Below are 72,089 nucleotides of genomic sequence, written 5' to 3' on the forward strand. Positions count from 1 at the left end.
CTGTTCATATGCCTCCAGGCAAACTGTGGTTCAAGAGCTGTAAAACTATTTGCCATTTCAATCTATCAGATGGCTTGGTACAAAACCAGTTCCAATAAGGCTATTTGAATGCTTTATATTTTCCAAAAAAATGTTGAACTGATGGCCACCAATCAAATTATTAAGAAACACTGTATTTTTAGAATAACTATATTGTCCAGGGAGAAGTGCAAGTGAAGAAACCCTATAAAACACTGGAGATGACTCTGATCACCCCTTGTTCTTGTAAAACTCCAGTCAACTGCGAAGATAGAGGATTAAACCTAGAGCAACTGACATCTGCCTTGAGGCTGGAAGGTCCTGTATCACTTTTAGCACTGAGGCTATAACCCAGATGTACTTGTTTCAAGTTGGGTAACAACTAGTTTGGCCAATGTTACTAGCATTTCTTGGGGGAACTAGATAGTGCTTTTAAATGAGCCAAGATTAGAAGCGTGAAGTGAGTGTGGTGGTATGTCCCATTATCTTAGAGTAGAACTGAGTGTATACATGGGGGACATAGTTTTCAGTTGGGTAAAGCTATGGGAAGCAGTAATGCTTCTTGATGGTTTTTAGGGCTGTTTTCAAACTTGAAAGGGACTCGACTCATCCTTCTGTAGGGTGTGTGAGTTTGTCCGTGGAGGAGACCAGCCTCACCGAGGTCTCTTTCCAATTCCTGGTGGGGCCCTGCTTTCTAAAGTGATGACCTTGAGGGTCTCTAAGCCTAGGAGCTTTTAGAGCCAGATCCCTGCCCGGGAGCAAGGCCTGATAGCGAAGCCTTTCTCATGCCTTCATAGTCACCCTGTCCTTATTCCTGTTGTCTTTATAGAAGCACAAGACTGAGACTCTGGGCCCAAGACTGATTAACTTGGAGGTCTCACCCCTCTGTTCAGAGCCAGTCCAACTATTGTAGAAGAACTCAGCCGCCTTGAGAGGAAAGCTGTTTGCGTTGGGAGAAAAAAAAAAAAGGAAGGAAGGAAGGAAGGAAGGAAGGAAGGAAGGAAGGAAGGAAGGAAGGAAGGAAGGGAGGAAGGGAGCGAGGGAGGGAGGGAGGGAGGGAGGAAGGAAGGAAGGAAGGAAGGAAGGAAGGAAGGAAGGAAGGAAGGAAGGAAAAGGAAAGGACAAACCCATTCAAAATGTCAATCCTATATCCACCGGGGCTTAGTGACAGCAGGTAATTGGAAGCAATTAGCTGTCCCCCTGCCGGGAAGCCGGGCAATTACCGTACCTGTTTCTCTCTTCCTCTTCGGTCCTTCTCCCGCAGAAGCTGTAGAAGTGCTTTGCTCTCTAAACAGCTACGTATGCTGAGCTGGCACAGGAATGAGGGATGAACTGAGTGGGGATTCCGTCTCCTCCTCCCGCCGCGGCTGTGGCCGCCGGCGGAGCAGTGCATTGTGGAGGCTGAGCGCACCGCAGCGGCTGGAGCTGCAGCCCGGGACCAAGCGGCGGGGAGCTGTCCGAGGTGCTGACCGCCCCGGCCCGCAGCCGGCCCGCGCCCTGCACGCGCAGCTGCACCGGACCCCTCCAAGTCCTGGCCTTCCTGTCTGTCTGTCTTTACCTAGGGGCGTAACGGCTGGAGGAAATCATGGTGTTCGCTCCAGGTACACCTGCACCTTGCTTTTTCACTTGGTGTCCAGGCAGGGAGTGGGGAAGAGAAGGGAGAGGGTAGGGAGGGAAGGCCTTTACCTTAATGCCCATCTGTGGATTTGGGAGTTGCAGTCTGTGAGAGAGGGGTCAGAGAGTGCCCCTGTGCGGAGTCTTGGTCCCTCTCCCCAGTCCTGCTCCATTTACCCTCTATCTCCAGCCATCGTCCCATCGCTGTTCTTCCTGCTTAGATCCCCCACATCCCATGCGAGCTCAGGCACCTTGAGAACTGGCACCTTTGCCAGCCGCACAGACGCCTGCGTGGGCAGGAGGGTGGAGACCGGGGACAAAGAGTAGTGGGCTTTAGGCTACTTGGGTGGGAATCTCCTTCGCTGAACTTCCCGCTCTACAGAAGTGCCAAGTGACCCGGTTCCTCCTGACCTCCCGAGGAGAGAAGTGGGTGAAGCACAGGGGAGTGGGACGCTGGGGAGAAGAGCAACGCTCCTTAAGGAATTAGCCCTGAAACTCTGGCCGGCTGAAGGCTGCAGCACAGAGGCTGCTATTGCGATGTCGCTGGCCGTTGCAGTGTCTTTTGGAAGCTGGCAATGAAAGACTTGGGTCACTTTGCTGCCATCTGTGGCTACAAGTTGGGGAAGTCAGATTTATCTACTTTGAGCTGGCTTACCAGCATGTGTGTGTGTATGGAGTCGTGGATGTGTGTTTCAGATGAGGCCAGGAGGAGTTAGGGAAAGCTGGGAAAGCTTGGCCCTTGGCAACATACCAAGCCCTCTCTAGGGATAGATACGAAGTCTTTCTCCCTCCACCCCCTTCTTAAATATTAACCTCAATTTCATCAAAGACTGCTGTGGGCAAAGCGGGGAGTAGGGGAAAGAGTAGAGGGGCCTGGAACTCTTTAACTATGTCATAGTTTAATTTGAAAGGTTGGTTTGCATTTGCTGTGGTCATGGGTGTGCGAGTTTGTCCGTGGAGGAGACCAGCCTCAGAGGTCTGGGGAGGAAAAGTATTTTTAAAAGGGAAGAATTGAGTCTGGACTTCAAATATTCCTTAGGAAAACCGAGCAGAGGAAGTTGCAATCCCTCCCCCACAAATTAGGATGTTAGCTGGGAAGGCAGGGATGAGTTTCTATAAATTTTGATACCACATCTGTGACTCAGAAGAATGAATAACTTAGAGAAAAGCCAGTGAGCTTCTCCTCCCCCTCCCCCCCCCAAAAAAAAAAAAAAAAAAAGTGAAGAAAGTGTTCTGCATAGTGAATCAACCCAGGGCCTTTGAAACTGGAAAACAACAGCTCTTTGATAAATATGTAAATTACTTAACCCTTCATAAGGCACTTTCATGCCCTTAACTCATTTGATCTTTATATTGCCCTTTGAAGTAAACAATATCACCCCTATTTTACTGACCCCAAGGAGGCTGATTCCAGATAGTTTTGCCAGCCTCAGCTCAAAGCCTATCTTCCTGAAAAAATGTCTCACCAGATCCAGAGATAGCTGCTTTTTGGTTCAAGGTCAGATGTAGCCAAGGGGAAGTATCCTTCCATTTCCAAGGTGGGGGATGGGTTGGTGTTGTCCAGAGTTAGGGTTATTGGATGATGCTAACTGGGCATTTTCTAAAAACATGTGAGTAAAGAATTGTGTAATGAGCACTGGAAATTTCTGGAGTTGATTGATTTGGCTTAAAAGTAGCCCACTATTTGGATAGGGCTTTACTTTTCCATTTTTTTCTCCTAAGTTTTGTATTAGTTTTTTTCCCCTATGGAAAAAGTATAAGTTATTCATACCTGTCAGAGATGGCATAAATTGACCTGGATAAGATATGTGAGACACTTTTTGAGTAATTCATTATTGAGTTTCTCTTGAAAAATCATAAGCATTTGGGGGCAATAGGAAAAGTGTGATACAAATGTCAACTTATTTTCTCATCTACTGATCATGTCTTCTAACTCACTTAGTGATACCGTTTTGAAAGAAAATCAGAACAATGAGTTGGTTTTGAACTCTGCCAACTCTTCAGCATTACAACCTCTATATCTGGGGATCCAGTTGTTTTGTACTAGTCAAGGAAAATGCCCCACCTCTTTCTCCAAGCCAGCCTAATGTCCAGGAATATGTAGTAATCACTCCAAAAGTCATAAGATGTATTTGATAACCAAAGCTGAATAAAACAATAAACTAACAATGAGCTGTTTATAAAATTGAGTCAGTGGGTACTGTGCACTTCAAAACAGAGTGTAGCTTTTTGAATTTTAGCACAGGGAATAAGAACCTTAAGGTCTAGTTCTGGTCTTGCCTCATGGATTGTTTATTCATTGAATGGTTCTGCTGCCTTTTTGCCTACATTAAAGGCAAAATTAAAAAGTGACAGAGATTCATGGAGCAAGTTTCAGTCCAGAAGTGCAATGGAATGAGGACAGAATGGAATAGGACTTTATATAACTCTAGTTAGAATTTATTCTTATATAGTATGACATATTCTTACATTCTCATGTTTAGGTTAGTTTACACATTGTAAGCCACAGAGCTTAAGTTGGGCAGAGTCTTTGGGAGGTTTCTCAATTTGCACAAGGCAGACAATTCAGTTCTACACTTTCCCTTCTTCATGTACCATTCATAGACTTCATAATTTTGGAGGGTTTTAATTTTGTGCACACAAATTTTTACAAACCTTAGTGGTGAAGGGTCATGAATGCTAATCATTTAAGAATTCAGTTACTGGAAGCCTATCACTCATTTATTCTCTCATGTAAAGGAATTATACAAAATTAATATGAGTTAAATAAGGAATACAGTATAAATATATTAATTTCTCTATAAGTATGATATATTCCTAAATACTGGTTAAAGAAACTAAGCTGGGGCACAAGGCTGAGGCAAAAATATTCCCTTTCCTAAGTTTCTTTTTTACTTCCTTTCCAAAGTCTTTTTCTTAATCTTTTTTTCTACTCCTCCTTCATTCCCTCAGCCCCAATCTGAAGATGAAATCTTTCTTTCTGGAGTAATATGAGAATATTTAGAAACATACCAACATTGCTAAAGGAAAGCAAACAACACAGCCAATATGGAAAAATATTTTGGCTCTGTGCATAACACTAAATTGACTCATGTTACTTAGTCTGTGGCTCTACAAAAGCTTCATTTGGGAGAAACAAAAAGTTCTGGGAGAAGATGCCTGGACTTCCCATTCTGTGTTGTTGGTTTTGTGGGGAACTCATGGGGAATAAAAATGATATAATTGTAAGGAATTGGAAAGTCAGTATCTTGACTTCTAAGATTAAAACAACAGTTCTAGAGAGTGCTATCAAAATATTTTTTAAAATCTTATTTATTATAAGTTATAGTAGTTTTTATCTTGCATCCTCACTCGAGGATATTTTTCATTGATTTTTAGAGACAGTGGAAGAGAGGGAAAGACAGAGAGAAATATCAGTGTGAGAGAAACACATCTCTTGGTTGCCTTCTGCATGCTTCCTGACAAGGGCCTGGGCCGTGGAGGAGCCTATAACCTAATCTTTTGAGAATCCTCAGAACTGTTTTTAGAATATGGTCTGTCTTGGTGAATGTTCCATGTGCACTAAAAAGACTATGTATTCTGCTCTTTTTTTAAAATTGAGTGCTATTTAAATGTCATTTTGATACATTTGGCTGATAGTGCTATTCATTTCTTCTATGTCCTAACTCATATTCAGCCTACTTGGTCTTCTGATTGCTAAAAGATGGGTACTGAGGTATGGTTAATATTAATGAATCAACCCAACTGAGGTATATGCCCTTGACTAGAATTCAACCTGAGACTCTTTGGTCTGCAGACCGTCGCTCTATCCATTGAGCCATACTATCTAGGGCAGCTTTTATTTATTTATGTAAACCAAATTCTTGAAAAATCAATCTGTAAATTATATAGCAGATTGTCTTAACCTGGTTTACAGTTTTCCTGCCCAATAAGTTCTCTTCTATTGACATAGAATTTTTTTACTTTTATTAATTTATTATTTAAAATTTACATACAGTTAAATTGACTCTTTTGGTGTACAGTTCTATGAATTTTAGTGTATGGATACTACTATTTATTCCCCCTTTGCCCTCTTCTACCTCCTCCATCCCCTTTTTTTCTGGCAATCGCCATACATCTGTTATTATTTCTTAATCCCTTCACCTTTTCAGCCAGTTCCCTAACCCCTCTCCCCTCTGATAGCTGTCAGTTTGTCCTATGTATCTATGAGTCTGTTTCTATTTTGTTTGTTAGCTTATTTTGTTAATTAGGTTCCACATATAAGTGAAATCATATGGTATTTGTCTTTATCTGAACACTTATTTCATTTAGCAAAATACTCTCCAGGACCATCCATGCTGTTGCAAAAGGTTAGATTTCCTTGTGTGTGTGTGTGTGTGTGTGTGTGTGTGTGTGTGTGTGTTTTATAGCTGAGTAGTATTCCATTGTGTAAATGTACCACAGCCTTTTCAGTTACACATCTACTGATGAGCACTGGGGCTGCTTCCAAAACTTGGCCATTATAAATAACACGGCAGTGAACATAGGGGTGCATATATTGTTTAGAATTAATGTTTCAGGTTTCTTCTGATACATTCTGAGGAGTGGGATCACGGAGTCAAAAGGCAGTTTCATTTTTAATTTTTTGAAGAAACCCCATACTGTTTTCCATAATGGCTACACCAGTCCACATTCTTACCAGCAGTGCAGGAGCGGTCCCTTTTCCCCACATCCTGCCAACACTTGTTTGTTGATTTATGGATGATAGCTATCCTGACAGGCATGAGGTTATAATTTGCATTTCTCTCATGATTAGTAATGCTGAGTATATTTTTATATGTCTGTTGGCCATCTGTATGTCCTCTTCAGAGAAGTGTCTATTCAGGTCCTTTGCCCATTATTTAATTGTGATTTATTTATTTATTTATTTTAGTGTTGAGTTGTGTTAAGTTCTTTGTAAATTTTGAAAATTGATCCCTGATCAGATGTATCATTGGAAAATATGTTCTTCCATTCAGTGGGTTGTCTTTTCATTTTGTTGATGATTTCCTTTGCTATGCAAAAAGCTTTTTAGTTTGGTGTAGTCCCATTTGTTTATTTTTTGTTTTGTTTCCCTTGCCGGAGGAGATATGTCTGAAAAAACAAAAAAATTGCTACAAGAAATGTCTGAGATTTTACTGCCTATAATTTCTTCTAGGATTTTTATGTTTCATGACTTACATTTAAGTCTTTAATCCCCTTTGGCAATCACCAGTCTGCTGGCTGTGTCTAAGAGTCTGTTTTAGCTTTGTTTATTTTCTTCTTTAGATTACACATACAAGTGAGACCATATGATATTTGGCCTTCTCTGTCTGACTTATTTCACTTAGCATAATGCCCTCTAGGTTCATCCATGCTGTTGCAAATGGAAATATTTAATTCTTTTTTATGGTTGAGTAATATACCATAAGTTTGTCTTTTTTTATCTGCTTGTCTTTTGATGAGCACTTGATTGCTTCCATATTTTGGCTATTGTAAATAATGCTGCAATAAACATAGGGATACACATAATCTTTTGAATTAGTGTTATGAGTTCCAGTAGATAAATCCCAGAAGTGGAATTGCTGGGTCATAAGGCAGGTTCATTTTAAGTCTTTTGAGAAACCTCAATACTGTTTTTAGTATATGGTTTATCTTGGTGAATCTTACATGTGCACTAAAAAGAGTATGTATTCTGTTCTTTTTTAAAAAAGTTGAGTGCTATTTATTTTTTTATTTTTATTTTTAAAAATATATTTTATTGATTTTTACAGAGGAAGGGAGAGGATAGAGAGTTAGAAACATCAATGAGAGAGGAACATCAATCAGCTGCCTCCTGCACACCCCCTACTGGGAATGTGCCCGCAACCAAGGTACATGCCCTTGACCGGAATCGAACCTGGGACCCTTTAGTACACAGGCCAATGCTGTATCCACTGAGCCAAACTAGTTAGGGCTTGAGTGCTATTTAAATGTCATTTTGATACATTTGGATGATAGTGTTTATTTTTTCTATATCCTAACTCATATACAGCCTACTTGCTAAAAGATGGGTACTGAAGCCCCTAGCAAAAATTGTAGCTTTTCCCTTTTGGCTCATTATTTATTTGTTTGTTAATTCTCACCTGAGGACATTTTTGTCATTGATTTTTTAGGGAGAGTGGAAAATAGAAGGACAAACAGTGAGAAACATCCATGTTGACTGGTTGCCTACTACACAAGCCCCAACCAGTGTTGTCTAGTGTTCCTGAGTACGAGAAGGTTGTGATGTGCCTTATGGAGGAAATTGTTAAGTAAGCTCCATTCAGGCATGAGTTATAGTGCTGTCAGCTTCATGGTTAATGCTAATGAATCAACAACATATATTAAATAAAGAAACAGAAAACCACATAAAACAAGGTTATGTGTTTTTCAGTTGACAAGAATGCTGTGACCAGAGGTTTGCAGGAAGTTAAACTTGAATTTTCATTTTTATAGGAGATAAAAGTAAAGCTCAGAATGCCTGACAATTTTATAACCAAGATTTGACATGAGATCCACTTATTTCCTACACACAACATAGTTTTTAAGTAAAGAAAGCATCAAATGATTTACAAACTAGAATTGTAGACAAAGAAAAGATAAGATTTATCTCATTTGGAGGAAACCTGTGTATTAATTCCTCCTCTTTCAACCTAGACTATATAAGGGGTTCTTTCAACCATATAGAAATGGGCTCTGTCCTTTCACAGTTTCTGGATCCTTCATCTTCTCCAGGCTGTTGCTCTTAATGATGGAGAGGTAAAGAATAGACAGCTAGGATTGCCAAAAGTTGACCAGGAGAATAAAAACATCTAACAAATTTACATAGTGCTTTATATTTCTTAAAGCATTTATATGAACTAGGTTCCATTTATAAGATATTTTTTGAGTTTAGTATAAATGGCTTTGGACCAAGTATAATCTCCCCTCTATACAACTGATGAAAATATTTCAGCTATTCCATAGCAATTCAAATATTAGGCACACTTGGTTGCTGTAGAAGTATGGGGCCAGATAGCCATATCTATAATTAGTGGAGTTGGGTAATCATCTAATCTAATGATTTGCTCATGTAGAAAAGGGAGGTCGTAATAACATTTTCTAGAATGTAAAGATGAAGTATCTGGTCCACAATAGGCTAAATGGTAGCTATTAATGATGTTACTATTTTAAAAGGGAACAACCAATAATGTGATTGTAATGTACATATGTGCAAATATGGTTTCAAGATTGGACCATCCATCTTGGCAGTTATACAGTTGATTCTTTCTGTGGAAGAAGACTGACTTACTGGTTTACTCCAGGGGTGGGTAAAAGTAAGTTTATAGTTGTTCATATGAGAAATAGCACAAAAATTAATAAACAGTAATATAAGAATAAACTTTGCTTTGCTACCTCACAACTATAAACCTATTTTTTGCCCACCCTTGTATGTTACCTAGGTGGAGGTTATGAAATTTCAAAGCAAAATGCTGTGGCAAGCTGAATTTATGATAAAGCAGATGTCTGAGTCCATCCTGCGATGAATAAGTTATGAATCATGGAAAGTTGCTGTTTAAAGGCTAGCAGCTGCATGCTTGAAAGCAGATGGGCATCTCGCTGATCTGAATAATTCTGATCTTGTCTAAATTTAAAAGCTGAATGGTTTTCTGGTGAGGGTATAATTCATTATGTCTTTAATACTTAATTTTTAGTTAGGGTAAATTTGTATTTTGGGATTTGAGATATTGTTTCACAATCTCTATACCTTTTGTTTTTTCTTGGAGACATAAGTTCGAATTTTGTGACTTATGTCATAGCTGCACACACATCCTCAGATACTATTCTTGGAACATTATCTTTGGTCCTACATAAACCTTCTCAGGAAGAAAACTTTTTTCTTCTTATAAAGAAACAACCACATAGTTATTAACTAAAGAGATTAGGAGAGGAATTCAGTTTTTCTTCTAAAGTTTTCCTCACTTGCTATGTGATTTTTGAATTAGTTAATTGGCTTCCATGCCATTTTCCCAGTCATTTTCTAGACATCCTCAGCTTCCTAGAGGTTCATTATCATAGTTCTCAGTTACAGAGATTTACTGGACAGAGGAGATATATGTAAAAAAAAGCAAAAGGGCTACATTTGTAGAAGACCTACTGTGTGTGAGGTATGGTGATTACCTGAGTGAAAAGGAATGGGGGAAGTAAAAAAGGTAAAGGGGGTCAAACGTATGGTGATGGAAGGATATTTGACTTTGGATAATAAACATGCAATGCAATGTACAGATGTTGTACATGTACAATTATAGAATTGTACACTTGAAACCTATGGTACATAATTTTGTTAACCAATGTCACCCCAATCAATTTAATAAAAATTATGTTGATTACCTTTAAATGACAATAAAATGCCTTCAGAACCATATTAAAGACCTGAAAGAGACTCACTAAGGGGAGCAATATTTGATCTAGGCCTGAATCTGGCTCCTGAAGTTTATCTTCTGCTTATTTCCCTTTAATGATCATGGCCACCTCCAGGACAGGACAGAGAATGCTATGCCCCCTTTAAGGAACTGCCTGGTGCCTAGGTAGATGTGTCTTTTCCTGTTTCTCTAAGTACAGGGAAGTACATTTATTAAATACTAAGGGAAAACTCAACAGAAATTAGCATAAAATAATTATAAAGGTCAAGATTTTTATGTGATCATAGATTTTTTTAAACTTCTTGGTCCCTTTCTCCCTTCATTCCATTTGTATCTTTGTCACAGCTCAGTGCTAGCTAAATATTAAAATCACCTGGGAAGCTTCTAAAATATATCTTTGCTCCGGGTCCAACACAGGCTGGTAAAATAAGAATCTCTAGTGGTGTGCCCTAAGCATGAATGTTTGTTAAAGGCTCTCCAGGTGGTTGATTGTGCATTTGGGCTGAGAACCACTGATCTAACTTCAAAGGGCAAGCACAATAGGCAGATAGCATCTTTGTTTCCTTGTACTTGAAGTGGCAAGGAATGGCATGCTGCCAGCAGAGCAAAACAAAACAAAACAAAACAGACCCCCCCCCCCAAAAAAAAAAACCCTCAAAAAAGCAAACACAGGGTCCTTCTGAATGTGGGGCTACGGGCTATGTGTGACTGCAACTGGCGCATGCCCATGAAGCCAGTCCTGGTAACTGAGATCTAGTTGCTAGAAACCAGGGATGCTGCTAAACATCACACAGTACCCAACATAGACCCCACCTCAAAGGCACTGCAACAAAGGGTGGTATTCTGTCTCCGAAGAGCATCTGAGGGCTGTCCACAAGGCTGGTCCTCTCCTTTTCTGAAGAATTGTTCTCATGGTGAGGCCTGCTCTGTTCCGCAATGTCATGGTCACTCCACCCGAGACAGAGCTTTCCGTTCTCTGAGGCACTTTTACCTGCTGTGGTCAGGCCCCTCAGAACTCCATCTGAGAGGACAGTTTTGCTTACTGCTCTTTGCTGTCAGTTTGCTGATGAGGCCAGACAAGGTTTCCATGGAGGATCTTGACCTCATCTGCATGTGTTATGTAGACCTTAGGGTCTCTGTAGGCACTGTCCCCTTGAAAGGGGATTCTCATGGGCACTGACTCTCCCTCAGGGCAGGGCATTAGGACAGGTGTCCCTCAAGAGCTTGGACCTCCTTATGCGATGGTTCCCGAAGCTGTGCTAGCCAGGCTGGATTATCTCCAACACCAGAGTCCCCAGTTAAAAAAGGAAATGTTTGTGGGAGAAAATCTGGCCTGACAGCCAGGAAACCTAGGGCAGAGAGCGAAGAGCAGGTGTGGGATGAGTGCAGGGGGAGAGCTCTGGGCACGTGCTCAGAGCATCTTTCTTGGATTTTGGTCTTCACGTGCCAGGAGGCGTGCTGAGGGTGGGTGAGCAAAGATCTCAGTGCAGAATTAACCCACCAATCCCCATTCCTGGCTGGAATTCCATTTCTGGGTTTCTAACCATGCACAGCAGATGGTGGTGGTGGTGGGGGTGGGGATCCTACCACAAAAGGACCAGGTGGGACAGGTGCTCTCATAATACTTGCTGTCGCTGCTTACCACCATCACTGTGGTCAAGTGTTCAATGATCACCGACCCCATTATGGTTCTCTCCTTCTAGAGTTCAGGAAGATTCTTCGACACTTAACTCTGAATTTCCAGTATCTATTGCAGAGCTTGGTTCCTGTTAACTGAATATTCACTAGGCAAACATTCTGCACCAAACCTGGACTAGTGCTAAACCAGCATGACCCCTGTCCTCAGTGTGTTTAGCATGATTAGGTACAAAGATCAGAAAAACAACACCTGCCAGTTGTTTTGACTATGTTTCCTCTTCAAACAAACAAACAACAACAACAACAAAAACAACCATGTAATTTTATTCCAACTAGAATAAAACAGAAGTCAACCCCTCCTTTCTGATTTGGCTCACAGTAGAGTCGCCAGCTGCTCTGTTGGGCTTTCATGTTGCTGATGGCTGTTCTTCTTTTTGGACATGGGGAATATGTTGTTCTTTTGAATCAATGATTTGGAAAACAAAATATATAAAGACATTGGGAAAGCTATAAAATATAATACAATAAACACAAAAACCCCTACAATGTCACAAATTTGATATTTAACTTTTTTGTTTTTGTTTAATTCTACAAAAGGCTTCCAGCAATTTGTCCATTTAGTCTTGAGAAAATGCCCATATATTATGTACAGTGTTATGGCCAGTAAAAGCAAGCTCTCTCCTTGGAAAGGATTATCATGATTGGTAATAATTAGAATGGTTTATTAAGTTCTTTATTTTGCACATAATAATGTCAATTTGCAGGATTGTAATGATCACATAATTTTTAACCAGTTGTGTATTGAAACATTTCTCTGGCATTATAACTCAATGTTTAAATAAGACTTTTTGCCAAATTACTTATCTTGCTTTAAAATAGCTAATTGTGCTGTAAACTTTAAAGCAAAAAGTGTGTAATTTAGATGCTACCCTCATTTTCTCCCTTTATAACTCTTTTTCCACTGGTAGGACTCTGATCTTTGTAGTCTTAATATGTCCTTCAGAGGAAGTTTTATAGATATGGCATAAATGAATTGAGTCAGGCTCCCTAGAAATTGCTTTTTCCAGCAGTAAAATTTCAATTTCTTATATTCTTGGGAAATATAAATAGAAGAGGCTAAGAAAAACTCTTTTCTGATATAAAGTTTTTTTTCTTCTAAAATGTTATCAGTCATCTTAACCTTTAGTAGCATAATTTATTTTAAAAAATATTTTTATTGATTTCAGAGAGGAAGGGAGAGGAAGATAGACAGAAACATCAATGATGAGAGAGAATCATCGATAGGCTGCCTCCTGCACATCCTAATGGGGAATCGAGCTACAACCTCCTGGTTCATGGGTCAATGCTCAACCACTGAGCCATGCCGGCTGCGTGGTAGCATGATTCTTTGGGGAAAATACATATAATGACATACCAATTATACAAAATATACAACATATTAAATAATTTAGTTAGGTAAGATGCACTATGAAATATCACAAGGAATAAGCAGGGTTGTGAATCAAGGACTAATAATTCTATCAATTACTTATTAAATGGAGTATAGCATAGTGTCCAAGGCCCATTCCCGGGAGTTAGACTGCTGGGTTCCAATTCTGCTTTCACGTTGTGTGACCTTGGGCAATTTACATAGTCTCTTTTTGCTCAGTTTCCCCATGGGTAAAATGAGGATAAAACACTACTAACCTTGTTCTGATTATCTAAAACTACATAACAAACCACCACAAAACTTAGTGGCTTATATTTTGCCATGATTCTTCAATTTGAGGTGAGGCTGCTTGGCAAGGTTAGCTTGTCTCTGTTGCGCTTGGCATCAGAGGGGAATTACTTGAATGCAGGGGGCTGAAATCATCTGAAGGCCCATCAACGACACATGATGGTTGATTCTAGCTGTTAGATAAGATTTCCACTGGGTGCTGTCAGTTGGAACACCTATATGTAGCCTCTGCTTGAGGCTTGGGTCTCCTTACAGCATGGTGGCTGGGTTCGGAGGAAAAAACCAGTAGAATCTGTATGCTTAACCTTGGAAGTTATGTCACACTCCTTTTACCATATTCTGTTAATGAGGCAGTCACAAATGCTCACACAACTCCAAGGGGAAGGGACATAGATTCCATCTCTTGATGAGTGATGCAAGGTTCTGAGGACATAGGATAAGAACAAATACAAGTTTCTACTTAATATGGTTTTCATGATGATTAAGTGAGTCATTTTATACATAAAATGTTTAAATATGAGTGTGCTGTTTTTATGATTGAACCTGTAGAATATGCTAGTGGACTGTATGGATTCTTCAGTTAGCCGACTCAGAATTTTGGAGTTACCAATTCAACCTCTAGTTTAAACATAAGGAAATAGAAGCCGAGAGGTTCACTTGCTCAGCCATCTAGTGAAAGAACTGGGGTGATGCAGCCACAATTGTGATGTCATTTAAGGTCAGTCTCTGAAGTATGGAAACTTACAGAGCGGGCAAGCAGGGAAATAGACCTCTAAATAGTTAATTAAGTTGAGTAATGAGTACTCTGTCTCCAGAGGTCCTTGGAACCTTATTTGACTATTGACCTGATTATAAAAGAAACGGGTCTTTTCTTTAACTTGTAGCATGTTTGTGTTCAGATGTAAAGTTGTGTTTTTTAACCTTTGTAATTAAATGTAAATTAATTTGAATTCTGCCCAAATTGCTAGTACCACATATTTACCACATAATGCACAATGAGCACTATTTTTGTTAAAAATTAGAATACTTTAATATCCCAAATATGTGAATTAGTAATACAGAATGTGGGCCAGTCTTATATACAACTATAATTGTGCTCATGTAAAATTTCAAATGGTTACAGTTAATAGAATTCTCTTCAGTACAGGCCTGAGAGGCTGAGGTGAAAAGTAACTGTAATTGCTGAGCATTGTCTGTAATGATATATGGTCAATTCAGCAGGTTTTCATGAGAGTATATTCACTTATTTTCTAGAGAATTATGTATGTAGTTTGTTATGAAACTTTATATTTTTGCCATTCCTCTATGAATTTTACCTAACCCACCTGTGATGATTAATTCCGTATCAACTTCACTAGGCAATGCTGACTCAATTTTGGTTTAAACACTAGTCTAGATGTTGCCGGGAAAGTGTTTTTTAAGGTGTGATTAACATTTAAATCAGTACACTTTGAATATAGCAGATAATGCTCCATAATATGAGCGGGACTCATCTCAACAGTAGAAGACCTTAAAAGAAAAGATGGAGTTTCCCTGATGAAAAAGGAATTCGTTCTCTAGTCTTCCTTTGGACTCAATGGTGCAACATCAACTCTTCTCTAGGTTTCTAGCCTGCTGCCTAAACTGCAGATTTCTGACTTCCCAGCTCCCACAATCATGTGAGCTAATACCTTAAAATTGGCAAAAACATTTCTAGCTGTTAGAAACAGTCACAAGGAAGAAGGAGTCCATGTTCTGTTTTATGAGGATGTGATGACAATCTATTGCAGACATTTTGTGGACATGAGGGAGAGAATAGCCATCATTTTATTATTATTATTATTATTATTATTATTATTATTATTATTGGCTTACTTTTGCCTGGGGAGAAAGGCATCCCATCTTTTTTTTTTTTTTTTTTTTTTTTTTTTTTTTTTGTATTCTGGATGAGGATAATTTTTATCCTGAAAAAGGAGGATGAATATTACTGTTGCCTTTGAACATTCCACCTGAGTTGAATCCTTCTTACATCTGCTCCACAATACAGCAGATTCTAATCCCAGAGTCTCTCTGTTCTCTTAGGCTGACTGAGTTCCACTTTCTTGGAAGTCCTCTTCTAGTACATTCCAGGCTGTGGCTTTTTCTATTTCCTATGTCTACTCAATCCTATGTGATTATTTTCTTCCAGAAATTTATAGATATTTCTCTTCATTGGTTCCCTTTGTCCTATTTTTTTTCTTGTCATGACTGTGGGTTTATTTCTTTTTGTATATCTATACATTGGAAGGTACACAGGTTAATACTTGTGCTTAGTTGATCATTATGATTATTTCTTTTATAAAGTGGTCATTATAATAAACTCATATTTATATTGGGATTATTATCAATTTTAAAGACATCTATACTAATAAAAGAGAAAGATACAACTTGACTGTACCTTCCCCGATGCCCACCAGCCAATCAGGAGTGAGTATGCAAATTAACCCAATAAAGATGGTAGGTTAATTTGCATATACAGGTGCTGCTCTGGGACTGTGGGCAGCATGGGAAGGTAGAAAGGTGGCTCCAGACTGGAGCAAAGGCGGTGCTGGCAGCCAGGGGAAAGAAGGCCCATTCTTGCACAAGTCTTTTATTAAGATAACCCTTTTCCAAATATATAGCAAATATTTTTCCTACTTGATTGCCTTTGTAAAATTATTTGTGTTTTTCTTGATGTACTGAATATTTTATTGTAGTGTATTAAATTTTATCATCTTCTGTGTGGACTTTTGTGATAATTGGTGCTATTTGATGGTCTTTTTCTCCCCAAGATCAGATATGTATTCACTATATATTTTTCATTCTCACTTCCTCCTTTCTTTTTTCTTTCTTTCTTTTTGGACTCAAATGTGCTGAATTTAACTAATAACATTTCTCAGTTCATGGTATGCTATCATCACTAGTTCATGCAGAATCCCTGTTAGTTATTTTATTAATTTTGTTCTTTCATCCTTCAGCCTTAGTGCCACTTTTCTCCCCAGCCATATACATTTATTTTAGTGTATCTAGTACATGTTCTTTATTTTGAAAAACATTCATCTTTTTTTTTTCTCCATTTGGAATTAGAGATTAAAATTTTTTAAAAGACATCTAATTTTCTCAGTACCTTTTGAACTGTCATTTGAACTATCATCTTAATCAAATGCGAGGTACCAGCCTTTCTAACCTGTTCCATTTGTCCATCTGTCTGTTTTTCTGTGGTAGGGTCATACTGTTATATAACTTTAAAACATTTTACTATGCAGGAATGAAAATCATATGTAATGTTCTTTCTGTATCATTTAATTAGTTTCCTTTTAATGTATGATAGCCAAAGGGGGCATTTTAAATAATTAGTGCATCTATGGATGTTAGCAGAGTCAATTGCTAGTCTCTGTCCCCCAAGCCAATCATGTGCAGTGTTCTGCAGATGGTGAAAACATTATGGAAGATGTGTCTTTAAGAGCAGAAACATATTCAAAGGAAACAGATGCTCACATGTTTTTGTGAACTCTGGTTTAGAATGCCTACTGTGATTAATTCTTAAGATGCCTACTGTGATTAATTCTTGCAACCTTAAGTTGTGCTTTGTCAACTTGTGAGAAAACAATTTCAAATGTCATTCTGAGAATTAATGAAATAAGAGCCAAGAATGAAGTCACATTCTCACCCTCTTTCTATTCATGTTAAACAGTTTATCTGGAATTGACTTTTTATCAACAGTGTTTGCCTTTTTATGTGTGTTTACCTAGGGATATAGTTTGAATATGGTTCTTATTTGATGAAACGTGTAGAAATATTGTGCTGGTCCTGAGAATCAGATTTTGGGACACAAAATAGTGCCTTGTTCCATGAAGCAGCACTGAACAGGGGTTCCAAATGTATTGCTATAAAATGTGAGCATTTTAAGTTCTACCAATAATCATTACTACAATAATGAATTAGCGGGGGTTTACACACAGATGAACACATGACACTTAGGTAATTTATATTTAGTTCTGGAAATCTTCTCACTGGATGCCTATAATCTTTCTGGGCATTATCTATGTTTTAGTTAATTTGCTAAACTCAGAAAGTTTAAAAGCTATGAAAATAATAGCTTATCACAATAATGATAAGCACTTTGTAGAACATTGAATATTAGAGGAATTTTTCTTTTTAGAAAAGAAAGCTTGAAGCCAGACAGGTCAAGTGATTTTTCAAAGTTACTTAGTAGGTTAGGGTGAAGCTGGGTGCAAGGTCAGACCTGTCCCCAAGCCCTGTGTGCGTCTGCCATCTGGGAACTCCAAAATGCATTCCGTGAGATGCCTGGCAAAGGCCGAGTGGAGCACTGTGTGGTGAAGGTTCCTGAGGGTTGGTAGCTAACCTCCTAAGTCACAGGAAGCACTGGCAGTGCTGGCCTTAGAAAAAGGAGTGGTGAGACACGAGGCCTCTGTCTGCTCTTCTTGTGTCACACCTTGCTCACTTAGAGAGACCAGTTTTCATCTATTCTTAATTTTTTAAAAAATATATATTTTATTGATTTTTCACAGAGAGGGAGAGGGATAGAGAATTAGAAACATCAATGAGAGAGAATCATCGATCAGCTGCCCCTTGCACACCCCATACTGGGGATTTGCCCACAACCAAGGCACATGCCCTTGCCCGGAATCGAACCGGGGACCTTTCAGTCCACAGGCCGACGCTCTATCCACTGAGCCAAACCTGTCCCGGCTATTCTTAATTTTGAAGGGTTCCACTTAGTGTAGGTAGAGCTCCCTTTTACCCAGTTTAGTGACAGCATGAAGGTAGCACAAGTGCACAGATCAGAACACTTAGCATTCCAGTGTCTTCAAAAAGTCTCATTTCTGCTTTATTTGAAAACTGGGTGTGAGCCCAAAGTGCCGTGATTCTCATCCTGACTTTAGGGGTTGAAGTTCATCACAATCACAAAGAGGAGACAGAGCTCATGACATGGAGTGCTTTGTCCTCGCTGCTGTTATTTTTTGCACCTTCCTTTCTCATCATTTCCTACCACCCTTGGAGTGTCGACAGGTATCTGCTAAGCAGGCCCATGGTGTCTCCTGTTATGAGCTGAGTGTGAGATAAAACCAGCAGCTGAGGGCCCATTTTATCTGCCTTCACAGGCACCAGTTAAAGCCTCGGATGACATCGCTGTTGATAAGCAAAACACACCAGTTGAAACATTTTCAATAGAATGTTTTGATGTTTTGCTGGGTTCATCTTTCTTTTCTAATGGGCACTTGTACTGACTCATATTTCCTCGTTAGTTTTCATGCTCTACAACCTATCCGGCTGGCAGATTGGAGTAATCAAGAGAGACAGCAGTTGTATACAACCAGAAATGAAAAGCTGAATTGAAAATTGTTCAACGAACAGGCTAGAAAGGTGAAAATTGACTAAAAAATGTTATCTTGAGACATAATAAAATAAAAATTAGTGATTTTTACTCCAACTCTTTAATATCTATCCAAAAGACCAGTGATGCAGCAATTTGCCTTACCCATCACCACTAGGAAAGCATAGTGTACCAAGTTGTATGTTATACATGTTACACATGGGTAATATAAATGTTATGAGCTGTCCTTTGTATAAAGAATGGCACTAATGTACTATTTATTATTTGGAAGGCAGATGCTGTAAATGTTTTCAAATGTTGTGGTGAAGTTTTGTTATGCTACTTACCTTCAAACACCCCTTTCCCTATGGCCATTGGAGATACACTGAAGAAAGCTTACATGGCTGAGAGATGCTGTCTGTATTCCTGGCAGGAATGGGGCCTTCTGGCTCATCTTATTATATGACCTTGACCTTTTCATCTCTGTGTGACACAGCTGAGTTTATTGTATTGGAGATAATAAAGTTGAAGTTAGATACACACTTCTTACTTGCTTTTCCCAGAGCTCTTTCCCCCCGTTAATAAAAAATTCATTTGAAAAAATAAATACAAAATTGTCATATGTCTGCAATCCACTGGTGGCTCTAAATTATGTTAACCCTACCTCAAATCACAAGCAGTGGATTGCTTATTCCTCTGCTTCCCTGTTCTAGTCTGTTAAAGCAAATGAACTTTGTAATAGTAATGGGCACAATATAGCATACTTTTCATCCTTTATCATCTTGCTATGAATTAATTTATTGCTTCCCCTGGGGTTACATGGTTTTACATAAAATTATTTTCATGTACATTTAAAATTCACATATGTGCTGGGTTTTATTTTCACTGTCCTTTTTCACCTAGTTCTAGATTTTCTGTGCACAAAGAATATTTTCCAAATACAGGCACAATATTTGCCTATGAGGTATTTTCAACTGTGTGATGATAGAATTTCAGCTCCCCCCTTAGTTTTCTAAAAAGGGATAATTGTTGTATTATTGAATTTTTTAAAAACAAGCTGCCTAGTACATTATGTGACTTGCATAAGTATACCAGATGGATCATATTGTTCAGTCTTTTGAACACACATACTGATAACATTATCTGCCAACATTTCTTTTTTATTTATTTATATATTTTATTGATTTTTTTTTACAGAGAGGAAGAGAGAGGGATAGAGAGTTAGAAACATGGATGAGAGAGAATCATCAATCAGCTGCCTCTTGCACACCCCCCAATGGGGATGTGCCTGCAACCAAGGTATATGCCCTTGGCAGAAATCAAACCTGGGACCTTTCAGTCTGCAGGCCGACGCTCTATCCACTGAGCCAAACCAGTTTCAGCACATTATCTGCCAGTATTTCTTTCATCATTGCAAATGTTCTACCTGTAAATGCCTCGAGAGATTAAGAAGTGTATCTTCTAATTTTCTTACTTCCTGGAATTCACATCTATTAACTGCAATCAAGTATTGAAAAAATTAGCTTGAAGGCTGCCAAGAAGATGGCATGACTTTAACATACTTAGAATTAAAAGCATTTATAAGAAAGGAAATTTTTCTACAGGTAAGCACTTCTGATTTCCATTTCCCCTTAACAAAGGGTTGTTTCTTTGTCCACAAACCTGAATACTTCGACAGATTTAACTATATAATGAAAGAGGAAAACCCTGGAAGTTATACTAGTCTCCATTACTCTGGTTTGAGACCTGGAGAGGGGGTAGATGAAGTAACAGCCAGAACTTAAAGTTAATGGTTAAAACCTTGCTGAAGATTAATGGCTGATTAGTGTTTCCCAGAGTACAGTGCAGATTTGGCAATTAGCTAATTCAGTAAATGGAGAAGGAGCTCCTTGCACTTTGTGGCTTGAATCATTTGCTTGCTTGTCCCATTAATTAAATAAATTGTGAAATGGTCACTTAGCCGCTGAATTTCCTCATGCTCTGTGGGTATAGACTGAAGGTGAGTTTTAAATAAAAGGGTGGCCCATCTGAAACATGCATCAGAATTATCTCAGTCACGGCTAAATATGTACGTTCCAGAGCCACTATGGATCATTGTCATTGTCATCATGGATCCTGGGTGGTTTTTATAATGCCAGGTGTTGAGAACCACAAACTAAACAGATGCTTGAAGATCCCTCCTTTCCTGTAATAGATCATGTTCTTTATCACTTTTCCCCTTGTTCTCTACTCTCACCACCTGTGCTGTGACAGATGAGCCCTTCCCTCTTTACACCCTAGAAGTTAGTAGTGTGCTGCTGTTAGGTCTTTCTAAAGAGAAATGTATGTGAAATGAGAATTTTGAACTCATGGAATTATATATATATATTTACTAGAGGCCTGGTGCATGAAATTCGTGCGGGGGGGGTGTGTGTGTGTCTCTCAGCCTAGCCTGCATCCTCTCTAATCTGGGATCCCTTGAGGGATGTCCGACTTCTAGTTTAGGCCCAATCCCCAAGAGGCAGTCAGATATCCCTCTCAAAATCCAGGACTGCTGGCTCCTAACTGCTCACCTGTTGGCCTGCCTGATCGCCCCTAACCATTCTGCCTGCCTGGCTGCCTGATCACCCCTAACCGCCTCTTCCTTGGCCTCCACTACCATGGCTTTGTCTGGAAGGACATCCAGAAGATGTCGGTCTATCCTGTCTAATTAGCATATTACCCTTTTATTAGTATAGATGTATATATCAGAGTCAAGTCTTCATAGCATTTGAATATTTCTTATAAATTTTTATCCTCATATTTATCCTATAAGTTATACCTTGAAAGGATTTACTATTGTGATTTGAAAGATGAGTTAAAGGAGGCTAGGGGGTTAAGAGGCTCATAGAACCATCTTATATCCTGGGCCTTCTGTGAACGTCATGAAAACCAGGAAATGTGAATTATCTCAGCACCCCTAATGCCTAGCACATTGCCTGGACATAGCTGATGCTCAATAAACATTTGAATGACTCCATGTATCATGTATCTTCTCTGGCAGGCCAAGGGCAAGGGCAGAGAGAGCACCCATAGCAGGGGGCTGCCTAGATTGCTGTGAATCCTGACCCCCTGGAGATGAGATCCACCTGTCACTCTAGAGAGTATATCAATGTAAACTTTGGCATCTTAAACTGCTTGTAATGAGTCTTGTATAACTCATTATATTTATTATAGCTTGCTTGCTAGAAATCTTTAAAGGCACAATTATCCTATTAATTAGATGCATGCAATTTAATTTTAATTTGCATTATCAGAGATACTGTTTCTCTTTTCCTCCCTGCCTCTATCTCTCCTTCCCTCCCTTATTTCTTTTTCCACATCTGACCCTTAGAGCAAATGCACAGTACACTTGCTGTGCTCTGACTTGGAGTTTTGATGCTGGCAGCCAATGCTCTAAGACACAGGTTGGGTCGAGACAGGTGAAATTAGTCTGCTGTCGCAGAGCTGTAACAGATACTTCTGAAGTCTGGGTTTATTTTCCTTCAGTTTCTTTTCCCTTCTGAAATAGCACCGAAAGAAACTCCCATAAAACATCTGATCGTGTTCTTTACTTCCTTTTCTATTTCCAGCCACCTGTTCTCTTTTTCTAATTAACCCCAACACAGCAAAGGGAGCCAAGATCCTCCTGGTTATATAAAAAAGGTATAATAACAGAAAAGCCTTATATACTAGAATTTTGCCTGAGGAAACTCATGGTTGAAGAAGTTTTGTATTTCTTTGTGCATTTTGTAGATGAAGCAATGAGGACTTGTCATCTCTTGTGTGTTCAGAGGGAAAGCTGAGGCTTGTGCAGGTGAACTGGAAAGGCCCAGAGGTTCACACACACAGCCTCTGGGACAGGGACCTTCTCAGCCCCCGAGAGTTTATAAATGCCTGGGGAATGTGTTCATGGCAAACGGTTGGAGGACATCACTGGACCTAAGTGAAGGGGCTTGTTTTCACACCACCTTGTTCTGAAAAGTATTTGAAATCTAATGGAGAGAGCTAAGAACTGATCATCAGAGGGACTCACTCATAGGGACGCAAAAGGAGAGAATGGAGAAAACCAGGAAGGTAGGAAATGAGAGATAGAAACTTAGTGTAAATTTAAAAACCGGTAATTGGCCTAGTTATGTGGCCTAGAAATTGGAGCAGCCTTTCTGATGTTCTTGCCAAGGAAGGTTTTGAACCATCGGATGATACATTGGATTTCCATTGAAAAACATTACTCGGGCTGCTGTCAGGACAGCAAGTGGAAGGACAAATAAAAGATGTAATAACAAGACAGTGATTTGATATGAAAAATCAGTTCGGAAGCAAGTGAGGGCATTTGTTTACCTATTTCCCATTTTGGGCAGAGAAGGAAATTATCTCTGGGCTTGTCTCCTGTCTTCAGAAGACCAGGCAGCAGCAGGAGGTGGTCCTAGGAAGGACTCCTAAGCACACAGGTCTACCCCAGCTCTGGACTTCCTGAGTAGGACCCCATGAGAGTGACTCCCTGCAATATCTGAGCCTTTTGAAAAATTGAGAGGACTGATTCTTTATCTTCTCTGCTAAACTTTTAAAGCCTTAAAATATATATTTTTTTCATACTTAAAACTGTAAGAAATCTTAGGCGTGATATCCTTCCTGAAGGTGACAGTTTGATTTGGCTATCTTGTGCAAACTGGTCATATGCATATGAGGCATTTAATAAATGCTTCATGGTGACTAGGAGTAGGGGGTAGAATTTGAGGATAGCTGGTGGAAGACTTCTTGCTCCATACCACACCTGGCTGCTACCTGTGTTCCATCATTAGGAATTAGTTTAAAACATCTACTTGGCTTTCATTGCTTCTACATCTGCAGTCCCGTGTGGGAGCCATGGAGCTGTTGTAAGGGACAGGGATACAGGGTTCCACCCCACTATGGTGGCTGGAATATGCCGTCTTCTCTAACTCCTGTGACTTTCAAATGTATGTGGAGGCTGCCGTGAAGAATACCATTCAGATTTATCTGAAAGCATCACTGAATTCATAGCCTCTTTTTTTGTCATTGTGTCATGAGGGGATAGGTGAAATATTTTGACATTACAAAGGAGTCATTTTCAAAAGGTGGGGCGCTGCCCTTCAAGGGGAGTAGAAAAGGTTTTACTTTATGTCAGAGCAGAATCGCCTCCTGAGAGTCTCGCTATGTATTATATAATACTTACCTCCTCCAGAGAGGAAGGCTTCGCTCTGAGACACCGCGTAGTTAAGATGTAGACGTGTACTCTGCTGACTTGTCACAATTGGGATTTGATTCCGTCTTCGGCTGAAAGATGATGATGGTGAAGGATGTGCTCTTCGTTGTAGGGAGGACAGTGTGAGAGGATTTTTTAAGCATTTATTTAAAATCACTCAAAAAGCTAATATTAATTCCTTTCCTCTCCATAGTGGGTGGGAAGGGAGAGCATGTGGCTAATTTTGCCCAGGAACTCAGAATATTTTGTGAAATATTTAAGAGATATTAAATATTTCAGTCAAGCAATTTTCATCTGAATCGAGACAGGAAACCTCTGGACTATATTCCCAGCTGCCCCTGAACTCTTGGGAGGACATAGCTATAAAGGCTTGCGTGAGTTTTGTGGCCAGACAGTAAGTACCATGGTGAGCTAGTTGTGCTAAGTGTGTTTGATAAGATAAAACCACACCTTTGTCTCAAGGATTTCCCCTATAGTAACACTGACACAAGCACACATTCACACACACTCATACGCTTACACATTCTCTTTTTCTTTCTCTCTCTTTCTCTCTCTCTCCACACACACACACACACACACACACACACTCTACCCATCCCAGGAATCAGGGCAGCCTGCTTCCTGCCAAAGGATGTCCGGTCCCTGAGTCTGTGGCAACCCTGGGAGTGGCCACCAAGGGGCAGCAGAGGCTGCAGAACCGGGCAGTGGGCAGCCTGGGTGGTGATGTCAGGGGGTAAAGGCCTGGTTCTGAGAGTGGGAAGAGTGTGTCATCCTCAGGATTCCAGGGTTTGTTCTGTGTTTTATTCAGGTCTCATGTGGCCACTTTAATACACAGACTCACAGGGCGCCTACGTTTTCTGTCGCTTAAATACCTGACTCCTAATTTCCAGACTCCTTTCTGGCACATCCCTGGGGCAGTAGCGCAGGAGCTCACAGTTAGGGGCAGCCAGGTTTGTTTGGTGGTTTTGGGAAGGGGGGTGGACACTGGGTGACACGGTTCCTCTGAAGAAGTGAGCGGTTAGAGAAGGTGAGAAGGTGGGCAGTGGCCTCATCCCCATTCCACCCCCAAGCCCCATTTGATATGAAAAATAGGCGTTTTGTCAGCCCTGGGTAAATGTCATGCACACCCCAGTTTCAGAACAAATTCTTGGTTTCCCTTTTCTCTGATTGCCATTCCTAAACCCTTTTTCATGGAAACTCTGATGTTGCTACTAACAGCAAGAAACTAGGAACTGGGAGGAGTTAGATTTCTTGAGTCTTTCAGGATGAAAGGAGAAAAGCCTGCAGCTAAATTTTGCAGAAACCTGTGAGGTCATCAAACCATCCTTTTGGGTCTCTGAATTTATAAACCCATCTTGATTGAGATTTTATCAGTTTTCAGAAAAGAAATACTTAAAACATTTCCAAGATAGGATTTCTCCTGCCTCAATTTCCTCAAATGAAAAGCATTTTAACTGCGTGTGTGTGTGTGTGTGTGTGTGTGTGTGTGTGTGTGTGTGATGTGTTTCCATGACAATACACACTTAATTTAATGTAGTCTGATTTATCTAATTTTTCTCAATGGCTATTGCATCATTTTCTCCTGTGCTTGATTTAGTCTGTACCTGTGGTAGCAATTGCCTATGCTAGTGATCGGCAAACTGTGGCTCTCGAGCCACATGCGGCTCACGAGCTGCAGTTTGCCCCTCTGTTGACTAATGAGGTTGCCGACCACTGGGCTATGCCATATAATCTATGAATGTAGGATATGCCATCTAGGTTTGTGTAAGTCACTTCACAATGTTTCCACAAGGACAAAATTACCTGATGATGCTTTTCTCAGACCATATTCCCATCATTAAGTGGTGTACGACTGAACTACAGCTTTATACCTGGTATTGAAAGCTGCTAAATTAGGTCCTCCCTATTCGTTGTTCTTTTTCAAAATTACCTCTGCTCTTCTTGGCCAAAATACTCAAACTCGATTTCTAGATTATAATTGTTTTTTTTTTGTCCCTTTTCAAGTTTTATTGGGACTCAAAGGCTGTGACTCTCTGTTGCTGGGAAGTCACATAACCTGAGCTTGCTCAGTGACACAGCAGGGGAAGCAGGATGACTTTATTAGCTATTGGTGTAGATGAATGAGATCTAACATCTGGTCCTTCATGAAAAATTCTGTAGTTACAGAACTGGAAAATTGACTATCATTCCATTAATTAAGGGGCCAGAATTAGTTCTTGTTCTCTGCGTTCCATAGGCTAGTCATTGATGAATGATAATATGCCTTTAGAGTCTCAAGCAATCAGCGGGGAAGATAAAAATATGCTCCGTGGTCACCATCAGCAGCACCGGGTGTTGGAGAGTGTGAGCAGGCAGTGGTGGCAGAGCCCTAACAGGCACTGGCATATTTAGTGACCCAATGGGGAGAGACAGTGCCTATGACAAAACCTCTGGCACATTCTCCGTGATCGAGGGGGAAAAAAATCATTAACCGGATTCTGCCTCACAGTGGCTAACCTTTTCTAAAACCCACCTCACTGGAATGTAATAGGGTTAATGTAATAGAGGCAAATGGCACTTAGATTCTTAGGGGGAAACAATGTAAATATTTATCAGGAAGATCTTCCTATGGTTGATAGAAGCACAATTTTAATGATATAAATAAGGAATTAAGACCAATTATTAACCACCTTGCAGTTGAGTTCCTCAGACCCTTTCTGCTGGCTGGTGAGGATGGCACCTGGCACAGCAGGCTGCGAAGGGTGGGGAGAGGGCCTGGAGCTCAGGGGAGTCTGTCTGTGGAAGGCTGGCCCCATGTATGGGCTGTGTGTCACAGGGAAGCATGACCCAGGGGTGCCTGCGTGTGTGTGGTGTTGGGAGGAAGAAGGAAGGTAATGATTTGAGGTGGGAATTCACAGAAGGCAAATTTAGTTACTTCACAATCTATATTGGGCATTTAGAGTTTAAAGCTAATTACATTAATTCATCATCTTTCGTGAAATACCAAAATGATCTTGTAAATGCTAATTAGGCTGAGGACATATGCACCATTTAAAACCAGGCAATTGGCCTAGATTTATTAATTTCAAATAAATGTAGTGCATGTAAGTAAATGGCAAAACCAGGATTTTGTGGCTGGCTCTGCCTTCTGTCAGCTGGAATGCACTTTTGCACACCGGACTTACATTAAGGGTCTCTACCAGGACGTTCTCAGATACCCTTTTCTTTCAAATGAATGCCATAGGAGCATCAGTCGGCTCTTACAGTGAACAAAGTCAGTCCTAACAATGCGTGGTCTGCCCACAGTGCCTTCTCAAGACAGGGGCCGGGCGGTTTCCTCCTCCTAAGTAGCTGTGCTTTTACCTCTTGATCCAGCCTCGCAGGCCCCAGCTGACGGGCCCACACTGAGCCACAGACATTTCAGTCTGTGGCTAGCCTCCCATGTGGCTAAATGTGACCACCCCATGACTCAGTTTCCCCCAATAGCAAATGAGCAGAGTGATGCTTGCAACTTCTATGACAATTCTTTAGAAGGAAATTGCTTGTCCTCCATTTTCTCTTTGGCTCCCTTCCAGCCCCAAACGGCATATTAGTTAACCAGCTCTACTCATGCAGCTGAGGCGAGGAGAGTAGGAAAAGGCCGAGCAGGAAGATGGAAGGGAGTCGAGCCCTTAGATTAGGGGTGTCGAACTCAATCAGAGAAGGGGCCAAAATCTAAAATCCAGCCTAAATTGCGGACCGAATGGTTTACTGAACAGTCATAAACTGTCATTGTGATGGAAACGCAGCGGAGTGCAGTGATGACAGTGCAGTGCGGGCCACATTGCAAGGCCTGGCGGGACGAATTTGGCCCGTGGGCCTTGTGTTTGACACATGTGCCTTAGATAACCCGGTGGAGCACAGCCACCTACACACTGGGGCACCTCTGAGCTGTTGTGCAGGGAGCAATAAACATCTCTCCCTTGAGTGAGCTGCTCTAGTTCTGTTTCTTTGTTATAAAAGCCTCATCTGTATCCCAACCAATACACAGTGGTGCATACCAAGTGCTCAGGAGCTATGCTAAGTGCTGAACAGTTATGCCACTTAATTCTCTAGCAACCATCCTAGTAGGTACTACTTGCCCTTCTTACTGATGTGCAAACAGGCTTAGAGAGCAAGGTGACTTGCTCAAGATCACATGGCTAAAAGTGACAGAAAGAACTTGAACTCCTGCTCAGCCAGTGTTGCTCAGTTGTTGAGTGTTGACCTATGAACCAGGAGGGGTACATGCTGGGGTTGTGGGTTCAATCCCCAGTATGGGGCATGTAGGAGGCAGCCAATCAATGATTCTTATCATTGATGTTTCCATCTTTCTTCCTGTCCCTTTCTCTCTAAACTCAACTCCGAATGCACATTCGGAGAAAATGCACATTATTAATTGCTGAGCCCTTATGTCTCTTAATATTACTCTTCATTCTTTTTCTACAGAGAATATTTAAAAAATTCTTCTCTGCTGCTTTTACAGTTTTAATCTGTTATATTCCTTTGCTAGGTTTGGTGTAGATTGCTGATTTTATCCTGTTTTTTTTTTTTTTTTTTTTTTTTTTTTAAGGGTGGAGGATGCATACTGTGCTTGGGATAGACTCATCTTGCCTTGTTTATTAGTTTTAAATCCCTCAGAAGATGGTGTTAGTGATATAAATGCTGAATAAATGACAATTATATGTCTAAAGGGATAACCACTGTCTGGTCTTCTAGAATGACTCAATCTTCTCTTATGTGATGTTTTTCTTATGGGTGCATAAATTCATGAATCAATCCTGGCAAAATCCACCCTTTGCCAATTTAAAATACATTTGCATGGTAGCAGAGCATTTAAATAGAGGGAACATCTGAAAAGATGAATTTGAACAAGGAATGATGCCCATTTTATTTGTCACTATAAATATAAACAGGTGGGCTTTAAAACTTTCACGATTGCATTTTAGTCAAATGTTAGCTTCGTGATCATTCTGCTATATGTGAATTAGTAATAAGTTTGATGCATAGTAAAATAAAATCCAAAATAACACTGCCTTAAGTTACACACACACACACACACACACACACACACACACACACACATATACACATACTAGAGGCCCAGTGCACAAAATTTGTGCATGGGGTGTGTGTCCCTCAGCCCAGCCTGCACCCTCTTTAATCTGGGACCCCTCAAAGGATGTCCGACTGCCCATTTAGGATCAGGCCTAAACCGGCAGTCAGACATCCCTCTCATAATCCAGGATTGCTGGCTCCCAACTGTTCGCCTGCCTGCCAGTCTGATCACCCACTAACTACTCTCCTGCCAGCCTGATTGATGCCTAACTACTCCCCTGCCAGTCTGTTTGCCTCTAAATGCCCTCCCTTGCAGGTTTGGTCACCCCTAACTGCCCTCTCCTGCAGGCCTGGTCACACCTAACCCCCTAACTGCCCTCCCCTGAAGGCCCACGCCCCCCACCCCCTGCTCTTTCCTGCAGGCCTGGGTCCCCCCCAACTGCTCTTCCCTGCAGACCCAGTCACCCCAACTGCCCTTCCCTCCTGGCCTGATTGCCCACAACTGTCCTCCCTTGCAGGCCTGGTCCCTCCCAACTGCCCTCCCCTGCTGGCCATCTTGTGTCCACATGGGGGCAGCCATCTTTGACCATATGGGGCAGCCTTCTTGTGAGTTGGAGTGATGGTCAATTTGCATATTACTCTTTTATTAGATAGGATAGAGGCCTGCTGCATGGGTGAGGGCCAGCTGGTTTGCCCTGAAGGGTGTCTTGGATCAGGGTGGGGGTTCCCTTGGGGCATGGGATAGCCTAGGTGAGGGGCCTGTGGTGGTTTGCAGGCTGGCCACGCCCCTCAGCAACCTAAGTGGAGACCCTGGTATCTGGTATTTATTTATCTTCTATAATTGAAACTTTGTAGCCTAGAGCAGAGGAAGCTTGGCTTCCTCCATTGCCTGGGGCAACTCAAGCCTCCTGCTCTCTCCACTCCATGGCTGCTGCTATTTTTGTTGGGATTTATTTATCTTCTATAAATAATTGAATATTTGTAGCCTTGAGTGGAGGCCTAGGCTGGCCAGGATGTGCTGAAAGCTTGGCTTCCTCCATTACCAGGGGAAACCCAAGCCTCCTGCTTGCTCTGTGGTTGCAGACATCTTGGTTGGGTTAATTTGCATACTTGCTCCTGATTGGCTGGTAGGTGAGTGGCTTGTGGGTACAGCAGAGTGATGGTTAATTTGCATATTACTCTTTTATTGGATAGGATGTGTGTGTGTGTGTGTGTGTGTGTGTGTGTATTCTAATATGAAAGAGGCCTAGAGGTGAGCAGTTAAGGACTAATATGTTCTAACATAGTCATTAGAATCTTAGGTCAGTTCTAACTTTTTCCTTCCAAATCTATGAAAATGGCTTCTATTCTAAAGGTTCCCTCATGGTCAGCCAGAGTCCCTGTAAAGACAAACATGTGTCTGTGCTGCAGGCAGCAGGAAGGGAGAGGGTAAAGGGCCTTTACCTGTCTCTTCCCTTTTAAAGCTCTTTTACAGGATTTTCACTAAACATACTCCCACCCATTGGTTAGAATTTCCCTGTACCTCGTTATATAGCTGGCCAAATAAAATTAAGGTTTTGACTTGTTTTTAACTAAGGAAGAAGGGGAGGAGTCAATGTTGGGTATATTGCCTTGCCTTTCTAATTAGAAAATTCCCACCTGGCCCCTGGGCCAAATCTGCAATGTAGTTTTTTAAATTTTTCTTGTAAATAAAGAATTACTGGAACAAAGCCATAGGCATTCACTGATGTAGTGTCTAAAGCTGATCTCATGATACAAGAGCAGAGTGGAATGGTTTTTACAGAGGTCGTATGGCCAACAGCCCCAAATATTCCCTATCTGGTCGTCTATAGAAAAAGTTTGCCCACCCCTGTTCTAGATCATGGAGAACAGGTTCTAATGAATGAGTAGCTTCATTTTTTGGGATGCTATTGCAGGAGCAAGGGTTACGTTTAATATGAATTCAGTTACAAGCTATTTTTCAGCCCCAGTGAGCTCATAGCTATTAGGCATATTTTTGGGTGCCAGCAACATAAAACCCGACTAGTGGTGGACTAAACAAAAAGGGTTTTTTTAATCTCACTCATAGACACATCCAAAAGTACATGGTCCAGGGCTGGTGCAGATGCTCAATGATGCCTTCAAAACTGGCTCCTTTTGTCTCCCAACTGTACCCAGAATGTTGGCTTTCCTCTCCATGCTCATTGTCGGATGGTTGCAGCACAGACAAGCATTGTGTCTGCATCCAGGGGAAGAGCCAAAGACCAAAGAGGCTATGAACCTCTCGCTTTCCAAAATCTCTCCCAGGGGTTTCCTTGGCTAAGACTATGTCTCATTACCCTGCTAGCAGCAGAGGATTCTGGTTTGGTGAGAATATAAATTGGGCGCATTGCTGGGGCAAACAAATGCAGATTCTATTGGAAAGGGAGAAAGGGAGGCAAGAGGGATATGTGCTACAGAAAGCTCCTCACAGTTAACGAGGCCACCCTCATATGTTCTTATAGTCTCCCCTTCCCTTTCACCTTTTCTACCTGCCCCTTTCTTGTTACGGTTCCTGAAATTGGTTTTGTTGTTTCACCTCCCTTCCATATTTCTGTCTAGGCGAGAAACCTGGAAACGAGCCTGAAGAGGTGAGGCTGCAGAATGCCAGCAAACAGATTGTGCAGAATGCCATCCTGCAGGCTGTGCGACAAGTTTCCCAGGAGAGTCGGCAGAGGGAAGAGAGAGCCAATGACAACCGGGGCAGCTTCCAGCTGGGCGTGGGGCAGTTAACCAAGAAGCACGAAAAGAAGTAACATGGTGGATTTGGCTCTTGTCATATGCTTGTCTTTCGGCCTTTCTCTTAGTATAGGATGCGTTGCCAAAATGTTGCCAGTAAAGCAAACCAAAAGTGCCATTGGCACCCAGCGGCAGAATGAATTCATACTAGCCCTGGCTGAGAAGCGCTGCTTTGAAAAAGTGCGTTAGATGATTCTGTTTATGTTAATGCAGTGCCTCTGAAACGTTGTGGGGCCAAACCCGACATTGTATTACAAAAAAGTAGTTTTGTAGCACAATTTGTTTTAAAAAACATAATTCTGTCTATTGATTTCTGCCTTTTATGCATTCTTTCTGTGAATTTAACCAGTAGTCCTTTTTTTTTTTTTTTTCTGTAATATTGAATAATTTCTGTTCATGATAGTTTTAAAAGACTTGCTGGAAAGGGGAAAGATTGGAGTTTCAATCTTCTATATGGAACTAAAAGTCAAATTGAGCAAAGGCAAATTCTAAGACTGAGTCCCTCAGGTTCTTATGAATATGGAGCAGGTAAACTTTTAAGATCTCAGTCTTTTGGTTGCAGTTGTTTGAGAGTTGGTGTTTACTCTCAGAAATCCTTTGGATTTCTTTTCATTTCAAAATTAAAACAAGACAATTACATCTATATACATAAGTTGTCCTTGACTCAGTTCTTTAGTAGCCCCATGAATAGCAACTAGAATTGTAGATTTCATCCTGGAGATACACTAGGGTCTGACTCCGGGGTGCAGTGCTCTTGAAAGGACCTCTGAGTCCTATCAATGAGGCATTGCCATTTGTCTGTGCATTTGCACTAGAACATCCCTTTCCCATCCATAAATTAGAATCATTTTCTTGAGATAATGAAAACCATACATATCAGGAATGAATAACACGTGTGTATATGAATAAAGCTCTATTGCAACAGTATGACTGCTGCGTCATCCCCATATGGATAATTCAGATCTTCCTGGAGTTTTAGAATCCTATTTCCTGGGAAAAGAGGAAGAATTTTACCTGGGTAAAAAAACTTTTGGTTTCAGAGTATCAAATGACTATATTTGATAGCAGGATTTTTTAAAGCCAAGTATTTACATATGAAGTATGACTGAAATGAAGATATATTTATACAATTCCAATGTAACATTTTCCAAAATGAATACTATTGATAGTGTACATGAATGACAGCAATCTCTTAGAAGCTCTGCTAGACTGTCTCACACATTGCACACTTGTAATAAATTCACAGGAGAATGGCTGCAGGAGAAAGCAGAGGGGTTACAATTTAAATATGGTTTATTCATAAACTTTTTTCAACAGAACTCATGACAATCAATGAGTTTAAGTTGAGCTGAAGGCATATCATTGATGTGATAGAATTGCAGTACAGATAGGTAGTAGGAATGAAGGTATTAAGGACAATTATTTAGGAGTACTTATAAATAAAGTATAAAACCAATGCTTATAGTTTGCAAGTAATCTGGCACTATGTCTACTAAGCCTTCTGGATATAACCAGCCTTGGATCTTGCTGTCATAAGGCAGAAACACATAAACACGCTATATTTCCTTTATGGTGTGTCTTTGCTAATATTTTGGGGATCTTTGGAACCATATGATTAACCTCTGTATCTAAATGTTACTTGTAAATAAAATACACCCAACTTTCAAATATGTTGTCATTTTAAACAAAAGTTTCCTATGTCCTACTGTTATGGTTCATTCTGCACATGGGTCTTGCATTCATATGGTACCATGAGGTGTCCCAGCACTGTTTTCCAAGTTCCTAAATATCATGACCTGGAAAAGAGCTTCTTCAATGGCCTTCACTATAACTGTCTGAGAAGCATGGGGGTACGATGCTTCCTGGGGCTTGAACAGAAAAGGACATTTGCTAAGAAGTGGCCTTTTGATCTCAGAAAGTAAAGATAAACATATCTACAAAGTGGAGTGTCTTTCACGTTCTTCTGAAATGGAAAGTCTACAGCAAGAAACAGAGATATGGGTAAGTCCTCCGCAAAAGAAGTTAAGCAACCCCTGGACTCCAGAGGTAGGTTCATATTGGCAGAATCTTAAGGAACTCAGTCATAAAAAGAAATACATATGTTAAAGTTTTACTTGTATCTCAGTATAAAAGTTACTGGATTCTGAAGGGCTCGGCAGAATGTTACTTGACATAGGATTAAGATGGGTTTCCACTGATTATTATCATAAGCCAGCATGCAACCTTTGGTTTTAAAAATTAGAGGTAACACTTATTTAATGTTTGTTATCTTCCTGATTTACATGGTAAAGCACCTATGACCTCGGCTGTGTGTTGCTGTTCACTTTTCACTTTCCATGCAGCTGGGTAGAACTGAAGAAAGAAATCTTTTCTGTTACCTTGCTTTTCTGTAATCATGTGAAAAGTATTGTAAATATATAGAAAGCAACTTACTGCTTTCTGGGCTTCAGTTGTGTGTGTGTTGTTGTTGTCTTAAGCTTCTTAGTCATCCCATTTGGTGAGATTTCAGGTTACAAGTGAATCAATCAACCATTTTTAAAAAATCACTGACCATATGTCATTCAGGGTATTTTGAACATTCTAGGTCTCTATGCAGAAATAACACAACAAAGAATGAATTTTTAATTTATCCACTGTAATAGCTATTCTAGTAATATACAGTAGGAGATGAAATCTGAAAAATTTGGTAACTAGTTTTGCCATTATGTTACCCAAACAGTAAAGAATAAATACTTGAGTACCTGACTCAGTTCATGTAAGGAGAAAGTGGAAGCTGCTATAACCTCTCTCTCAAGGGTGAAAATGTGTTCTGAAATATGTTACTCCTGGAGGCCCGATGCATGAAATTCATACAAGGGGCTCAGCCCTTGCAGCCCCAGCTTCATGCGGAAGGTCGTCCAGAAGGATATCAGGACACCCAGAAGGCTGTTCGGCTATCCAGTCTAATTAGCATATTACACTTTTATTACACTTTTATAGACACGTGACCTAATTTGTCTCATGGCTACTATCTCACAATAATGCAGCAAGGAAAATCTTACTCTCTTGTTGCAGATGAAGTCACATTGAGGCAGAGAGAGAATAGTATAGGGTGTGACAAAAGGAGGTTTACAGTTGTTCGTATGAAAATATATTAATGAATAATAATATAAGGATAAACTGTTTCATATATTCACAACTGTAAACCAACTGTTGTCCCACCCTGTAGATCCTAGGTGGTGAGGAGTGAATACTACTGGACACAAAAAGCCATGAACCACTGATCTTGAAGTTTCTGAGTATATGAATTTTCAGGGGAGCTTAAAATTATAAACTATAGGCATATCTATATTTAGATGGAGGAATATAACTGCCTTACAGAATATCCGTGTGTGTAAAAGAGGTAACAAAAGTATTAAAGAGCCCTCCCCCCGCAAATAATTATCAATAGAAAAGATTCAACCCATTACCTAAAAAAAGTGAGTGCAAAGGAAAAACAGGAAGCTCGAAATGGAAGATGACCACAGAGCAGGCAGCCACTTCTTCTCCTCCTCAGAAGGCACGGAGGTAAGTCCACAGAATCTTGACGAAGTTGTCAATGAGAGATGAATGAGAGGGTGACTTTGTCATTTGTCTTCTGGCTACAGTGTAATGGGAATGGCTTTTGGGAAGAAATAGGTGAAATAGGGAAGAAATTTCACTCAGAAGTAATAGGCTCATCTTACAGAAATAAGAAAAGAAAATCAAGAGAGTGAAAGGAAAAAAGTGCATATTAAAAAAAAAATCCCCTCATATATTCTAGAAAAATGGATACAAAATGCTCAACAGCAATATTTCCAAAATAAAAGAAAAAAATGGAAACTTCTAGGCTGACAGTGAGTCATTTATAAAGGTGAAACTTCAGGCTGACATCGGATTACTTCATGGCAACATTCAACACTGTGACAGAGGAAAGAAAAGGCTGCAAAGAAGCTCTGAAGGAAGGAAAGTGCGAAGTAAGGGTATTATTTCCAGCCAAGATGTCACTTAAGAATAAAGGCAAGCATTGAAAAAACGTCTTAAGGGTTAGTAGTACTTAACAGACTTTCTTGAAAAAACTGCTTGACATAAATAAAAATTTTGATGTGGTTGTGGGAGGTGGCAAGTACAGGCATTTGCCTATGCTGCCATCTTTAGGAGCTTTCTTTTAAGAAGTTTCTTTCTTTTTAAAAAAATAATTCTTTATTGTTGAAAGTATTATATGTACCCCCCTCCCTCCCACTGATGCCCTCCAGCTTGCCCCCACCCTCGCCCCAGGCCTTCACCCCTATTGTCTGTGTCCATGGGTTATACAAATATGCATACAAAGTCTTTGGTTGATTACCTCCTTCCCAGTCTTTCCTCCAAGGTTCTGCACTCTGTTCCATACTTCCAAGTCTCTGGATCTGCTTTGTTTTTCAGTTTATTTTGTTACTTAGATTCAGTTTTTTTTTTTCTTGTGTTAAAAACAAATTAAGTGGCTTATATATAATCTCTATATAAATTTTATATATAATCCCATATGCCATAAAGGACCACCACTCACTTATTCTTCTGGTAAAGCTGGCACCACACAAAGTCCCTTTGTGACCTCTCATGGAGATAGTGACTCCTTTGATCATTGGGCTTAGGCCCAGCCTGATGCCTCCCAGGTGTGCACACCCCTTCCTGCCTCTTACTTCGCCATCTTCCCACCTGTGCTTCCTAAGGTGAGCTCCCAAATGAACTATTTTTGGCTCAAATGTTTGTCCCAGGATCTACTTCTCAGCCAACCAAACCGAAGACAGTAGTATGACGGTTGTTTCTTACAGCAATCCAAGGTTACTAACGCGCTTTGTTACAGGAAAACTGGACCAGCCTTTCTACGGGCAGTTGGCCCCAACCAGACCCTGAGCAGGAGCCGCGTCTTTAAAAAACCCCCAGAGTCACAGACCGTGAGTTGCTTAAAATTCAGATGTGCTGTGTGTTTTAATTTTCTTACGGATATGCCGGTTGGTTTAAGATGGGTTTATCTCAGTTCTGTTGGCTGATTTATAACCACTGGATGCACAAGATGATCAAATAAGCAGGCACAAGTGGCTGCTCCGTCATCAGAAAGGGGCTGAGAAACGACTGCCGGGTCAGAGGATTTATGAATCTAAATAATAGCTATTTAGCAAACAGGAAACAAGTTTTAAGCCAAATGATTTTAATTTAGCCGTACTTTTCTTGCTGAAATTAAATGTTTTGGACAAGTCTTGGAGGTCATTTAAAATTTATTTATAGTTTTGCTTAAACTTCACAACTGAAGGTCGCCCTCTGAAAACTGGGGAAATAAATTCACGAAGGGCTATGATTTGCTTCTGGTTTCTAAAAAGTTCGACGTTTATGGGAAAGGCCGTGTTTTGGAGTCAAATGAGCACTACTTTGCCAGCCAGGTGAACTAAGTTCCAGCTCCAGGTGTGACTGTGAAAAACTCCCGGTGCAGGCCCTTCACGTTTGTCGCAAAATGGAATGCTTTGTTTCATTTTGGGGTTGTTTAATACCTGTTTTCACAGCGAAACTGCAAGCTTATGAAAGCAGGGCATGTGTCTGTCTTGTTTGACCTGTAAACTATTATAGTAGGTTCTCAGCAAAGAGCAAGCGCCCAGTCATTACTTGTTGAACAAATGAACAAATTACCTGTTTGACATTAAGAAGCGTCCTTGTTTTTCTGAGCCTTGGTTCCTCATCTATAAAACAGAAGCTGGCCAGGTGGTCACTGAGCTTCTTTCTAATATTAAAATTAGATGATGCTGTGTGCTCTGTATTTTTATTGAGGTTTTGCAGAAGTGTACAGCTTGAACAATTTTTGTGTATGTGTGTAGCCAAGTAAACGCCACCAGACTGATATATTTCCTTATGCCCCTGCCAGTTGATACCTCCCCCAAACTAATCACTATTCTGACCTTTATAATCATATATTTGTTTTGCTTATTTTTTGAACTACAAATAGTTGGAAACATGCAGTGCAGTCATTTTTTGGTCTTTTTGCCCTCAGCTTGTCTGTGAGATTTACTCATGTTGGTGCAAATAGTGAGAACTTGTCCTTTTATTTGCTGTGTATTATATTGGATAAATATGTCAATATTTATTTATCAATTGGGCTAGAGTTTCCCCTCAATTTTGGCTAATACAAATAAAGCAGTTTAGCTATTCTTGCTTTTAGGTAGGTATATGCCATCTCCCTTGGGTAAATACCCAGGAGTGGAATTGCTGGGTCACAGTATATACCTATTTTAAATTACTGGATTCTGCCAAGGAAGTTTCCAATGTGATAGTTCTGACTTATCCTTCTACTAGTAATATATCAGGATTCCAGTGATGTCATAAGTTTGAGGCAGACCCTAGCCTTCCAAAGGGATGTTGTTTCCTAAGCATTGGGATATTATGGGAAGTTTCACTTTGTCTTTCAAATTCCTTGGTTCTCCCACTTTGTACTTGTAGTACCAGAATTCAGCAAGAGACTTTGGGGTGGGGTGGGGTGGGGGGATGTTGGTGGAAGGGGGGATGTTGGTGGAAGGGGGGAACCTGTCCTAATTTTGGGTACTTCAAGTTTCTATTCTGTCCATCTAGCTGTCAGAATCCTTGCTGATTTCATTTTCCTCCAGTCCTCACCCCAAATTAGCCAAGACCCCCCCCTCTCCTCCCTCTCATAAGAAAACAGTTGATGATAAGCAGCTCACCCTGGAAAGACTTCCCCTAATCTGGAATTGCAGTTAAGTTAGTTCACGTGGCAACCATGTCACTTTGCTGTATTCAAAGTATTTTTTTTTTTTTTTGGTAATTTATCTCCTCTTTTTGTGTGTCTCTCTGTGTGTTTTAAATTTATTTTTTATTAATGTATAATGATATATAATATTATATTAATTTCAGGTGTATAACATAGTGATTTGATATTTATATTTCTTATGGTGTGATTACCACAAAAAGTTTAGTAACCTTATGGATAATAAGGAACATTATAAGCTGACGAACCAAAAGATAGATACAGAGACAGTAAAGAAACAAACATACTGTCAAATTATAGTGGGGAGGGTAGGGAGATATGGGGGAGATAAGAGATCAACTAAAGGATTTGTATGCATGCATATAAGCATAACCAATGGATGAAAAACTCTGGGGAGGGAGGGCATGTATGGGAGTAGGGAGGGTGGAGATTGGTAAGGTATGTACACATATAATACCTTAATAAAAAAAATGAGAAAAAAAAAAGTTTAGTAACCATTTGTTACCATACAAAGTTATTATGCTAATATTGACCAAGTTCCCTTTGCTGTACATTAATTACATTCCTGTGAGTTTAAAAAAATATATAACTGGATGGTTGCTCTTTTAATCCCATTCATCTTTTTTACCCATTCCTGTCCCTCTGGTAACCATCAGTTTGTTCTCTGTATCTATGAGTTTGTTTCTGTTTTATTTTTAAACTAGAGGCCCAGTTGCATGAAATTCGTGCATGGGGGTAGGGTGTGTGTCCCTCACCCCAGCCTGCACTCTCTTCAATCTGGGACATTCCTCTCAGAATCCAGGATGGCTGGCTCCCAACCACTTGCCTGTCTGCCTGATTGCCCCCAAACGCTTCTGCCTGTCAGCCTGACCACCACCCTAATCACTCCCCTGCCAGCCTGATCAATGCCTAACTGCTCCCCTGGAGGCCTGGTCATCCCCAACTGCCTTTCCCTGCTGTCCTGGTCACCCCTAACTGCCCTTCCTTGCCATCCTGGTCACCCGTAACTGTTGGGTCCCCTCCAACTGTCCTTCTCTGCCAACCTGATCACCCCTAACTGCCCTCCCATGCAGACCTGGTCCCTCCCAACTGCCCTCCCCTGTAGGTCTGGTGCCTCCCAACTGTCCTCCCCTGTAGACCTTGTTCCTCCCAACTGCCCTTTCCTGCAGGCCTGGTCCCTCCCAACTGCCCTCCCCAGCTGGCCTGATGGCCCACAACTGCCCTCCCCTGCCGACCATCTTGTGGTAGCCATCTTTCATCCACATGGGGATGGCCATCTTGTGTGTTGAAGTGATGGTCAGTTTGCATATTACCTCTTTATTATATAGGATTCCACATATAAGTGAAATCATATAATATTTGTCTCATTCTAGATCTATTCATGTTTTTGTAAATGGCAAGATTTTATTCCTTTTTTATTGCTGAATAATATTCCATTATATCTGTGTGTACATAAATAAATACATATACATACATAAAATTATATCTTTCTTATCAATTTATCTGTCAATGAAACCGAAGTCACTTCCACATCTTGGCTATTGTAAATAATGCTGCAATGGATATGGGTATGTGCATATGCATATATCTTTGTGAATTAGTGTTTTTGTATTCTTTGGATAAATATGCAGAAATGGAATTGATGGGTTGTTTGGTAGTTCTATTTTTAATTTTGAGGGTCCTCCATGGTATTTTCCATAGTGTCTGCACCAGTTCACAATCCAACCAACAGTGAGTGCATGAGAGTTCCCTTTTCTTTGTTTCCTTACCAATACATGTTACTTGTTGACATTTTGATATCTATTCTGACAGGTGTGATGTGATATCTCATTGTGGTTTTGATTTGTATTTCCTTGATGATTAGTGATGTTGAGCAATTTTTCATATGTTTGTTGGAAATTGGTATGTTTTTTTTTGAGAAATGTTTGTTCAGTTCCTCTGTCCTTTTTTAATTGGATTCTTTTCCTTTCTTTCTTTCTTTTCTTTTCTTTTTTTTTTTTTTTTTAATATTGGGTTATTTCCAGTCTTCTTTTTTCTAGGTGCTTCATTGGGAGAATTTGGATTATATCTATCTGAGAAGTAGTAATCCTCTGATTCTATAAATTATTAAACCAGACATGTTGGTACTGGTGATATCATACCAATTATAGATCACATTTGTGATATTGGGATAAAATATAAGAACAAAACTTGAGTAGCTACTTACTCTGCTGATGTGTTTTCTGTTACACAGTGGTTTGCACTGAGGAAATTTTGATACGATTATAGTCTTTTAAAATTATGCTTAAGGTAGGAAATAAAGGAATCCTGTGCTATTAGTTGACAACTCTTTTCATCTCATTATTTTTGTCTAACTTGTCCTCGATAAAATTTTCTTCTCTACCTCCTCCAAGCTTATACCTCATTACCATTTCTTAACAATTTTGAATCTGACTGTGAAAGGAGAAGAGGTGAGAAAGAGAAGGAAAAAGACAGAAGGCTAAAATGAGTCAGGAAAGGAGTAAGTTTTATGCTCAATGTGCAAATATGCATGCATGTGCATGAACACACATGTATGTTTGTGTGTGTTAGGATGTATTAGTGTCCTAAGTCCAAACATGTACATTTAGAATGAAATTATTTTTATCTTGTTTCTCTTTTGTAACAACAATTCACATAGATATAAAAAAGAAATGATTTGCATAATACTTTCTCTCTTTTTCAGACACTGAGCTCTGTGCCATCAGGACAATTAAATGCAGTCCTAAGACATACAACCTCCTGAATTCCTAAAAACTTGCCAAACTTCCAAAGAGAATTTATTTCATTTGAATTGAGAGGTAAACTCAGAGTTCTACTATTATTTTAGAAAAACAAAACAAAATGTAACAAAAACCCCACACAGCAAATATACTCTCCATCCTGTTTGTAAAATTGTTTTCCTTATGGGGTAGCCTAATATCCTAATTCGTCTCAAGTTATTTTTATTAAATTAAAAGTTTATTGAAAATTAGGGTTTATGTTGAAATAATATACTTATTGAACGGTTATAAACCACTGCTGCTATTTGTTCAAAACTAATTAGATTTGTGGCCTTAAGCAAATGAGTTTATTTTTCTGATGCTTGTTTTCATTATTTCTGAGAAAGACATTTATTATAACAGTTCTACTTGTTATTAGTCATGTTGGTATATGATTGGTGTCCAAATGTTGGTGACGTTAAATTAATCCTGTGGGGTCCCAATAACAAAATGAATGGAAAGCTCTTGAAGCAAGTACATCCTCAATACTTGCTAGATATCAGTGCCAAGACCACAACCTGGTGAAACAGGCCGGATAAACATTTTTATCTAGACCAGTAGGAGGCCTAAATATTCTTCTATACACCTGCCTTTTTTTTCTTCTTAATCCCTCCTTCATTCTTTCTTGGCTTTCATAGATAGGGGTAAACCTTGGCAAGGTCTTTTCATATCACGTACATGGAAAGGTGAGAACCATCCAAAGGTTGGTCCATGCAGGAAAGAATTCCAATATTTCTCCAATACAAATCCAATTATACTATCCATAATCTAATTATACTACACCCAGTCTCTTTAAAAACTGTAGCCCAAGGTTAATGATTGAGTTATATATCTAGGAGTTTTCCTTTTGTCCTTGACCGACAAGAATTTTTTAGAGCTGGAGTGAAAGGAAATGCCTCGCACTCCCTCTAGAGGGAAAAGTGTGCTATTACCTTACTTCAGAGAATGAGTTCAGAACATGTGTGAATGACGATGCTTAGTTAGAGAAGCCAAGTATTACAGATTCATTTAGTTGAGAAACTTTGATACTAGGCACTGTGTGAAAATCCGTAGGTATAAAACAATTAAGGAAGGCAGGAATGATTCTATGGATGAAGTAATATTTCAGTGGAAATCTTCATGAACCAGAGACATTGGAGAAAATGGAAGAAAATTTATTGCTTAAATAAGCTTTGTAAATTACTGTATATATTTTTTTAATTTCAAAACTACATTTTTCGTCTACCAAAAACACTGTAAATTATGGCCTTCCTTGCCTGCTCAGATTCACCTTTTGCCACTTTCTACCTAACACTTTTTGCTCTAGATGTCCTAAAACACTTGTAGTTTCTCTGATTTCACACTTCTGTGTCTGTGATCATGCATTCTCTTTGGCTAGAACCGTGGTCGGCAAACTGCAGTTCGCGAGCCACATGCAGCTCTTTGGCCCCTTGAGTGTGGCTCTTCCACAAAATACCACTGTCTGGGCGAGTCTATTTTGAAGAAGTTTAAGTTTAAAAAATGTGACTCTCAAAAGAAATTTCAATCATTGTACTGTTGATATTCGGCTCTGTAGACTAATGAGTTTGCCGACCACTGGCCTAGAACACTTCCTCTTGTCTATCTTGGAATCTTTTTATTTACTCATAAGAATCAGCTCAAACATCTTATTTTCCTGAAACTTTTTTTCATACCTCAGCTCTTTCATTCCTTCAACCAAAGAGATTGATCTAAACACATTCTTCCTTGTGCCCACAGCTCCCTGGCTGTCTTAGTATCTACCATGTATTTTTGCAGTTGTCATTGACATGGCCTCTGCTAGAGTTGATAAAGCCTTCTAGAAGAGGCGACACATCTTCATCATTCTTGTATTCCCATGATGTAGCACAGCACCTGGAATAGGGTTTGTTCTCAGTAAATGTGGAGCTGAGTGTACTTTTTGAGTTCCTGCTGTGTCTTCTGAGCTGTGCTATATTTTAGGGATGGCACCAGGCCTCTAGTGATTATAATAAAATAGCTACAGAATCCACCAGAGCAGTGACCATGACTCCTTTGTCTGGCACAGAGTGGGTACTCAATATATATTTTGTGGATGAATAAAAAAATTAATTAATAGAACCTTTAGTAAATTGATGAATTAGTATTTATTATATACTGAAATCCATGGTTGATTTTTGACATGCATGAAACAATTAAATCCTTATCCTTCTGTAAAGCATGTGTCATAATATGCCCACTTTTCAATGTGGGAAGTTGAGATGTAGGGAGGTAACATAAATTGCCAAAGCCATCCTAAATAAATGGTGAGATCAGGATCTAAAGAAAGGCGCCTTGCTGTTTGCCAGTGTGACCACAGCCTATTGTGGAGCCTCATGGTGGAGCGGGGAGCACCATGGGTAGTCAGAAAACAGGGTCCTAAGTCTTCCCTCCACTGTCCTCACTTGCAGATGTGGAGGGTGACAACCCCCTTACTGTCTTTTTTGCCAGAGAACTGTCAGGATTAGATTTAGGCCAATGTGACTATGAAATACCTGGCAAAGAATGTGATTTTGAAGTGTCAGGTAAAGGAAGAAGAGGGTGCTGGCAGTTCACTCAGGGTAGACTCCTTCCTCAGAGCTGACTGAGCTGAGGAACCCGAGGGCTGCATATATCTCTGGAAGTCTTGGTCAGAGTGAAGGACCCAGGAGCAGGGTGTGGGAAGAAGAGAATCCTTTGTTTTTTAAGTAGAGAAATTGGTATATGCATAACTGAATACTGAACTTGTATAGATTATAAATGCTAATTTGCCTTAGAAGGTCTTGATCAATATTCTTAAAGTGTTTTGTTAATAATACTTAAAATGCATATTGGTAATTTTAAATGTGATTAGAGGATGTTTTAAGGTACAGAATGATCCTGTCTGTTAAAGCTTATTCCTTTTGTGCTGTATCTGGAACATATCTCAGGGTTCCTTTCAAATGTGGGGTAAAGTTAAAAGGTTTCTCTCATCTAATTAAGGATGCAGGATTACCTAACTGAATTATAAGGAGCTGATCTCTCTCCACACTCTAACCCTTATCCTTCTGCTTCTTTGATAAGTGAATTAACATGCAATTTAATTGGAATGAGTTATAGCCCATCAGGAGACAGACTTTAATAGTTCCTGGAACAAAAACTAAGAGGAAAATAAGCTTAACTGAATCTCAGTTGGCCTTCAAGTTTAGTCTGAAATTGGGGTTTGAATCACTTTAACTTAATACATAAGTACCAGAGTTCAAAACTATGATATATTTTGCTTTTAGTTGTTTTTGTGTTATTTGGTAAACATTTTGCACATTTTTAAACTATGAGATTTACTTGTAACAAAGTGACTATCTTGACTTTAATAGTTTGTAATTAACCATGGTATGATAAAAAAATACTGAAACTGAAGGAAACTTTCAAAATACTGAAACTGAAGGAAACTTTCAAAATTTCTCAGAGTTCTGCAGAAGCCTAGTCTGTAAAATACTCTGAGAACCAAAGAAACAAAACCAACTACCCCCGCCCCAACTACTCCCGCGCGCCCCCCCCCCCCCCCCCAACCTCTGTGCAATCAAGTTGAGAAACACTACACACTATAGCTCATGGTCAGAAACTGACAGCGCACCCAGACTTATTAAAGACTGAGAAGTTCTACAAGGAAACCTATTGACTTTTGTTGAACTGTTTCTGTAGTCTATTCCACATGGACCATTTCCAGCCAAACAGCTATTAGTGACTTGCAGGGAACATACTTTGGATTATTTAGCCCCAGATCTAGTGATTTATCCGCAGCCTCAAGGATTTTGATTCCCAGTCAATTACAGCTAGCTGATATTCTTACCAAAAAGAAAAGAAAATGTGGTTATATGGCCTATTTTTAGGAAACACATGCTTGCTAATTAGTGATTGCTTTTTAAAAAAGTGTTCACAAGCCATCTCTTTAATAAACTGTTATAAAATGTTGCTGGTTATTGATATCAAGTTCATCAATCTGTAATGACTACTTTTTGAAACTTGAAACATTTGCCAATTTTTATCCTGATAGCTTTTCGTTTGTTTTGGTTTCTTAAAGATTGTTGATACCATGGTTCTGTAAACATGTATTCAAGTCCCATGATACGAGTCTTCTGGTTTAGATGCTTAAAGTCTTTGAAAGTAACAGCTATTCTGGTACAATTTCCTTTTATATCTTGGTTTCTTGAACGTTCCTTCCCCTTTAACCCTTGTTTTGCCTTTTCTAATACTTTTCCTTCTTAAAGAAAAAGTTGCATGTTAGATTTATTTCTGCTTATTACCAATTCTGTAAAACAGCATTATGGTGTCAAGTTTAATCTAATATATAATACTTATATATTGGCTTTTGATGCTTTAGATACAAATTGAATAATTAAATATTTTTGCTCATGATAGGCCATAATTTGAATTTAACCCTGTAGCATTTCTAGACTTTATTCTGAAAAATTAATTTATTCATTTAGATTAATTTCTGATTCTTTTAACATGCCAGTGTCCTCACTCCCAAATAAAAAGGAGAATTAATAAGATGCTGAATATTATCTGGGTCAAAAACAGAAAATATTCCTTGTATAAATGGTGGTAGGTTCATACCTGGGATACCTGTGAATTCTTAACAAAGAGCTTCTCTAAAGACACCAGAGCTGAGAGCATCCACAGAGGGGCCAGCCTTCAGTGACATTTATTAGTGAGAAGCCTTAGAGCCGGAAGCCTGGAGGGAATACAGTTCAAAGCCAGCAGCTTAGGGAAGATTCATGACTTATAACAAGTCCTGAGTAGTGGAAGGGTCAATATGCTAATTATTGATTGATGATGACCCATTAAGAAAACTTTCCTTTCTGGAAATTTAGATGTTTGTTATCCTGTTCTGTTCTGTGTGAAATGATGAGGCATGGAAGTGAAAGAGACTGGTAGACCTGAGAAAGAAGCAGGTGGAAAAATGGGGAGGTCAGAGATGTAGGATATAGACCCAAGTTTCAACCAGGAATCGTCTGTGACCTACTTAGTAGGAGACATGACCCAAAGCACAGCACCAGCTCTTGGTATAGCCACATAACAGTGAATAACATTTATTTCCCAAGCTTCTGCTAATCCAGCACCGCAAAGTTAAATATTGTCATTATCCTCTTTGTACAGTGTTGAAAGCTAAGGCTGAACAAGTTAAGAAATTTGTTGAAGACCCTAGAAAGTGTCAGGGCTGGCAACTAGGTCTGAGTCTGTTGCCTCCAGATTCCTGAACCTTAGCCAGGTGCTGGCTTGTACTGTCAACACATAAAAGTGGCTGGATGAGCAGTTGACTGTGCTGCCCAGCATATATAAGCAAAAAGAGTACAGTAAAAATATGTACTCTGCCACTGTGTTATGCACTGGAAGGCATGGTGCTAAGCACTAGGGCTATAATAAGTTAAACATAATACTTACTTTAGGGAGGTCTCAGTTTAACACCAGAGGCACCTACCTTCAATGCATATGGACAGAAAAGGGCGGAATGGGCGGGATTTTATTGTTCATCATTTAACAGGAAACTAAACAAATGAAAACTAACCAATTAACCAACCAAAGGAACCAAAAACGTTCATGCCTTCTAATGAGCATGCCTTTCTCAGAGCCCACATCTTCCTACTGTGATATGATTCACCCATTTTCAATATGCTAACCCCTAAGATGTGAGTTGGCAACTTAGAGCCAGAATTTACTGCAAAGAGGAGAGAAGGGGAATGTTAAAATAGATTCAGTTGCAGTGAGTAATGAATACATGAATAGGAAATAATGTGACATTTTATACAGTTGGTATTTGTATTTTTTTCTTACCCAATTTTATGTTTTCGTTAATGCTGGTGACTTGAACATCTCTACCTACAACTTCCTGTTAATGTTTCTAAGATGAAAGGAGCCAAAGAGGGTCTATGCTAACGAACCTTTGACAGAGGATGTGAAGCAAGTGAAGAAAGGTCCAGTGACTAAAACTTGAGAACTGACTCACTTCTGCTCAACACTAGGTGTCACTTTAGCTGTTGGAAAGCAGTATTAGGCCATTTTCAGAAATGGAAATTCTTCAGCATAGACAGACTTAATTTCTGCCTAATCCTTCAGTGATGATTACTTATATTCTTTCTATTTTTTTTCCTCCTCTATGACTACACTGTAACAGCACCACTTGGCTGGTTTCACCAGATAAGTATCTTTCTGTCCTGTTTTACCTACTTTTTCTTTAAAAAGAAAACCTCTGAAATATTAATTTTTGTTCCCTCTTGCCTTATTATTAAAACTAAGAAACAAAGAAAAAACTCCCTACAAAACCCCAAACCCCCCAAAAAATAAATGGAAACTAACCAATTAACCAACCAAAGGAACCAAAAAAACCTAAACTGAAAGCACTATAGTACCTTAAGTTTGAAAAGTCTCTGTTCAGTTGTAACACCCTACATAAATAAATAAAAAATTCTTTTAGTTTCCTATTAAATAATGAACATGAGCTGAAACCAGTTTGGCGCAGTGGATAGAGCATCAACCTGCGGACTGAAAGGTCCTGGGTTGATTCCGGTCAAGGGCATGTGCCTTGGTTTTGGGCCCATCCCCAGTAAGGGGTGTGCAAGAGGCAGCTGATCTATGACTCTTATCAATGTTTCTGACTCTCTGTCCCTCTCTCTTCCTCTCTGTAAAAAAATCAATAAAATATATTTTAAATGAACATGAAATTTAAAAAATCATGCTTATGAATTATTTTGGTAATTTGTGGGGCAGGGTTGAATCCAAGTTCAATTGCTTTGTCTTTATTTGTTAAGTACTGCCCTCCCTGTCATGGTGTGTGTTTGTATCTATGGAGAAGAGAGCTTTCTTCAGGGACACAATAAGAAGGCACATGCTACATTAAACCCCTGCTGATTGCTACAAGTGATTGATTTCTTGGGCTATCATATGATTAGAATGATGGTGTTGAGTCTCACTTAAAAAAGGGCTGTCAATATAAAATGTAAGAAACGTCCAAATCTGTGGGGAATTTGTAGGAGTTTATTGGAGCCAAACTGACAACTATTGACAGAAAACTAAATCTCAATGGATTGAGAAAATGCCTTGGAGAAAAGCAATTTGACAGCTTATTTCATACATTGAAATCAAAGAAGATGTAAGGAGGATTACATGAAATTCATTGGTAGCAGATTAAAGAGGTGGGAGAAAGCAAAACTTGGAAAATCTCTGAGATTGGATAAAAGTAAAATGAAGAAACACAGGCCTAAATGGGCAGTCGGACATCCCTCTCACAATCCAGGACTGCTGGCTCCCAACTGCTTGCCTGCCTGCCTTCCTTATTGCCCCTATCTGCTTCTGTTTTCCAGCCTGACCACCCCCTGATCACTTCCCTGTCAGCCTGGTCACCCCTAACTGCCCTCCCTTGCAGGCCTGTTCACCCCTAACTGCCCTTCCCTGCAGGCCTGGATCCCCCACAACTGCCTTTCCCTGCTGGCCCAGTCACCCCCAAATTCCCTCCTCTGCTGGCCTGGTCACCCCTAACTACCCTCCCCTGCAGGCTTGAACCCCCCAACTGCCCTCCTCTTCTGGCCACCTTGTGGCATCATCTTGTGTCCACATGGGGGCAGCCATCTTGTGTGTTGGAGTGATGGTCAATCTGCATATTACTCTTTTATTAGATAGAATAATTATTATAAGTCATATGAGCATTAGATTATAGGACCAAAAAGCTGAAGACTAAGGGATAAATTAGAAGCAAGAGAAGAACCCCATGATGGGGAGATGGAATATATATCTAGGTGAGCCTAAGTAATTTAAAATAATAATAAGACATCAGAAAAATTAAGCTCCCTAACATTAATTTCTGATAGACAAAGGGTCTAATTTTAGGGAAGAAAAACAAAAAGTTCTGCATTGTTGCAAGAACTTTAAGCCTAAAATCACACAAGGCAACTGAATCTAGACATAATGATTGGGAAGCATCAATCTGATTTCTTTAGCTTACACTTTATATTGGGACACGTTATATTATGTTTGTCATTTCATAGGCATCTAGACATGAGCAAATAAAGGAAAATATTTAGGTTAAACTGATCCACACTTCCTAGACGTGTCTAGACCTTTTTGCCATGATTAGGCCGTAAGTTTCAGGGACCTCTATATCTTTTTCATTATTGTGTTTACCTAGCCTTTGACAGAATGACTGGCATGCTATTGGTGCAGTTTAAAGAACTGAATGAATTTATGTAATTCTTGTTGGATACCTGCCACAGGAGGATCCAAAGTGTCATTGTTACAGAATTTCCAAACAAGCAAACAATGCAGGAGGAGAGTTTGGAGAGACTCACTTTATTCATCACGCAATGGGCCTAGAGAAAATGAATTCAAATTCTAAGCAAAGGTACAAGCAGAGCTTCCCTTTTTATAAAGGAGCCAGCTCTCTGCAAATAGTGGTTACCTCGCTGCTGTCCTTGAAAACAAACACAGCTAAATTTATGGGCATACCTAGGTTTGACCTGCAAGGTCAGACATCTAATTTTATGATCCTCATTTTACAAGCAGGCTAAAGCAAACATATTTAGAAACAGCAAAAAATTCCAAACAGCAGTTTTTTACAAAATGGGGGTTTTCCTTCTCATCATCTGTTCCTCGAAGATTTATGGCCCACAGATGTTCATGCTGTTTTCAGCAAGGGCACACACTTCCTGTGGCAGGAAATCTTGGGCATTCCTCTGTAACTCCTACCCAGAGAACGCCAGGGGAAGCAATGTTCCAGAAATAGGATGTGGAACTCACCTGCTCCCCCTTCCCAGCCATTGGCATTCCACCTATTTTAGCAGGTAGGTAGTCCGGGTTTGCTCTGGACTTAGTAATGGACCATCTGCTGATACAGGTTTCTATTTTGGTGATGTTCAAGGGCAAGAGGGGATTTAAGTGTTGAGGTAAGAAAGGTGTATGATGAGGGTATGGGAAGATAAAGGAAAGATTGAAGGATTAAAGAAAAGAGGAAAAGAAAAAAAAGAGTGGGATCTTAAACATTGTAAATATAGGTTTTAGCTTGTGTATATATGTCAGTAGCAATGTGGTTGAATGATATTTTGAAACATTTCTAGAATTTTTACCTGAGTTTTAATGACCTAATTTGGGTGGGGGTTGGAGAAGACTTAAAGTAATAACGACTCCAAAATATACTCTTTACTAAAGATCTTATTGCTTTGATAAGTAAAATGGTTTGCAAATAAAAATCATTCTTTAGCGCAGACTTAAAAGTGTAAGTATGCTCTGGTTTGTGAGATTGTGCTCAATTAATTGCAGAAGATCGGCCGAGTCATCATTTAGAAAAAAGACTCTTCTTTTTGAGCCCTTACTGGTTGTTTGTGCTTAAGCCCAAGAAGATTTTAGAGTTAGGTTTTAAAGCAAGAAACCACTTCTCAGGAGTTGGATTTCTGGATGCAATAGGAATGATAATTTTTACTTGAGTCTTTCTTTATTAATACCCTGCAAGACAGCAAACCTCATTAAAACCTGATAAGTGTGCTACTAGTCCAAGTGTAGCTGCTGTAGATATTGATGCTTTGAATAGTCAGCACAGGGGAATTATCTGATGTGTAAAACACAGTGCTTAAACTTATAATCTATTGCAGCAGTTATCTCCCTCCAAATGTTTCCATTGATTTTGGTTTAGTAACAAAACTATACGAAAGCTCTGCAACACACAACACAGGAATGCTCATGCGGGACTCCATACTTCCTGCAGAGTCACTTTGAGGATTTCTGAGAGTCCCCAGATGATGTTCTAGTGTTCACCCACAGGGCTGGTCAGCTACCACAGGGAGACTGACCCCCCAGTGATGCACTGTTGGCACCAGTCATTACTGCTTCTACTGGGCATTGTGGCTGCCATCTATTTAGTGGCTTTTTTGTAGTATCCAGCTTCATCGTGAATCTAGTTTTCCAAGGACTAACATGCGGGATCCATTTGTATAGATACAAGGTTTTAAGTGAGCTCCCCAGTGCAGGATCCTAGACCTCAATTCTCATTCTGTCATTTTGGGCCACAGGCATATCCCCCAGTCTCATACCAAAACTACATTCTTAGAGCCCAGCCAATCAATGAATCTTATGTTCTGTAAGGAAAGTCCTCTACTGATGCTCCCAATTCTTCCCTGGCCAGGTCAGTTCTATGGAAGGCTTTTTTCTTAATGTCTTAGTTTTTTGAAATTATATACTTTAAACCTCCTTCTAGTCATATTCCTTCTTATTGAATTAATCTCTGTGTTGGTGGGAAGGGAGATAAGAGAGAGAGAGAGAGAGAGAGAGAGAGAGAGAGAGAGAGAGAGAGAGAGAGAAGGAGGAAGAAGAAAGGGAGAGGGAGGGAAATATTTATTTTGAGGAATTGGCTCATGTGATTGTGGAAGCCCACAAGCCAGAAATCTGTAGGCCAAAGCACTCTTTTGCCATTTCTCTGCTCAAAAATGTCAGTGACTTCTCATGGCCTATGGAATAAAGCCTAAATTTCTTAATGAATTTCTCTGAAAACCTGGGAAACTGAGCCTCATTTTACATCTCCTACTTTCTCTTTTGCCATCCTTCCACTTGAGCCCTGAGACCACCAGACTATCTCACTCCCTCTCCTCTTTCCCAAATCTGCCTAGAAAATCTGACCCCGCTAGGAAGTGGTCCCAGAGAATTCGTGTGAATAGTTCTCTTCTCTAAATCCATGTGGTTATTACTGAGTTGCTGGTGGACGTTTTTTAGTTACCACATTCGATTTTCTTGAACTTGCCTCACTTATTAAGTATTGAATCACTTCCTCATTTCAGCACCTCTTTCTCCAATGTCTCCATTGCCTTCCCGTCTATGAGCCCTTTGTCCTTACCCAGGCCGGACCTTATAATTAATCATCTAAACACTTTCACCAATACTTTAATCCTTTAAATACCACTCCCCCAATCTTCCTAACACAATTTAAACTCTTTTTTACACCCTGTACCCAGACAGCTGAGCACTATCGAAGAGAAGTCTGCGACCATGCAGATTGGTTCAGCTATGTATTTAATCCCTCCAATGCAGGAGGGAACTTCAGTACCTTTTAACTTTTATTATTTTTCAAATTGATTTTATTGGGGTGACATTGGTTTGTAAGACCATGCAGGTTTCAAGTGTACAACTAAATAAAACATCTTCTGCACACTGCAACCTGCACCCATCACCCCAAGTAACGTCTCTTTCTGTCCCCATATTCCCCCCTTTGCCCGCCTCCACTTACATCCCAACCCCCAAATCATATAGTTGTCTTTGGTCATATTCCTCTCTCATCTCTAGCAGCTACCCTTCCATGCTTGTATCATTCTTTAAGAACCTTTTTCTACCCCAAGCCTACCCTCTCACACGAGCTTCCATCCCACTTATTAGAAAACATGCCAACCATCTGGCATGGCCTTCTTTGATCCTCTCTTCCTTTTCCAGTACAACATATATAAGCATATGTTCACCAATCAGTACCTGCTTTCCTCTAGTCTTAGGGGATTTGGTGTCTCCATTCTAACTGCTTCACCAGGATACGAGATCCAATCACAAGTATTCCAGAATCTTGATCTGCCAATTATTCCTTCTTTGTCTTCTCTCTCCTTCTCTTCTGGTTTCTTCTTTAGAGACATATATTGTAAATAAGAATGCCCAAGATTTTCACAGACCCCACAATGACCAGTACTTTTCTATGACCCTTTAATAACTGAAGACAGTATGGCTGACTGTCCCTCCCTCAATCTACTTCTTTGACATGACAAAGTTGGTTTTATATCTGGCTAATGAGAGTGGGCAAGAAGACCACTAGGGAATTGCCTCAGGGCAGACCAGCACCAGGAGAGGTGGTTCTTGGGAGAAAAAAAACTGTTCCTCTGTTTTATTTCCCCTTCAGCATTTCTTTAGACAGAGACAAATTCTGGACCTTTGGTCAATAAGAGATTTACACTCCCCGAGGAAATATTCTACCTTCCTTCCCCACCCCGTTATACAGGAAGTAGAGTGGCAAACAATGAGGGTCTAGGGATCTACTTGCTGGCATTGTGGGTTTCTGCCAAACTCTGTGATCTCTAAAAGCCTATGAGTCGCCCCATTGTCTGGGACCCTAAGGCGCTGGACTGCTATGGAAACCTGTAGGAAGCAGCACCTCACAATAATCAAGGTCAGATGGGCTGCATGAATGGTTAATTAACTCATGTCCTTTCTTCTGTCAACATAGTTCTTTATGCTTTATGCATTTTTCACTGCTGAGTTGGGATCCTGTCAGCTGTGACCTGAACAGAAGGGGCTGAATGGCCATCTCCATAAACAACTTCTGGTCTTCTAAACTCTGGCCAGTAATTCTTTCTCAGATTTGGATTGAACATTTCAACATTGTCTCTTCATTAGCAGAGCATTTTTCTTCTCACTCAGTCCAAATGTTTATAAATGTGGTGCTGAGCATTCTATTTATTTTGGGACAGAGGCCAAAGTGAATTGCTTCTCCATCAGTTATGCTAAGCAGTGTGTAATGGGGTAAATTGATAAAACAGCCACAGCTGGTGATGTGATTCCATTTTCAGAACATGACATACCCTTTGGACCAAAGGACTGCCTTCTTTGGAAGCCAGGCATGCAAACAAGTCCCCATGCATGCTCATTAGCATGGGTAGTAACATTGCCAGATCTGCCAAGGTTCTGACTAGCAGTGGGCTGGCCCTTGAGCTGGCAGAGTCCTCTTAGACACAGTCCTCGCATCCACAGGGTGGACCCTCTTGGAACAATTAAAGCTGCTTGTGTTGGCCTTGCTGAAAACTCATTTGCACAAACTGTGAATGAAAGACAATGCTTTCCTCACAAATCTAACCACTGTTCACTGGGAGAAAAACACAGGCAAGATTGGGAAATGCAGGCTCAGTTTCTGTGAGCAGAACACCGAGTCACCACTATGATGTTCAGGGAAATGGAGCAGAAGATGGGCCAGGGCACTGCCTCCAGCCAGAAGCTAGCAACATGGCAGCCAAGAGCACTGCAAGCTGTCTGACAGAGAGAGGCAATATTTAAATGAACCTACTTAACAAACAAACAAATAAACAAACACACTTTATTTTTTATAGCAACTTTTAGGTTCATAGAAAATTTGAGAGGAAGGTACATATATTTCCCATGTACCTCCTTTCCCACACATGTATAGGCTCACAGAGTGGTGCATTTGACACAACTGATTAACTTACATTGATACATTAGAATCACCTCATATCTTTTTAAAAATACTTTTTTAATTTTCAACTTCAGTTGACATATAATTCTATATAGCAGTGGTTCTCAACCTTTCTAATGCCGCTGCCCTTTAATACAGTTCCTCATGTTGTGGTGACCCCCAACCATAAAATTATTTTCATTGCTACTTCATAACTATAATTTTGCTACTATTGCGGCATTAGAAAGGTTGAGAATCACTGCTATATAACAAAGGCTAATACTATACAAATCAACTGAACGGTGGAACGACCAGTTGCTATGATGTGCAATCACCACCAGGGGGCAGATGCTTAACACAGGAGCTGTCCATGTTGATCAGTGTGCTCCCACAGGGGGAGCGCTGCTCAGCCAGCAGCTGGGCTCACAGCTGGCAAGTGAAGGGGCAGTGGTGGGAGCCTCTTCCACCTCTGCAGCAGCACTAAGGATGTTCGACTGCTGGCGTGCAGCCCTAAGCCATCAGTCGGACATCCCCTGAGTGCTCCCAGACTGCAAGAGGGTGCAGGCTGGACTGAGGGACCCCCCTCTGAGTGCATAACTTTTGTGCACCAGGCCTCAAAAGTTTCAGGTGTACAACATAGGGATTAGACATTTATATAACTGAGTGATCACCCCAATAAGTCTAATATCCATCTGACACCATACATACTTATTACAGTATTAGAAGACTGATGCACAAAATAGTGCAGGAGTAGGCCTTTGCAGCCAGGGCAGCTGCCTTGATCTCTCCCTTACAGCCGTGGTGGCTGCCTTGATCCCACAGCTGCAGCCCTGGCTTCATCCAGAAGGTCATCTGAAGGTCGAGTTGCATATTACACTTTTATTATTATAGATTATTGACTACATTCTCTATTCTATACTTTATAGCCTCATGACTTCCAATTTGCACACCTTAATCTCTTCTCCTTTTTGACTTATCCCCAACTCTCCTCCCATCTGACAATCATCAAAATGCTCTCCGTATCTATGAAGTTGTTTCTGTTTTGTTTGTTCATTTATTTTGTTTTTTTGTATTTCACATGTAAGTGAAATTACATAGCATTTATCTTTTTCTGTCTGACTTATTTCACTCAGCATAATACCTTTTAGATTCATTCATGTTGTCACAAATGCAAGATTGCATTCTTTTTTCTGGCTAAGCAATATTTTATTGTATATACATACAACCTCTTCTTTATCTATTAGTCTATTGGTGGACACTTAGGTTTTTTCCATATCTTAACTATTATAAATAATACTTCAATAAACATGGGGATGCATATGTTTTTTGATTTATTGTTTTGGGTTTCTTCAGATAAATACCCAGAAGTAGAATTGCTGAGCCCTCTTTTTTTTTTTTTTTTTTTTTTATCTCTTGTTATAGCCTTAATGGATTTTTAAATAATTCTTTAGTGATTTGGATTTCTTTAGATCTGAGATGGGAGAAGTAGGACTCTTTTTTTCCCTCCTATTTTATTTTTGATGAATTTTTATGCCTTTTAAAAAATTACAACTAGCTTTTACTGAAGCACCATGACAGGTCCTAGTCTTGCTGTGAACTCTCACATAACTTAAAGGCCCTGTGACTTCATGGGTCACATCTAGAATGCTAACCACTTCTTTACGTGTATTAGTTTTAGATTGACATTGATCTCTTTTTTTTTTGTTAAGAGAGAAAGGGAGAGATCGAAACATTGAGGTGAGAGAAACATCACATTGTTCAGTTGCCTCTTGTATGACCACCCTCACCAGGGACCACGCACACAACCTGAGCAGGTGCCCCAACTGGGAATTGAACTGGTGACTTCCTGGTGCACTGGTTGACGTTCAACCAATGTGCCACATTGCCAGGCTAGTTTTGAGTTTTCACATGTGAGCTCTCCAAAGACAGAGACCCTTTCTCAATGTTGAGCTCATGTGTTGCTCTACAGAAGTTGATTTGGGAGGATAACCGTTGGAGGCATCCAAACCCTGGGATACTTCTGAAAGAATTTTGTTATTATGCTCATTCATTTTGTAATCACACTGTTGCAACCATGGAAGGGCAGTCTGCTGTAGAGCCTGACAATAATGTAAGATACCAGGCTGTGGAAGTGAGGTGGAGGGATGCCCCAATGGCCCAAGTTACGTGATCCAGACTGTGTGATGGAGTTTGTAACAGACACATGAAAAATGACTCTGTCAGAAGTAGTTAGATATTATGAAAATCTCATAAATTACATGAAACACAGGTCATTTGCTCCAGAGCAAGAGCTATTTCAGGTGCATAGAAGGACAAGCACAGCTTGGAGAGGAAGAGGTCGCTAGAATAAGCAGGGCACACTGATGGATCTTTTCAGGAATCATTTCTGACGGCGAGTGACTTTTCCCACACTTTTACCCACAGGCCAGTAAAGGTTCCCAGAAAAACACAATTTTCATTACATATTTTACAGTTTTCTTTATGGAAATGAATATGTGATGCTAATTTTGATTTCTTTTTATATTACATATATTTATTGTGTTTACTATTAAATGTCTGGAATATTATATTATTTTTGTTCATTTGCAGATAAGACTAAGTATTTTTAACTGATATTGAATTTATTATAAGTACTCAGTACATTCTTCAATTGATTTGTATGAAACAAAAGACTTTGTAAAACTTACTTTGTACTACACTTTATATCCCCTCCCCCCCTTTTTTTTTTTTTGCACCATTGTCTCACAGGCTAAAGTCTTTTTAAAATATTGTGTTACTCTCAAGTTAAGGTTTCCAAACTTCAGAAATATCATTAACCTGGAAGCAGTCAGTTCCCTGACATTACAAAATAAACAAATAAAAAATAATCTGAAAAATCATGGTGACTTGTCACCATCTTTTTTTTTTTTTAGTATGTTTTACACTATCAATTTAATTAGCTAAACTTAAACTAGAAATTTAGAGTTTGTTCTTGACATATTCTTCTCAACTTCTTGTCCATTTGCAGAGACCTGCCAATTTGAATTTCTAAATACCAATCACGTCTTTCCACCTTTCTTCTGTGAACTGAGGAGCATAAAGCTTCCTGGGTGTTCTTTATAAACTAACTGCAGCCTCTAACTTCCATGTGAGTGTGCTTTAGGTTTGGTCATAAGTTTGTTCTTAATCCCCAGCAGAGTGCCAGATAAGTACTAGATGTTCAATAAACAAAATCCCTATGTAGTTTGAATTATCAGGAATTCTGAATTAGTAGTGAAGTTCAATTAAATATTACAAAATTTTTTTAATTTAATAAATTTTTATTGTTCAGATTATTACAATAGTTTCTCCTTCCTCCCTACCCCCCATAGCTCCCCTCCACTGGCTCCCACTCCACCCTCTTTCCTTACTCCCCCCCCACACTGTCCTCATCCATAGGTGTACAATTTTTGTCCAATCTCTTCCTATATCCCCCATATCCCTTTCCCCTTAGAATTATCAGTCCACTCCCTTTCTATATCCCTGATTTTATTATACTCACTAGTTTATTCTGTTCTTCAGATTTTTAACTCACTTGATTTTTAGGTTCATTTGTTGATAGATATGTATTTGATAACTTTTATCTTTACTTTTTTCTTCTTCCTCTTCTTAAAGAATACCTTTTAGCATTTCATATAATACTGGTTTGGTGTTGATGAACTCCTTTAGCTTTTTCTTATCTGTGAGGCTCTTTATCTGACCTTCCATTCTGAATGATAACTTTGCTGGGTAGAGTAATCATGGTTGTAGGTTCTTGCTATTCATCACTTTGAGTATTTATTGCCACTCCCGTCTGGCCTGCATAGTTTCTGTTGAGAAATCAGCTGACAATTGTATGGGTGCTCACTTGTAGGTAACTGTTTTTTTCTTGCTGCTTTTAATATTCTCTCTTTGTCTTTTGCCCTTGGCATTTTAATTATGATGTGTCTTGGTGTGGTCCTCTTTAGATTCCTTTTGTTTGCGGTTCTCTGCACTTCCTGTACTTGTAAGTCTATTTCTTTTACCTGGTGGAGGAAGTTTTCTGTCATTATTTCTTCAAATAGGCTTTCAGTATCTTGCTCTCTCTCTTCTTCTGGCACCCCTATAATTCTGATGTTGGTACGCTTGAAGTTGTCCCAGAGGCTTCTTACACTATCTTCAACTTTTTGGATTCTTTTTTCTTTTCCAGTTGAGTATTTTTTGCTTCTTTGAATTTCAAATCTTTGACTTGACTCTTAAATTCCTCTAGTCTGCTGTTGGGTCTCTGTATAATATATTTTTTTAAATTTCAGTCAGTGTATGTTTAATTTTTTAGTTGGTCCTTTTTCATATCCTTGAGGGTCTGGCTAAGTTTATCAGCCTTTTCTAGGAAATTCTTGAAAACCTTTATAACCATGGTTTTGAATTCTATATCCAGACATTTGTTTTCCTCCATTAAAAAAATTTTTTTTTTCCATTTGTGATCTGTTACTTTGTCTCCACATCTTTGCTGCTTCCCTGAGTTGGTATGGTAGATTTGTGTGCTAGGTTTCCTATATGGTCCAGTGGGTCAGTCTCCCCAGTTACCTGAGGTAGACACTCTTGGTGTACCCCTTTGTGGTCTGTGTGTACAGCCTTGTTGTAGTTAAGTCTTGATTGTTGTTGAAATAACTATAATGTCACAGTGTGGGTATATGATATTTTCTCCAAAAAAGGAGACCAGAAGAGAGTGATGGTATCTATTTTGAAAATCAGACAATGAGGCAATGATATAATAACCATGATATATTTATACTTTATTATTACCATGATATATTTATACTTTATTATTATCAGGAGAATAGGTAATAATAAAGTAAACACAGATATATTAAGGACCATGAGAATATAACCTGTAGGTTAGGTCAAGCCAAGGACAGGATCAAAGAGTGGAGGACACAGAAATTTATGATCTCATTTGCTTTCTGCTCTTCTCAATCTGTAGAGGGATTATTTTATTTTATTTATTTATTTATTATTATTATTATTTTTTTTAGCATGGGGGGACTTTTTACAAGTACTTTCCCAGTGAAAAATAAACACAAAAACTTTTCTAGCATGAGATGTGTATATTTGTGGTCCAAATGGCAGCTGTTAAAAATAATGAGCTGCTATCATTTGTATTTTTAATGACCATTTCTTCTTTAAATAGCATCCCTATAAATTTTATCTGTGTGTGTGTGTATGTGTGTGTGTGTGTGTGTGTGTGTGTGTGTGTATGTGTGTTATGCTCACGGAAATGAAATTTGGGATTATGAAATGACACTTTGCTCCAAGGCTCCTTATAGGTGGAGTAAGAGTTTCTCTGTTTCATAATCCATCTTGTATCATTACGTGCATGTTCCTTCTCTTCAGTGTGTGGCCATTGGACGTTTTGCAGTGAAAGAAAATGTCTGTAAGGTTTATTTCCCTTCTAATTACAGGAATTCTGCACTTCAGAGCCTACCTTCATAGTGAGAATTTTTATGTGCATTAATCTTGGGTCCAATGTCTCCTGCATCACTGTGCATGAGCAGTACTTGTGAACTTCAACAAGAATCAGGGGGGCACCACCTGGGGCCCAGCCACCTACACGCTCAGTGCTCAAGGCTGACATACAAGGGCGAGGGTCCCCGAAATCCTTAGTTATGATCTGGAAATTGCCCAGATCTAGAGGTTTTAGGGTCTAGAATTAATTGGAAACATAGAAGGAATAAATCTGGCATTTGAGTAAAAGTAATCATTTTTATGTTCAAAACAGGTTTATAGTGGATAGAAAGTCTTAGATCTTTGAGAACCTTGGTCTCAGAGGTTTGAGAATCTAGATCAAGCAAAAAGTGTTTTCATGGCTTACTCTGCATAAAGTTAGAAATTATAAGCCAACCACTTTTATTAGCAAAGTAGTAAGTTTCTGAAAGGCTCATTCATGAATATCAAAAAAGATCCTTCAAACAACTGCAAAGCCTAACTAAGGCCTCTAAAGTTCCAAAGCAATAAGAATATTTATACCCTTAACCCAACTCATGTAAATCAAAATGAAACCAATTTTACATGATAAAATAAGTGTAGAGAAATCAAAGTTCTGACTTTTTTCTTCAGAACGACTATTTTCAAGTGTTTTCTTTTTAAGTTGGAAGATCAAATCATTTAAAAATAATTGCGAATGGGATGGGGAAGCTGTACTGCTTTGCCCCAAGCTCAACGCAGTCTGCATTTAGTAAAATTCTGTGATAAGCAGAATGCCCCCAGGAGGTATTTATTTTTTATAATAGGCACCAAAATATGTCCCTTGAGAACAATGCCAAAATGAAGTACAATGCTGTCACCTGGCGACCACATTTTTAAATTGCAAAAACATCCGTCACTAGGGTTCCTGCCTTCTACTTCCTATATCCCCTACGTTAGGTGATATCATCGGGTTTAAGAGCTGGAGCAACATTAGAACGAATCACGTGCAGTTTCTCTAGGTTACAGATAGAAAATCAGACTTTAAGTTTTAAGTGACACAGCCAGGGGACAAGAGGAGGCAGGGGAGGGGAGAGAGCAGATGTCCCCAACACTTTCACTCCTTGTTATGTGCTGAAATGCCCGCCCTCCACCCCCAACCTCCACCACCAAATTTATGCGTTTAAGTCCTAACCCAAGCACCTCAGAATGTGAGTTAGTTTGGAGACAGAATCTTTAAAGTGGTAATTAAGTTAAAATGAGGTCATGCAGGTGAACCCTAATCCAGTACTCTTGGTGGCTTTATATGAAGAGGAGGTTAGGACACAGAGACACAGAGGGAAGACCATGTGAGGACTCAAGGAGAGGTGGCCATCTGCAAGCCAAGGAGAGAACAAACCCTACCGATACGTTGATCTTGGACTTGGAGCCTCCAGATGATAAGAAGTGAAGTTTCTATTGTCGAAGCCACCTACTCTGTGGTACCTTGTCACAGCTGCCCTAGCCAACCAATGAGACCTTTGTCCCCCATTCAAGGGCATAACCCAAAAGGCAATGAGAGAGCAGGGAGCCTGGGGGATCCTGTCTGCATAGCTCACTCTCCTGGCCACAGAGTGGGGAGAGATGTGATGCGGATAGGAGGAGAGGAGGCAGGGAGGCAAGCAGAGAACTACCAGGATGAGGGCACATGCAGGAAATATAGCTGAAGGACATTAGAGAGCGTTGCCTATGGGATGTATGTTCACATGGAAAATAAGAATGTGCCTTGTTTCTAAAAAAAACGAAAAAACAAAAACAAAAAAAAACCACACACACACACAAAAAAACTTTAGGAGACCGATTCATGCTCATATCTAGTGGAAATATATTTAGAGATTGCAAGATTAAAGCTAATAAGATGTTGAATCTAAAAATAGCCTTTTGGGATCTAATCTATTGGTAGGCAAAGAATTGTGGTATTCAACTTGAAATTGAGATAAATCTCTTCCAGTTAATTATAGGTGCATGGTTGGACAGCTAGGCTTGAAATTCTAGAGCATTTCATTTATTAAATGCTTATGGAAAAGCGTGGTGCTCAGCGCTCCTCAGGATGGAGGGTTTTATGTAGGATGTTTATGAGACTGCTACCACAATGCCTCCTTCAGGAACAGTACTTGGACAGACTCAGAACTTCTGTTTGACCGGAACAATCAGTAAAGGTATTGTGCTTCATTTCAGTCACTTTGTGTTCTAGGAAAGGAACAGTCTTTCGTCTTTAGGTGTAGTTACATCTCTCTCCACAAGATGGCAGGCACGATCAGGAAGAGCCTGAAGGAGCCACCACTGAATATCAGTCTCCACCAACTAGTGAGGTCTCCAGAGTTTCTAGAGGTTAGTGGGTTGGGAGACTGGGTTTCCTGTGAGAAGGTGGTAGGATCAGAGAGTGAAGTAGTTGGGAGGCAGTCATTGGGAGGGGAGGAAGGAGATAATGAATTTTCAGCAAAATGTCAGGAGGTATATAGATGTGTAGAGTTGAGGTAAGGAAGATAAACCACAGGGATAGGAGGAAGGTCCCGGGGCCAGAACACCATGTACAAAAGGGAAAGGTTGTGGAATGCGCCAGAATGATGTTTGACCAAATATCTGGGCGACACGACTCCACTAAATAGACACAAAATTAATCATCAGAGAAATAATGTCAAAACATTGATGTTATTGTCACTATGACTTTTAATCTGTCTGACTCTATCAGAAGAAGGTTATAATCTCTGATAGCCACTGTGAGATAGACATTAGCAGAACATTCTACATCAACACTGGGGGCTTTTCTCAATAGAACAGTAATGCTAAGAATACATTTCATCATTGAAGTGATGGGCTAATTATCAATAGCATAATAAATGTGAGAAATAGGCTTCCCTTGCTACCCTAGGTCATGTGGCTTAATTACATTTTTATGAATACTCCTTACCCCTTGCATTGACTGGATGCAAGAATATAGTGAGGCTTCATCTGAGTATCTCTCCTATATGGGCCTGAGTCGCATGCTGGGAGGAATCAGGTGGCCTGATGCTGAGGCAGATGCCAGCAACACGTTTTCTGTAGAGTATGTGGCTCCTGCCTTGAATGAACCTGTATGGCCGGATCACCTAAAGCCATATGCAGTGAACTTACAAAACCTGTTACTGCTTACTAATGTTTGTTCGGTAAGACTTGGGATGTGTGCTCTGAGGTTGGCTTTCATTATAACCTAGTAGCAAAGCTGTAGGGAAGGAGTTTGCCTTCACCTCACTCTAACCCTTGGGGGAAGTTGTGTTTATTAAACCTGCCTAAGATAGATTTGCTCAAGGTGGGTCTTATTTATCATCACCCGAAGGAGTAATAAACTGTACACCTCAGAACAAGCTGGTGACATGTCATCAGTAAAATCCCCTGAGCAAAGCCTCCTGGCGCATGTCTAAAGATGACACTGATAACTCAAAGGGATGTTAGGAATGCGAGCAGTCTTTTGACATCCATTGCTATTTTACCCGAGAAAGATGGAGAGGATGTTGTGTAGTGTTCTCTTTATGGGAACTGATGGGGGAAACATTTTTTTTTTTTAGTGTGCATTTTAAGAATAATAATTGCTTCTAGACAGCTGGTTTGTTTGTACCGCATGACTGCTGCGAGTCACATACCCGACCCCTCCCTGCACTTTCTGCTGGCTACTAGAAAAGCCCACATTGATGGGACATGCCTGGAAAGTACACAGAAACTCTGGAAATATGTTTAATTTAGACTTCTCTCCTAGCTTTATCTTAAGGTCCCAGTTTTCTTTTTCCTTTTCTTTTTCCTGATTTCTTCATAGATACAGGGTGGGCAAGAGTAGGTTTACAGTTGTGAGTACATAATAAAACACAATTTGTTCTTATATTATTATTTATTAACTAGAGGCCCAGTGCATAAAATTTGTGCATGGGGGAGTGTGCATGTCCCTCAGCCCAGCCCACACCCTCTCTAATATGGGACTCCTTGAGGGATGTCAGACTGCCCATTTAAGGCCAGATCCTGGTGGACATCCCTCACATAATCCAGGACAACTGCTCACTCTCAACTGCTCACCTGCCTGCCTGCCTGATTGCTCCTAACCACTTCTGCCTGACAACCTGATTATTTCATAACCCCTGACAGCCTGATCGACGCCTAACTGCTCCCTTGCCAGCCCAGTTGCCCCTAACTGCCCTCCTTTGCCAGCCTGGTCACCCCCAACTGCCCTCCCCTGCAGGCCTAGTTGCCCCTAACTATCATCCCCTGTAAGCCTGGTCACCCCCAACTGCCCTCCCCTGCTGACCTGGTGACCCCCAACTGTCCTCCCCTGCAGGCTTGGTCACCCCCAACTGTCCTCCCCTGCAAGCCTGGTCCCCCCCAAGTGCCCTCCCCAGCCGGTCTGATAACCCCCAACTGTCCTCCCCTGTAAGCCTGGTCACCCCTAACTTCCTTCTCTGTAGGCCTACTCCCCCCAAACTGTCCTCCCCTGCAGACCTACTTCCTCCCAACTGCCCTCTTCTCCCTGTAGGCTTGGGTCCTCCCCAACTGCTCTCCCCTGCCAGCCCAGTCACCCCTAACTACCCTCCCCTGCTGACCTGGTTGCCCCTAGCTGCCTTCCCCTACAGGCTTGATTGCCCCCAACTGCCTTCCCTTTCAGGCCTGGTCCCACACAACTGCCCTTCCCTGCTGGCCATCTTGTGGCAGCCATCTTTGACCACATGGGAATGGCCACCTTGTGTGTTGAAGGGATGGTCAATTTGCATATTACCTCTTTATTATATAGGATTATTGTACTATTTCCCATACAAACAACTGTAAACCTATACTCATATCTCTCTCTCTCTCTCTCTCTCTCTCTCTCTCTCTCTCTCTCTCTCTCTCTCTCTCTCTCTCTCTCTCTCTGTGTGTGTGTGTGTGTGTATATTGAGATATATATATATATATAGTTATTATTTTTTATAGATTTATGTGTATATTGCGTGCATTTATATAAGTAAATAAATAATTTCTCATATAAGTTGGGAGTCTGAACAAGCATAACACATATTTCAGACATTATTTCTTTAACAATCACTTTTCTGTCTGAGACTCCGAAAGTTATAAAATTTGATATTGTGTTAATAATAGTGAAGTTGTGTTCATTTTTTTCTTAAATAATTTCCCACTCCATTCTTCTGGCTGAAGAATTTCTATTGATTTTTAAGTTTAGTGATTCTTTTGCCATCTCCTTTCTGCTATTGAGCCCATTTAACAAAGTTTTCATTTCAAGTACTGCATTTTTTCAGTTTTAAGTTTCCCATTGGGTTATTTTTTTTGTAGCTCCTGTTTTTCAATGGGAGTATCTCTCACAGTAGGTTACTTTATGGAACATAGTTATGATAGGGGGAAGGACATGCAACAAGAAAGGACCACAGTTGTTTAATGATTATTCTCCTTACTAACTATAGATGAGAGGTTTTCTTACACACCCTGGGAAGCTGGAGCATGTATTGCAAGGAGAAAAACGGGACTGTGAAATGATAAGAGATCCCACTAAGCCCGAATGGGTCCAATACATTTTGAAAACAAACCACGGACAGGACACACTTTGATTAGGTTGCTGTGCCTGGACCCTGACCCACTCTGGGCATTTGCCTCAGGAATGCTGACTGTTCTATTAACCTCATAGAAAAATTAACTACCTTGTTATCGGACTTCAAGACCCTGGGAGGAGACACACGACCCTATAGCTGCTTATCCTACCTCCCTTCCTTCTTGCGCATAGCCTTTCTTCATTATCCATATGTAACCAGCTGGCTAGCAGGGGAGGTTAGAATAGAATTTACAGGATGACCTGCTCTCTCCATACTGCCAGCGTTACTGGAATAAACACTTCTAAAGGATTCAACCTTGTATCTGCTTAATTTGGTTCTTTCATCTGCTTAAGCAGTGAAAGGTGGCCTGGACCTGTTTCATGTCTGGTTTCAGTTATAGTAGCTGCTTCAGTGCCTTATCTGATCACGCTAACATCTGAATTGCCCCCTCAGGTAACTGTCTTGTGTGAATTGGTCATGTGTCTTTGGGCTGCCCACACTGCTGCCTTGCAGTTTGGTGTACTTGGAGTCACCCTTGACACAATGGCAAGACAAAAGTAATTTCCTTGCTCTCTTTGGACCATAGATTCTCCTTTTCCTTGTGCTCCAACCAGAAGATGGGCTAAAAGGTTTGCTGCTGCCTTTGCCTAGGGCCACCCTTTGTTCAAAGCAGAGATAATCTCACCCACATAGGGGTTGCTTCAAGTTTTGACCTCCTTCTTCAAGTTTTTTCAACCCTTAAGGTTTTTGCATTTTCTATTTTGTCCAGAAGTTTTAGTTGTAATCAATGGGTGTATTGGACTTACTCCACGTTGTTGGTACCCAAGGTCCTCAGTAGAATGCTAATGTTGGTCATTGTTAGTATGGGAATCCTACTAATATATTGATGGTTAGGACCATGAAGTTTTTTTTGTTTTGTTGTTTTTTTGTTTTTATAAAAATAAGTTATCAGTAAAACAGAGACAAGTTTGAGAATGAGTTAAATCTCTGCCTGCATGTTTGCAACAGGAACCATCCATCATAGAACTGATACCCAGCCCAAAGGTTACATTGGGTCTAAAGACAAAACTATTATACAAAGGTACAATGCGCCTGCTCATTGTTCTCTTCGCTGAAAAACACGCAATCGTTCTTTGTGGTACAAGTCAGCAATAGATTTATTTTTTCCCCTAGGAGGCAGGAAACTGACAGGAAACGATCCTAAATTCTCTTGAATTTCAAAGAATAGGTTAATGGAAGAAATATTGGTAAACAAACAAATAAGCCAACCCAAAAGATTCCTGCTTATCATGATTTATCTTGAAAGCCAGTGTTTTCTGTATATGCCATTGTATAGCTGTATAGCTGTAATGGTGGACGTGGTTAAGAGCTAGAGGCAACTTTTTTTTTTCTTTTTCTTTTTTTGGGAACAAAGGAATTGAAGAACTTTGGCAGGAAGAGAAAATATTTTCCAGAATGTTTTACACCAACTCAGTTTAGAATTTTGTATGTTGTAAAAAACAGTGCTAGGCGATGGGAGAATAACAGTTAGGGATAACGTGTGAAGGAACATTTATTGAGAACTTACTGTGTTCCAACTACTGTGCTAAGCACTGTACATGCTCACAGTAATTCTCATTGTGTGGATGAGAAAACAGCCGCAAGGACATTGTGATTTATCCAAGTTCTCATGGCGGGTAAACATCAGACCTGAAATCTGAAAGCATGATGTCTGATGGCAGAGCCTGTACTTTTACTGATCTCTTCTGTTCACTCAAGTGTAAATATTGCCACTTAAACATAAAGTCAAAGCCAGTGTGGTATAATGGTAGCTAGGAATCAAGACAGAGATTTTAGCTTGGCTCGGTTATTAACGAAGTATGCATGTTTGGAGAAGTAATGCGATTGTTTTAATCTTCAAGTTTTCTTATTTGGATGCTCTCTAAGATCCCCTCTGACCAGAAGAAAGTATAGAAAACATCAGGTCTTGGGAGGGGATAATGAGTTTAAACATGAAAAGAATTCATTTGTCCAACACTTAGTATGTATTATACACTCTTTTGAGAAAGGAGGATATAGAGTGAGCAAAAGATAACATTGCCAGTATCATGGAGATTTCATTTAAGTAGAGAAGACAATATAGGAATATACAATAAATATATCATATAATGCTAGGTAGGGTATTCATATAATGAATACCATGATTGAAAGCAAAGTAGTAGGTGGTTCTATTTTAGACAGGGTTTCTCTGACAAAGTAACAATTGAACAGAGAACTGGGTAAAGGGAGGGAGCAAGCCCTGTGGATACTGACAAAGAGCATTCCTAGCAGAGAGGACAAGTCTCCCAGAGCACAAGTATCTTGCACACACATCTCAGTATAGCTGAGCAAGTACTTCTTTTGAATTATATTGATGAATATACATTCTAATAAAAATTCGAGGGTTTCTGAAGAAGATTCGAAGAAGTGCAAAGTAGTTTATTTCATTACTTTCAAATGTTTAATTAGGCACAGATTTACAAGCTTTCTCACATTTTAAATGTTCTGTGAAGCCGAGAGCCATTAGCTCCAGGTCAGAATGATTTGTTCTTGTGTTCTGCCCAAACGGATGGAACTAGGAAGCTTGCCACAAAGTGGGAGACATCCATCCTCTAATTCCTGAGTGTAATTGGGAAGGGAATTTCATTTTGAAAACAGAATATATTTCATTCAAAAAAGATGAGTTCACTTCTTTACTGATTGATATAAACCGACATAAAGTTTTTCAATAAAACAAGAGAACTTCGAACTATATAAAACAAATCACCAATATTCCTTCTAAAAGTAAAAATCCAGAAAGGCCTAAATATTAATTTGTATTTGGTAGTATTCAAGTCTTATTCATTCAAAACCTGAATTAGGAGTGGTCTTTGCCTGTTAACTTAGGAGAAATATTCACTCCAGAGAGGAGGGTTAGGAATTCCTGTGGACCGGGGAGAAGGAAATGTTCAGTCGTTGTTGGTTTCTGTGGGGCACTCAGAGAGAGTTTGGGAAGAACCCGTGGTGCAAGCAGGTTGCTATGTTGCCTGCATTCCTGCTACTCAAAGTCCTGCTAGAACACATTCTTGTAGGCTTCCTTGAAGCACTTGTGGTTAAAGGAAACATTCAGATTTGATGCTAACTGTATGTGCTGCAGTTGCCAAATCAAACACCAGAAGTGAAGAGATGTTATGTAGGCAAAGCATACATTTCTTTCTTATTGTTGAGAGGATCACCTAAGCCTCTAACTGTTATTAGGAATAAGTGTGGTGTTTTTTGAGCCTCCCCACCACCCATGCTGTTTGTTTAAACACAGAGTGCTTCTGTAGGTCAGTCCTTGCAAACACCATGGGAGAAAGAAACCACAGATGTGCAGGAGTCTGAGCACGAGGAGGCGGGAGGGGAGCACAGGCTGGCGGCACTTGGTGACCTTTTCTGGGAAGAGCCCTGCATGGGCCGGTGGGATAGCCTGGGTGGCCTCAAGTTCTAGAGCTCATTTACCCTCACATTGTTGCTGAGTTCAGAGGGACTTCTAATCTCAACCACATACTGAACAAAAATCAATCCTGCCTTTCTACACCCTTAAGCTCTTTAGTAAGAAGAAATATAGAAAAATAAAATTGTGATAAACTCAACATGACACAAAACTTGCCATTTTAATAATTTGAAAATATATAATTTAGAGACATTCTCGTAGGTTCTTATGTTGAGTTAGGAAATATATTTTTAAAAGCCACAAGTTTATATTGGCATTGACATTTCCAATTCAAATTTAATATTCAATGCACTCATTGGTTTTCTTAATTGTCTTACTTTGCAACATACATTTAAACATTGGGAAACTGTAATTCTTATATGACTTTTAACAACATAATTACTGAGAAAATGTTGGGATTTTTTTTTGCAGTTTGGTTTGTTTTTAGAATATAGTCCATATAGGTCAGAGTAGAGAATTCAAAATCACCTGTAAATATTCTCTGTTAGGTCCGTATGTTTCAGTTTGCTTTGAATGTCAGGATTTACTTTTAAACTGATACTTTCAATATATACATGATTCAAAATTTTTACATGTTATAAAACAAAATGTTTTTAAAAAGTTTACTCAGACAGGTTCCATTTCTATTTTTATTTTTTTTCATCCTATCCTCCCTTCACCTAAGGCCCCTAAAAATAATTTTTTGTTGTTGTTATTTTTCACTCGAGGATACTTTTTCCATTGATTTTCAGACATAGTGTAAGGGAGTGGAGAAACAGAGAGAAAACATTGATGTGAGAGCAACACATCGATTGGTTGCCTCTCACACATGGCCCTGATCAGGGATTGAGCCTGAAACCAAGGCACATGCCCTTGACCAGAATCAAACCCAGGACCCTTCAGTCTGTGGGCTAATGCTCTATCCACTAAGCCAAACAGGGGCCCTAAAAAAATTTATTTATCCTTTCAGTGTTTCTTTTTGAAAAAAAAAAAAAAAAAAAAAAAAAATATATATATATATATATATATATATATATATATATATATACACACACACACACACATATACATATTCATAACAGAGGCCTGGTGCACAAAATTCGTGCACTGGAGGGATGTCCCTCAGCCCAACCTGTACCCTCTCCAATCTGGGACCCCTCAGAAGATGTCTGGCTGCCACAGGAATCGGGCCTAAACTGGCAGTCAGACATCCTTCTCACAATCCAGGACTGCTGGTGTCTCAGCCTACTTTTGTGGTGCCTTAGCAGGCTTTCCTAGTTGATAATCAGAATGATATTTAATTTTCTTCTGAGTTTATGCATGCCATATTATGCTGATTTTTTAAAACCATGTAAGCATGAGATAATTATAACTCATTGATGTCAGTACAGACTGACCAGTCTGTTTTCCACTCTTCATGTGATCTTTTTCTCCTCTTTTCTCTGGCATAAAAACTTTTGTTTTTATGTTTCTAGAGCACTGTGAGCCCAGTTTTATATCTTAATTTAATCTCCATACCCTTTCAAAACTAAATTTCATCTCTTTTGGTTTCACAATACTTAATAAATGTTGAACAAACACTTCCTGAGGGATTTAATCATACAGCTTTATTTTTGGCTTTCATCATCCCTTACTTCTTTCAAGATTAAATATAATGGTGTTTGTTGGCTATTCTCTTTTTTTCCAGCAAATATAAATGGTTTCACTCGATGTCCAATCTCACATACAGCACACAACCGCACCCACCACTGAAAGGTGAATCTTCTCCCTCCCCCTCAGCCTGGACCATTGCATGTGTAAGGTCTCTGGTGGGTAGGGGGGCTTGGTCAGCATCTTCTCTTTATTATCTCCCCCTCCCTCGCTCTGTTCTTACTCCTTTAGGGTTGCATGCAAGGAGAGAGTTGAGGAAAGGGAGTCAAGGAAGTTCTTATTTGATGGCTATCGTATGACCTGATATAAGCACTCTGTGCCCTTGGCAGAATTTGAAAGCAGAGCCAGCCAGTCCTCATGGACAAGACCAGACACTGGGTCTCCCATGAGCATCCCAAACACTCACACACTCTTTGTCCTGAAAAACTCATTTAATGCAGAGCATTCAAGATCCAGCAAATTTTCTTTGACCCACCATTAAAGCTTATCTCTTATACCTTAGGCTTAGATCTTTCAGGAAGGAACAAGACACCAGGTGACCATGTCTTTTAACTTAGGTGACACATAAAGCCCCTTTCTCATGATTTATGGTGAAAAGGAAATACATTCATTCCCTTCACTCTTGGGGATGAACTCTTTCCCATAAAAAAATTATTCACTATACAACATTTAATTTTTTTGTACAAGTAATGTGAGTGGGGGGGGATGAGGTTTATCAACTGTTTCCAGACATTGCTTATGAATTTCACATATGGTCTAGCACTTTCTCTGGAAGGAATTATCTGTTGTCCCCCTTAGGTCTTTGGGTGACACTGGCATTTAATATCCTGTTACATGAAGAGGATGACAGATGCTATCATGTTCTTATTGCATATTATGAATAATTTTTAATTTGCATGTTTAATTATGTACAAAAAATTGGCATGATGGCTCATTATCAATTGGTTTCAAATGTGAATTCAAACCTACACATTAAATTTGAGTACATTTTTGTGCTATTAAAAAGTATCACTCCAACTTTTAAAACTTAATTCAAAATCTAGTTTCAGGAGCCCATGTTTATGGGTAAATTAATACATATTATAATAGATGTGTCATGCTGTCTTAGAGGGAATATTAGTTATTTCAAAAGATAAATACCATTTAGAACTAAGAACAGGGATGTAGGAAGCATGCTAGCTAATAACTGTAAAATAATCAAATCAGAGGACATTGCAGAGCAAGATTTTCATGAGGGAGAATGAAATTAGAATAGGAGGAAAAATGTAAGTATAAATTAAAAAGGGATAAACATAATAGGAATTAGAAGCTTTTACCGTGGATCCATGGATCACCTGAGTGTCAATTTTAGGGAGTCTGTGAACCTCCTGAAATTGCTGAAAATATTTGTGTTTATATGATAATATGCATGTTTTAGAAGAGTTCTTAGCTTTTGCCAGATTCTCAAAGGAACCCCAATGACTACCAAAAGAAAG

At 39.8% G+C, this 72,089-nt stretch overlaps 1 protein-coding gene across 1 annotated transcript; it reads left to right on the forward strand.

Annotated features, from left to right (window-relative positions):
• Nucleotides 1–1,131: 1,131 nt before the first annotated feature.
• On the forward strand, nucleotides 1,132–33,443 carry AKAIN1 (A-kinase anchor inhibitor 1). The gene is made up of 2 exons (XM_036419016.2): nucleotides 1,132–1,619; nucleotides 31,599–33,443. Exons 1-2 carry the CDS (start codon nucleotides 1,604–1,606, stop codon nucleotides 31,790–31,792), a joined length of 210 nt encoding a protein of 69 aa, XP_036274909.1. The 5' UTR covers nucleotides 1,132–1,603; the 3' UTR covers nucleotides 31,793–33,443.
• Nucleotides 33,444–72,089: the final 38,646 nt, after the last annotated feature.

Source organism: Pipistrellus kuhlii, unplaced genomic scaffold, assembly GCF_014108245.1.
Source record: "Pipistrellus kuhlii isolate mPipKuh1 unplaced genomic scaffold, mPipKuh1.p scaffold_m20_p_6, whole genome shotgun sequence".
Lineage (NCBI taxonomy): Eukaryota > Metazoa > Chordata > Mammalia > Chiroptera > Vespertilionidae > Pipistrellus > Pipistrellus kuhlii.